Here is a 69,055-nt window from a genome sequence, read left to right as displayed (position 1 = left end):
AGATTGTGTTTCCTGGACATGTGCCAACTGAGGACAGATTCCAGAACACTGAAAGAACAGGACAAACATTCAGTGAGACTCGGGAATCGGAGTTCCGACTAGAACCCGACAGTTCTGCAATGTTCAAGTATATTTGCCGCTGCGTAGAAACCCTCGAGAACGGACGCTCAATTACAAATGATAACCTTAATCTGTCCCACCTGTCGGAGTAAAAGCCATGTTGCAAAATGTCCTTAGTCACGTCTCCCAGGAACTGGAGGGATCTCATCTCCTCGTCATTCCCTTCTTCCCTAGGTAACATGAAGAGCCGTCAATCATTATGCTGGAGATATATGTATATATATCCGGCATCATGTTCACTGATACAATTCATTCTAACCAGACACTTTCTTGACATGCATTCAAATATAATAGACCAAAGATTGTGTACATGTGTTTGCAAATGTTTGTCTGCTCTTGACATGAAACGTTTCAGAACATGTATAGTGTGCAGTATTTGATGTGTCTTACATAACTGTTTTTTGAGTAACATAATAGTAATATAACCAGCCGTAACAGACAGTTCCTGAGTCTGGACGGTGCTCTATGGTCCACTGTGTGGAAACCTCTAGAAGATGGAAACAGTTGAATCACTAAAAGTTATGTGTCATGGTTCCTGTTTTTCCTGAAGATCAACAGAGGTGGAGAATATTGAAACCATGTTACATTTACTACAGCATATCAGATGGACCTCCGATCGAGATGAATTCAGATTGACCTGGGGGGTATTCCAGAAAGCTGGTTATGCGACATAACCGGGTAAGTTAACTCTGCAGCTGACACACAATGTGTGCAGCAATTTACTGGCAATGTTGCTACAACGCTGGGTGTTAGCTGGGGAGTTAACTTACCCGGGTATGTCTCATAACCTGCTTTCTGGAATACCCCCCTGGTTACCTTGACTACCATCTACGTTATTTTGGGAGGAGAGATGCTTCTGCCTGTCAACAGAAGAACAACAAAACATCATCAGAAGATGGGAGAACAGAAGATGTTTTATAACACCAGCAGCATCTGCATGAGTGTTTTGCTGTGCCGGGGACATTCACACCTTTCTTTACTCCCTTTGGCAGTACCTGCAGAATTGACCTTTGTTGTGCATCTTGTATAACAAATATTGGCCGGGTTTCCCAGATTCGTTAACCAGATTTGTTAACTCTTAACGCTAAGAGCTTTTTAAGAGCGTTCTAAGAACGCTCCTAAGAAGCTCTTAGCGTTTAGGGCTCAACAAATCTGGGAAACCCGGCCATGGTTGTTGTATTGCAATGATAGGCTACATCTGCAAAATTGTACAAAATACTTAAGATATGATCATGTGGGTTGTTGCTCGTTTCATTTGTGGAATATTTCCATATTGTAATCGAGATTATGTTAATGTTTCAATGTCTTGTCAAATACAGACTGCTTTTTATTCGGTGAACTAATTACTGTAACCCTACATGCACCATTTGTAATTTATGGGATGTGAAAGCGTTTGCTGAATGACAACAACAACTGCAATGGTAATATAAATTGTCAGTGTTGATTTTCCAATCCCTTCTGCAGTTTAGAAGTTTTTAGTCCTAATCAGCCAGGCTCCATCTTCCTGCATACTCCTCCCTGTCATTGAAAACAGCCCACTAGCATTTGCAAAGGCATTTGCATTAAGATAATGATGTGTGTGTGTGTGCATGCATGTGTGTGTGTGCGCTTGAAACAGCAGCTCAGTGTCTTTCCCCTCGGTATTTGGTACTCTTGGTTGCCTTTAAATATTTCAATTCTTAAATACTGTCACTGTTATTTATTGAACATATTACATGAACACTTGCAGGGAATTGTTACTTGGAGCCAAGACGATTAAATTGATGTACTCAAAACGTTTTTATGACCAAAAAATGATTCATTGTCCATATTCCCTGCAAATAAAATGTTTTAATGAGGTGCCACAGTCTTACCTAAATTATTTTATAGTAGACTCAACCTTTAACACTTCCACAAAAGTGTTAAAGTGTTTTGACCTTGCACCCCACTGACAAAGCCTGTGGAATTCATTCACTAGCATTAGCATTAGCATGACCTCTCAGTGTTCTTCCTCTGGGTCTTCGGAGGGCTGTAGTAGCGATAATGGGACAGGAAGGAATCCCTCTTCTTCCTGTGGGTCCTGGGGGTGAAAGGTTGTTGGCTGGCTCGGTGGAACACCCCAGGGTGTTGGTCCAGGACGTCCCCGCTGAGGGCCCTCTGAGCCGGGGTACAGGAGTTCAAGACTCCCTGGTGATGCTTCGAGGAGGAAACAACAGGCCGAGGTGTCTGCAGGCAGAGAGTGGAAGCTTGTGTTCCATTTGAACTGCACTTTTCTGAACTGCACAATCCACATATCCAGTTGTATATATTGTATGATGTAAACATGTTGACGGTCATCTTACAGTCCGATCGGGTCTGTTTGAGATAGAGTCCAGCGGTATCAGGAGAGCGCAGTAGCCCCGCCCGCAGCTGGGCTGCTGATTTGATGTGCTGGTGGTGTTTGAGTGAACGGGTGAGTGGGAGGACGAGGTCCTTCAGTCCTCAACTCAAGTGGTCGCAAAAAAGAGGTCTGGTGTGACTATCCGCAATCAATCTCTGTGACATTCTGTGAGCTTTGATACTTAATAATCTGCAAAGAGCAGGCCAAGGCTATGCACACACAGACACAAGGCGTGCGCTTCCGTGGTAGGGTCGGCGGTCTGTAGAATCAATAAGGCACAGCCTCAGCATTCTACCGTTCAAATACCGCAGTCAAAGACGTCGTCTGCCATACGGTCGACCAGTGTTCCACAGAGCGATTCTTATCGTTCTCCAGCAGTCACTTTGGGGAAGCCCTGACCCTGGATCAATTCCATTTCACACAGCTACCTCCCTCCTTTCCTAAGCTCTCCCTCAAGTACTTATTGATCTGAACGGAAGGACAGTGCAGAAGGAAACCCAGGCGTGTTGCAGACATGTTGATAGGCATGTCATCCCAATCAGTGCAACGCAAACAAAGGCACTGGAGAGGACGGGACTTTTATATTGGAATATGTTCCCCACACTCCCGTAGAGGGTTACGACTCGTTTATCAGTCACTTCCTGTTTTCCCCGTGGATGTGGTTTGGTCCCACAGTAATTAATGGAACAGAAAGAGCAAGAGAGAGAAAGGCTGAGAGAAGGTGTAAAAAGTGTATGTATATTTAGTTGAAAAAGGTTTCTTCTGTGTGTGTGTGTGTGTGTGTGCGTACAGGATATGCAGCCAATAATTCCACACCAGGACACCTATCCAGTCCACACAGGAAAAGCAATTATATTTTCCATCACGGTACCACCACCCTATCCATACAGAAGGCACAAACATATTCCACTGGCTGCAAGTGAGAGTTCAGTCAAGACAATCACGTATTAGATTTGAGCATTTATTGTTACATGACATGGACATGTAGATTTACTTTGGCGGAGTGGATGATCTAAGGGAAGCACTCCCTGCCTCCTCGATGCAACACATACATACATGACATATGAGGCAGGGAGCAATAGAGATATAATCCCCCTGTTGGACAGATACAGACAGCATGGGGGAGAAGGGGACGGTGGAGGGTGGCAGCAGCACTGATCATACAACGACCGGGGTGAGTGTGTGCATATCCGCGCGTCTTTTAAAGACGCCTTATCGGATGTGGCCCAATGGATATGCGCTGCTACATGGGTGTGGTAGTGGGTGGAGTAAGGAAGGTGGAGTAAGACGCCTTACGTCCCCTATAACTGGCTGACGCGCGCTGCCCGATTGCCCTGCCAGAACTAGCTGCGCTTATATGTTCAATCCATCTGCCATGATGACATTCCTTTGTAATCACAGACTGCAATCACTTTCCAGTTTTCATTGCACATTGGTAAAAAACTAATTAGAAACAATGATGACATGTTCATGCTATAATGTGGTTCTGACTTTGCCCTAGCTTTGCTAGTTTTTTTTAAAAGAGGCACAAGAAAAAGCTGATACGGTACAATACTCAATTAGAAACTGTAGTCCAATTCCTCTGACTTAAACCACCAGCTAGATTACATTCCAAGATATCGATGGTCCACGACCATTTAAGGATCCTAAATAACATGAAGCCATGCACAGACGTTTAACCTGAATGAAATACGATCTAAAGTGCAATCAAATCAACTGAAGGGGGGGAGGGAATGTGGAGATGAGTCTCCATGGAGACGGTGACAGGATGACTGACAGGTGAGGTCACAGATGAAGATGACTGACGAAATGATTCGATTGGGAAGGCGCACGGGAGGAGCTGGAGAAGATTCAAGTGGATTGGACATCCCTGGAACCTTTCCTCCATACCCTCTGCCTCTCTCTCTCTCTCTTTCCCCCTGTGTTTCCTTGTCTCTCTATCCATCCCTCCCTCTCCATCTCCATCTCCCTCTCCCTCTCCATCTCCCTCTCCCCTCACTGCATCAGCAAAGCCGTCCCTCGGGATCCCCCTGTTTCGTATTCCATCATTGGGACTCCAGACCAGCCAGCAGCAGCACAGTCAGCAGATCCCCCGAGCCCTCGCTATTGTTCCATGTGCCGCCATGCCCCTCAGATTGACTGCCTGATGCAAACCATGGGTGAACAGCTGTAACCCCCTCCCCCCACTCCCTCTCCCAGGGGCCAGACCCAGCAGACCCTCCCCCCACCCCCTCTCCCAGGGGCCAGACCCAGCAGACCCTCCCCCCACCCCCTCTCCCAGGGGCCAGACCCAGCAGACCCTCCCCCCCACCCCCTCTCCCAGGGGCCAGACCCAGCAGACCCTGCACCCCCACCCCCACCCTCCCAGGGGCCAGACCCAGCAGACCCTCCCCCCACCCCCTCTCCCAGGGGCCAGACCCAGCAGACCCTCCCCCCACCCCCTCTCCCAGGGGCCAGACCCAGCAGACCCTCCCCCCCCACCCCCTCTCCCAGGGGCCAGACCCAGCAGACCCTGCCTCCCCGCGGCCGAGCCGCAGGGAGCCGTCTCACCTTGCTGGTGGCGTGTCTGCCAGGTGTGCGTGCTGGGTGGGCTGTCAGGGAGGGGGTCTGGGGGCTCCTCCCCTGCTTGGCGCTCTCTCTTTTCTGCCAGTCCACATCTGTCGGACACAAGGACACGCGTTGTCGAGTCATCAATCAGTCGGTCATATCGAACGTGTGAAATATTGAAAGTAAATGTACGGAGCGAGATGGATCTGGAAAGCGCAAAATGGAGAATCATAGAAATATTCTGTCATCCATGTGTGTGGATCAATCCGGCAAACAGCACAGCGATATTGACTGGTTAGGGGAACGATGCTGTTCCAATCAGGCAGAGTCGTGAACACGGGACAAGACACTCATTTAACAAAATGTCTTCTTTTTTTTGGGGGGGGGGGGGGCGTAATCTCTTGAGGGAACTTCAGAGCTCCGAACCGCTAATCCCCTAACCACTTTTACACTCCCCTCGTACAAGATGTGAGCGGAGCAGCCAAGTCAAAGGCTTTCAAAAGCACTTACATTTGACGCTAGTGAGGAGAGACCTTGGAGGAGAGCAGTCCACTTCAGCTGTGGAACACAAAAGAACAGACGTTCTGTTTCGGTCTGTAGGAGTGGCTTCATTGTCTGAACTGGGAGTTCCTCTGTCAGAGAGTGAAGCTGTACGTTTGGCTCCGAGCACCTTCCTATAATGAGCGTCCATGTTGGCCCGAATGAGGAGCTGGGTTAAGTATTTACAAGAGGACCCTGTTTGATAAAAGACAATTACAAACAGATGACACATTTATTGGGCAAATAGAATCGGAACATTGATTGATTCGGAACATTTCCTCAAGGTTTGTCTGTATCAATCAGACAAGTCAGCCTCAAAACATGTTGCTGTCATAACTTGTGTTGCAAAGAATTGAAATGGCATTGGCTAGTATTCACTGTAAGCTAGCAGTTACAGTAATAAAAGACCATTGTTGATTATGGGTTGTTACGTTCACACACAATGGTATTTTCACAGGACAAACAAGGTTAAGGTTATAAAAATCCATTGGGATAACTTAAGCACCAATGCTATAAGTAAGACATAACGGTTCACCCGGCAACATCAGAACTGATGTAAAAGAACATGAATTGCGGGTAAGAGCAGCCTTCTATTCACTCTCGAGCAATTTGGCCATTTGACAGTTATTCTATCCATGGCCATTGGAGTCGGTTTCAAAGGCAGGGCAGTGGCGGTGACCTTCATGCATCTGTCCACTCTCTGGTGACCTATTGTGTTCTCACAGTGTGACCCTCACCAAGAAGCTTCTGGAAAAAGGGCTCCTGACAAAGTCTAAAGCTTCTCTTTCTTTTTTTCTCTCTCTCTCTCTCTCTCTCTCTCTCTCTCTCTCTCTCTCTCTCTCTCTCTGTCTCTCTCTCTCTCTCTCTCTCTCTCTCTCTCTCTCTCTCTCTCTCTCTCTTTCTTTTCCCTAGTCACTCGCAGAGGAGTGGACAAAAGCATAAAAGAGAAAAAAAAAGAATTTGATGGAATTTCTCTGTTTTTTTAAACAGGAAAGAGCACTTTCGTTACCTAGCAACCACGATTGTCCCTGGGTGGTGTTTTCTTTTTTTCACGTCCTCCTCCACCTCCTCCTAATTTTGTGTTGCCTCATCGTTTAGTATTACCTCGTCTAACCTCATCATCATCACCACCCAGGCAGCTCTGTTTGAGGACATAGCAGGTACTTGTGTGGGAGGGCATCTCTCTCTCTCTCTCTCTCTCTCTCTCTCTCTCTCTCTCCCTTACCACTCCTCTCTGTGTCTGTGGCTCGCACATTACTCGGCGTTGGCTGCTGGTTGGGTGTCACACGGGGCAGGGCGAGCGTGAGGGTTCTGAGGAACATATGCACCACAGGAGATGAGCAGACTGCAATTACTCGCCTCAACACCGCAAACATCAAATGACCCACTTACTGTACAGGCAAGATGGGACTGTTATTTCCTGAGAGAGAGAAAGAGAGAGAGAGAGAGAGAGAGAGAGAGAGAGAGAGAGAGAGAGAGAGTTGTAGAGCAGGGTATCCTGACACAGTCACAGAGTTGGCAAGACTGAGAATGGTGATTGGTGCTCTGATGTTGGCCCAAACTGAATTTGACTTTGGCAGCTCCATGCCAGTTTTGTAATCTACCAGCTTTATACAGGCCAAAATGAAGCTCCATCCATAGCGTTTGACACAGCAAGGCATCTCATTTCACATCATCCGCACCCTCCCAATCTCGGATTGGAGACAACAATGTTTTGGGACAGAAATGGACACCCAACCAGGGCATCTCTATTCACAACAAAGGAAGCGTCAAAGCTCCAGTCCCTCTGATCGATCCACGCATCAAATGTCAACTATATCAACCGTTCTCTTCCCTTGCTGAGACAGTAAACATCAGTCATTATGAAACATTTCTATCCATGAGACTTTCTTGACGGCTCCAACTGTGTATTGGGAACAGCAGTGTTTACCATAGAGATGTTGGGCGCAGCACGTCAATAAGACTGATATTTCAGCCAGACTGTTTTGCTCTGGACGTGGCGGGGTGCGTCTAGGGGGCAGTCAGCTGGGCGTCTGGCTGCTCAAAGCCTTCTGCAGAAAAACTGAGTCTGGTTTTCTTCATATTCACACTTAAGGGGATTTCAATCAGATGTGGAATACCAACTCTGTCTAAACAGATGGGGTTTCAACAAAGCACAAGTGGTGTGCAAAGCTCCTGCCGTGTCATGGAAATACCGAAAGTAGGACGATAACCAAAAAAGTCACGTGATTAAAATGATGTTTTATGAGCAAGGATGTTTCTCCAAGTCATGGCTTTTGCTCATTAAGAGACTGATGAGCTGTCATGCTGCATGAGGCGTCATGTCTGAGACATGTGGTGGGGAGGATTACTACAGAACTGAGACAACACTCATCGAATCATCAGGAACAGTGTTTCATAGCTGTAGTGTATCTTCACGCAAATGTCTTGCACTCTATTGATGCTAATGGTATGCACAGTAAACATCTAATCTCCACACACTGCCAGCGCCCACGCAAAGTGCTATTCCCCAACCATGTAAACACACGCACGCTCACATATCGGTGATGAAGCGCAATGACGAGAACACACTTACCACTTGCGCCTGAAAAAAACGATGTTACCTTGGTAACGCTGGCACTAACAGATGACTGGTGGACCAATTTCACAAATTGGCTTATAGCAGGTAAGCAGATGTGATAAATTAACACCTAACCCATCTGTCTTTGTGCACTACCTAACTGATCTCAAAGAGATAATTCATGTCACGCTCTGCATGGCAACATTGTAGATATCTCTTCCATCACTAGACCACAACTGACCTGGAGAAGTTCAGGAAAAACTGCGCCGCTAACCAGTACATTGAGTCTATGTAAAAGACTACAGTGGGTCTGTGTGTGTGTGTGTGTCAATGATGTGGTTGCTACGCGAGCGTTGAGGCACTGTCAGATCTAACGCCTCCATACAAATGGGTACATCTAACAGATGTGTGACACAATGTCTGTTTGATGTCAGCAGTGATATAACAGTGGGCTATAAACGTTTGACCCCCCCACTGCCCAATCCAGAAATGAGGAACTGTTTGTACACGCAAAACAAAAGTCATCCGCCACATTGAATGCAGCCCTAGTGGGCCTCATGATTGTGCAAAATCAAACAAACACAGGAGTTTATTGCTGCAGGAGCAACTACAGTAACCCTTTGTAGCAGCATACACGCAGCAACATAGATGGGCTCTTATGCTCAGGACAGGATACCTTTGTCCCTTTCTTGTTCAAGTTTACTTTTTCTACAACAAGTACCTCAGAACATCAAGGCAGCGCTCAGGTAAGTGCTTGTGAGTAAGTGCTTGTGAGAACAAATAAGAAGACAAACACAGTACTGGAGAGAAGCTTACGATGTACTCGGCAAGCTATTTCTCATTTGAATACAAAAGACCAAAATACAGGAGCATATACCTCGCTTCAGACAGAGAGCTTTACGATGCCACTTTGTGTAAAAGTGTGGTCCATGTGGGAAGAAAAAGAGAAACAACCATTAGGTCACACTTACCTCTCTGACAGATCTTCTCCATCCCCTCCCTTGCAAGGGAAGGTAGAAATGCTCAAACTCCCAGGCCAGATAATGAAAATATCCGACCCTACGTGTTGATTCAGCACTATGCAAACAATACACTACAAAGAATACACTCACTATTGTCTGTATGCTGATTGGCTCCAGACGTGCTTCTCTTCAAACGAAGGAACACTCCAGGCTGAAGCTTTCCCACCTCTGTTGTGACTGTGTCCGCCAATGGATAAGCTGTTTTGTGTGAGTTAGTAACCATGGACTACAATGTTCCTAAGGGAAATGTGTCAGCACAAACAACTGGGCATTGTGGGTGTATGAGTTCTACATGAGTCTAGGTTAAAGAACAAAGTAAATCAAATTGCAGAGACTTTGGGTGATTTATAGTTTCAACAGTAGGCTGCTGGTAGTTTACTGGTATATCTTCAGGCATCCAATTCCAAAGAAACATTCAATCGTGCAACCTTGCAGAAACTCCAGCAAAAAGTTTCACTTCTACATAGTCAATGCATATTTCACAAGAACATGTAAAGTATGTGCCTCCTTGCAGGTTTAGTTCTTATGTAGTTAGGGCAACCAGGTTTGTGGAGGGTGGATCTGAGAGTTCAATACCCCAATTCAGACTGTTATTGATTTATCTGTCATTAGCCCTGACAGCTGTTTGTGAAGAACTGATCTGGAGGGAGTGAAAAAACACACTCGCTTCTCATTTAAAAACCTCTCAGCTAACCTTGTCCAGACAAACCATCCCTGCTGCCTGTCTGCCTGCCTGCCTGCCTGCCTGCCTGCCTGTCTGTCTGTCTGTCTGTCTGTCTGTCTGTCTGTCTGTCTGTCTGTCTGTCTGTCTGTCTGTCTGTCTGTCTGTCTGTCTGTCTGTCTGTCTGTCTGTCTGCCTGCCTGCCTGTCTCTGTCTGCCTGCCTGCCTGCCTGTCTTCTTCCGTGTATTTGTAGATCAGGGGTGTAATTATCAATTCAACAGCTGAATCTGGCTGCGTTTGTGCTTAACACAAGAATGCCATTTAATTAAACCCCGAGCAGATTAAAGCTGCATCAACCTGTTTAATTGAGGGGTAGGGAGACACACTAGAGGAGGTTTTGTGTTTTCAAACTGAGAAGAAGACTGGCAAGAAGACTTCCTGATTTTATGAATGGATGTTGTAAGTCTTCGCCACGGGGAACACGATCATTTTGGATATCTTGCGTCCTGATGGACGAGACTGTGCCTGACACATGGGCCCCCGGGGAGCGGTTCCTCTCAGTCCGAATGACAGGAAATTACAGTAACGTCGCTCCACCGTGAACTTAGGAACAGCAACAGGAAGAGATGGAAATTGCCGAGTCATGAGGCGAGACAAACGCCTACCAACATGTACCCCCCTTTCTCAAGTGTTTGCAGTTCTCCCTGGGACTTCATTACTTCACCTTGAGTAGCTTCCCAGCCGAGGGAAGGGGTAGGAGTCATGACAAGCTAGGTTGCAGGTGGTCGATAGTTTTTTGTCAGACTTGAAGGAGCTCGTATCACCCCAATGCTGACACGAGGGGGCAGCGACTCAGATTGCTCTGATGCTTGTCACACACAGATGAGAATGCTCTGATGCGCGCAATAACGAGCACAATTACAGACACACACACATGGCAGCAGACACACCTGGAGACAATCCTTGCCAACAAACTAGTGAAAATGACTCTCCTGCTTGGTGAAAACTGTCCATCTAAATTCAAGTTGTGCCCCTCATTTCTTATATGGTGACGCATGAATGAGCCGCTTTAAAACTGGTATGGTAACTGGTATGGTGACAGAAACATACTTAAAGTCAATCGAATCAAACGATAGCCAGAATAAATACAGAAAACATTCAGGATAGTCTTTTGTTCTAACCTTTGCTCTAAGGGAGGCATCACGTTCAACAACTGAGAAGAGATACAGGCTTCTGACATGAACTTCACCTTCTCTCGCGTCCACATCTCTCCACACGTGTCTGCTGTTCACAGCTTGGTGCAGTGCAGAGTGTGTCTGCTCGTGTGTGGGACAGAGAGACTCAGCTCTGTCAGCGATACCCATGTCAGCAATAACATTAACCTCCATCCAATATCATTTGTTACCGGTCTCACAGTGACAAGGAGTAGCCTATTATGGGATATGACACCATGGATTAATCTCATTGGCAGATAGTAAAATGTAATTATTCTACCACCACCATGACACGTTCACTTCACAAGCTTTCAATTTACAAAGTCTTGCATTAGGAAATGCACCTGCATGACAATGTTTGGTTAGTGCACACACTGATCTGTGTCAGAGGATCGTTTAAGGTCTTGACGTCTGCTTGATGCGTATCCACCCTGTCTCTCTACAGCACAATTAAAATTGTTTTTGCATTCATACTGTACACCTCAAAGCAGAGTGTGTGTGGATGTGTTTCTCATATTGGTTGTGTAGGATAGATGTGTGTCCAGCATATGTAGGCCTACAGTATGTGCGCACAAATGCAATAAGGTTGTTCTTTTTCAGCTGTAGTACACAATTATTGATTTTCGCCGTTTCAGTCAGTTGAGCACAAGATAAAAGACTCGGCCAACTGTGAAGCTAGAATTATTCTTTTTTAACCAAGCTCTCCTTCAAACACCCAGAACCAACATCAAACACACAACTGGCCTTAAACTGGGACATGAATTAGGTTAACGAAGGAGGCCAAAATCACTCATTGGTTCCAGATGGATGGTTATTGCATGTAAACTTGCCACTACCAATCTTGCATGTGTCACTTCGCCTAGAAGCAAAGCACGTAACAGAGTAACACACCAGCCAGGATGAATTAGTAGCAAAAACAGATGACTGCTCGATTTATGTTATTGGCAAATCCATACAGATTCAATTCCATGCATCCTCCTTGTAGGCCTGTCATGTCCAGGTAAACTTCAGTCAGTACATTTGTGTCTACATGGATAACTACACTTTTAAGTGACATTTTAATAGATTACTATGGTAATATCACTCATGGATGGAACTGTCAGCACGTAATAATCACATTACAGCTCAGATAACCCACTCTGCATGTTTCCTACCACGGGTGTGGTCCCAAACGGTCAGCCATCCTTGTAAGTTTGGCGAGCACACACAGCTGTGTTTAACCTTATGTGATGTCCCTAATGACATGTGGCAGGGTGCCAAAAGACATTGCAGCTCAAGCTCAAAGCTGAGGCATTACATTGATAGCGGGGTGTCGTTCAGTGGAGTTTTTGTATCCTACTTACCGAGTGGTGTGAGAGAAAACAATAGACTTCTTTCCACTGCAGTCATTTTGGAAACCATGAACTATGCATCTAAAATCCCTTTTGACACTGAAGCTTGCAACAACCCAGATTGAAGCACACAGGCAAGCCCAGAAGTATATATTTTTAAGTACTCTTAAGATCTCCCAAACTAACTTGTCACAAATGCACTCAAAAAAACACTTCAGCTCAACATCAGATCCATAGAGTCATAAAAACGTGATAGGTTTGGAACCCATGAAAAGCGATGGAAATATGAGAATCCTGCTTTGTACACAACAAAACCAATTTGACTTTCAAGATAGCTTACAATCGATCGGTAAGTCTATGATTAAGTTGATTCTCATCCCCTGTGTGAGTGGTCCCATTTTAATATCTCTCTACATATCTCTATATATCTCTATATATCTCTTTACATCTCTATAGCTAGCATAGCCTACAATACCATATGGTGCTCTTCATGTAAGCTCTGTCAACTTTGTTCAGCAAGAGGGCAGTTATCAAGAGACCGGACGGATTTATGATTAGCCCTCCAATATGACTGAAGCCAGGCTATTTAATGGATAGATGGGGTATTAAATGGGCCCTTTACTCTTAGCCAGTTGATGCTGTAGAACAGTTAAAACCTTCAAGAGGTCTATGGCTGTCCCTGTAAGAGACCATTCAGAGAAGCTGATTCCAGGCTTGGAGCTTTAAAGGGTCAAAGGGTTTTTCATGGTCTATCATTTCATAGCCACTCAGAACATGTTATGGTAAGGTCAGCCTCAACCACAGCAAAAGTGTAATTGGTTTTCACCCAACCAAACAGGGTCACATTGAAACTTTAGTGACAATCAAGGCCCTAAGTGCATTGTTTTGCGAACCAATCAGAAACAAAATGAAGATGACTGCTGCCAGCCAATCTAGGATGAATTACAGACAACAGCCAGGACAATCTCACACAGACATGCTGACTCTTTTACTTCAAAGAAAACCTAGGGGCCTAGCATGGACTACATGACCAAATACAGTAAAAATGTAATGGCTGATCGACTGATTGGGATTAATATAAGCGCATGAGAAATCCCTGATTACTCGCACAGTAGCCTCTCAAAAGACTCACAGTGCTAAGCGTCATCGAACACACACAAACAGCATACATTGTAGCAGTCTGGCCCGCCATAGGAGGGCTTATCAGAATAGGACAAAACCAGTCTTAGAAAATATTCTGGATTGAATGGAAGCTGATTACATTACTGTGAGTGCAACATTCCAAGTCTGTTCATTTGAAATATGGCCAGCACACATGACTGGAGAGGAGGAATCACAGTTGCCCAGATTGATGTTGAGGATGGTGAGAAAATGGAAGTGACCCAGCATACTCTCATCTGCTTGGATTGCAGCAAGGATAGCATATAGGCTCCATCATCTAGATCTACATGCATCGACATGGGTCCCGTACTGAAGTCATCACCCACCCACCCTCCAGAGTTCCAGCAACAAAGGGATGCCAGATGAGAGTTTGCCTCAGTATAACCCTCAAATACTCAGTCAAACCGATGGAGTCTCACTGGATAAAGGGGGTGAGGGGGGGGGGGGGGGGGTGGTGGAATAACAACTGTCTCCGTTGTGCTGTCTTTCATAAGAGTGAAATCAAGAGAAAGAGACATGTACAGTAGCAATAATGTAGGTCCCTCTACCCCCCAACGTCATAAGACAGAGACCAGGGCATGTGCTGTGGGCAGAACTGAACAGAGGCAAAATATGTGGCCGAGTGAGCAGAGGGGATGACGTTTAGAGTTTGTGAGCTAGTGCTGACGACTGTTTTTCCTCCAACAAATGTTTCAAAAAGAACTAAACTGAAAAGGTTTTCAGTTTTCTGTTCCAAGTCACTTCTTAAAGAACTGTGCAAGAACCACATCTCAGCATTTAATGTATGTATGTATGTATGTGTGTGCGTGTGTGTATGTGTGTGTGTGTGTGTGTATGTGTGTGTGTGTATGTGTGTGTGTGTGTGCGTGTGTGTGTGTGAACTGAGGGTGATGAAGTTGCAATATGCAGACTTAATGAGAGAATCACATACCAGCTTTGCTCTGTTTTCAGGCGTGCAGCATAACTTCGTTTCTGAAGTCAATAAGGTGTACCATCCTGCAACATTTCAATCAATATTACACACACATACTCACCAGGCACGCATACACGTCCATAGGTGGACATTGACTGAAAATGTAATTAGTTTATTCAGGAAATACAGTTTAATGCTCTCACTGGACCAACCTCAAGGGTGTGGAGCAGCCTGTGTTTGGCCACTGGACAGAATACTTCTACTTTATGGAATGTTACCTTATGGAACACAATGGTGCATGAATAATCTGAGATACTTAGAGACAGAGAGACATTTATTTAATTTTTTCACCCACCCAAAGAGAAAGGTAATTTATCGACGGCCTCGGCAGGTAAGAGATAAAAAAAAATGAACGCGAGTGACGAGCAGTTCTGGTTTTGATTGGAAGGTGGAGCAACCAGTTCTCTATCTTAACACTGGGATTGAAAAAGCGAGGAGGACATGTACGAAATCGAAAATGTGAAGTGTGCATGTCCCTAATGAATTATGCTTCCGTGGTTGCCAGAACCATGGTGCTAAATGTAGCATATCCAATTGAACGTTCACTTTTGTAGCTCATCAGAAAAGAACATCCTATGTTCTCCTGTCTTAATTCACAGTGTGCGCGCTCCTCATCTTCAGTACATCCCATTGTGCGTCGGACGCAAACCTCTCTCTTTTGGACGCACAGACTTTCACCAGAACCTATCCGAACAATCCCGATGGGCACAATCTCTCGAAACTGGATGGCTTTCTTGGAAGCGACTTGTTTTCTTCCTCCCTCCCATTGCAGTCTTCACGCACACTTGGAAGGGAACGTAGTGTTCTGAAAATATATAATTGTGGTTTGGGCACAGTATAGGCCTATGTAAAAGAGAGGGGAGTTTGGAGTTGAAAAGTAAACCGACCAGACACCATGAGGAGAAGAGCGAAGTCCGTTGGAGCGCGTATAGGGGGGAAGAACATTATAACAAACCATTTCTAAAATGAAGTTCAAAAAGCTCTGTGGATGAGGAACAACACAGAGTATGGTAGAGAATAAGAGAGTAAGTGCGTAACCCCATTCTAAAAATACAAACGCATGATAAATGGTCCAGGTTACTAAACTAGTGGGCTGGGGTTCGTATAGCAAACCATTCTTCGTGACACAGTCACGGCTGCTGTCTACTGTGTAATGTGCGTTTCTGAGTGGGAGGATTCGAAGCAATGCTGAAAAGGTTTGACAATATTCAGAGAACGATTTCTAGATGCTTTGGATGAGAAGACTATGCAAAGGTATGGTATAAGGATGTTATTAGCTGTCATTGTTGTCTTATTATGTTCAGCTATAAGACGAATTGTGAGTGAGCTATCAATGTGTGAATATACATGATGTGATAAACGTCTGTGATCGTAGACATGTGAATTTCAAACTTGAAACCTAAACGAACCAAGTTAGCGGGTCTAATCAAAGTCCGTTGATAGTGTTATCTTTTTACGCACATATTGACACCTGACGTGTTGTTAAGTACGTCTTGTTCTTGTCAGTCTGAAGATGCTTCAGATTTAGATGCAGTTTTCCTGGCGTGTGCTGCTTTGCAAACGAAGCATCAGATGTCTCTGATATCTGATTAAAAGCGCAATGGCTTTGTCAATAATATCAAACCTACTTTTGATGGACGTTAAGGCTAGTGACAGAATATTATAATCCCTTCTGCTATTGAAAGGACTGTGGTCTGTTTAACATATACCCAATATTCTATCAAAGCCATGTCTAGTTGCTGTTTGCTGATGTGTTGTATATTTGGATGTGTTCTCAGTTTGTCCACTATCTGTGGCTAGGGTCTAAACTAATTCAGTATACATGAATGTAGTTATGAAAGCATTGATTATCGTTATAAATTACCAAAAAATTTAGATAAAATCCCAAACCCAGAGTCGTTTGCTAAAAACAAGTTGGCTGTAGTGAGTGTGCACCTACTGACAAGCTGTGGTTGTCTTATGGAGTTCATAAATCATTCATTACTAATATAAATGACAAAAGAAACACCAATGGCACTAATTTCTTTACTTTATAGGTCTATTTATGTTGGAGATTTTTAAACTGTTTTTTTAGGTCTGCAATCTGCATCTCTTATCATGTATAGCCACTCTCTATCCTTATGCATAATTGCACATGTAAACCAACAGACCCCATATACTTAGTAAAGCATTGACCTCTTGGGACATTATTATTGATATTCTTTGTGACATCCGATGGCTGAGAGAGGCTGTAAAAGTGATGAACTATCCAAGGGCTTGTAACGGCCCCGATCACAATCAACCTGTCTGTCTTCACAGTGGCTGCGCCTGATCTTCTGGACCCAAAGTCTGCAGCCCACTTCTCCAAGCCCCGCCTGTCCTTCTCTGCAAAGCCAGTGGGGCTGAATTCCCAAGAGGACGAGTACGACACGCGGACCACCGTCATGAGATGGAAGACGGTGTCGGCCATCTTCTTTCTGGTGGTGCTCTACCTCATCATCGGGGCCCTGGTGTTCCGGGCCCTGGAGCAGCCCCACGAGAGCTCCCAGAAACTGGCCATCCTCGCCGAGAAACTGGACTTCCTGTCCGTCCATGCCTGTGTCAACTCCTCCGAACTCGAGGACCTGGTGAAGGTAAGGTTGAAAACCCTGTGCATTTGTTTTTTGTCATCTAGTCATCATGGGACTGTTTCAATCAGGAAATGAGAAACCTCTTCACTAATGAATCTCTGTTGACATGTCGGTGAGTTATTTCCATCTCCTTTCTCCAGGAGATCTAGCGTTCAGTTGGTTTTGACTCCAAACCCAGTTGCAACAACCATCATTTAGCTTGGCAACCAGTGAATTATTGGTGTGCTGGACGAGGGTTCAAATGAAAAGCGACAGGATGATATATGTTATAGGACTTGTTGGAGGACAAAGCATGATCTGACATAGGGCCTTGTTCCTGGACAGCTCCCCTCCTCCAGTTTTTTGTTGTTGTTGCCTCAACCCCAGTTGTAGCTGACCTGATAGAAATTATTCTATTCAGGTGCTTTCAGTTGGAGCTAAAGCCAGTAGTTTCAGGGCGGTAGCTTTCCAGGTACAGGATCGGCGAGCGCTGATCTGACTTACACAGAGGGTCCGACTTGAGAACCCTGAGGAACCAGGAGGAGCACAGAGATGACAGACCTTGAGACGTACCCTTCCAGATGAAGACTTCAGAGTAACAGCGTGTGCATATTACAACACAGTCAAAGGGCAGGGCCGGGTGGAGATTTTGTCACAATGTGTGCATTAAGGTCAACAACAACAATATCAAAATATCATACGTCAGTTTTTCTTCCAGTGAAGCAAGGCTTAATCCATCTAATGTGAAGAATTCTCAAATCTTTCCAGCAGATCTAGCCCTCTCCGACCTGAGCCATGACCTTTTTACTGTAGCACTATTGATTTAAATTGATGAGGGTTGATCTTCTCTCTATATTGCCAGAACCTAGTCAAGATTTGTCTCAAGCAAATCCCTTTAGGGTGGCCAATGAGCTGATGTAAGCACTTTAATATAATAACTTAGTCTGAAGTGGCCATATGGAAGGATATTAGTCAAAATGGAGGAGAGTACTCCATGTTTCTCTCTAGATGGTTTGTATTTATAGTTCTAATTGCCGCACAGTGTCCACAAAAGCTTTCCTGGAACCAGGGCTACACAGTCCCTTTTTTCATTTGTGTCTGAAATGTTGTTTTTTCCTAAACTTAAACAGGAAAACAGTGTTGAAACATTGAAGCGATGAAGGACTTCACGCTAATGCTTTTTTGGCTAGGTGTGTCACGCTAGCCTCCATTAACAGCCATTAGTCAGCTGCTGCCACCAGACCAGCAGGCCGGGCCCTGAAAGTAGTTAGCCTCAGCTGGTCGCTAGCTACTACAGTATAGCTCTCATAGATGATTTATTGATAGACAGTACACACAGATACACACACACACTTACAGACACACATGCAAACACTTCTGGACACACACACACAATTTGTCACACTCAAACCTCTTTCTTTCTTTCTTTCTTTCTTTCTTTCTTTCTCTCTTCCCGTCGTCAGCCCAGAGTGTCGCTCCGGCAGACAACTGAACTGAGACGCCTTGTCGGAGAGAGCAATTAAAAGAGAGTGCGATGTTGAAAGCCCAGTTGCAGGGTGAACAGACACTCTAGCTCGGAGCGGTACAGAGGCACGTTTGGGAACCGCCAACTAAAAAATTCCTGTTATTATCCCCATGTCATCACTGCACGGTCAGAGTGCTGCTTGGCAAGAGCCAAAGATGTGCGTTAATATGGCAGCTTTGGCAGAGAGGCTGAGGGAGAGAGGGAGCCAGGCAGATCTGAGCGAAAACAAAATGGGATTACGAGAGGGAGGACGCGGAGTGGAGGGCGTGGGCTATTCCAAACCCTCACCTCGGGTCCGTTAGTTTGGAAGCGCAGAGGAAATGGGATGATGAAAAGCTCGGAGGTGGTGATTGGCTTGTGTGTGAGTGTGAGTGCTTTCTTTTTTTCCCTGTCTGTCAACCTCTCTCTCTCTCTCTCTCCCGCTTTCTCTCATACACACACACAGACACACACATGCTGAAGCGCAGTTATTCTCCGAACATGCCTGTAACATGCATATTGTATATTCATGACTTATCCCCGACCTCTGAGACGTATGTCACATGCAATCTCCTCACACACTCACACACACACACGCACACACACACACGCACACACACACACACACACACACACTCTAACCTTCCATCTCAATTCTGTCACTTCAGCTCTTTTACCCAGTGCACTTTTACCCAGCCCTCCCTCACCGTGGCTAATGTTCCCAGGGTTGCACACAGATTAGGGGCCGATTTCCTCTCCGTCTTTGCCGGGTGTGAGTAATCAAAGTGGACAGCGCTCTGACTTTGCAACGACCCCCGACTTTGCTCTTAGAGTGCTGGCGTAGCGTTGGCCGTGGTCTCCTGCCGTACTCCGTGGTCGTCTGGCGGAGTGTGTTGGGTGCATGGCCTTGGTATGCGCTGAGTGTGCAGGTTCTGAACCCCATGCTGCTTCTGCTGCTGTTAGAAGGGTCTAGACAGTGGGGGATATTAACCCAGGAAACTCCTGTGGACTTGGCTGTTATGTAACATTCATTCAAATGCACTTCTTGGATACAATCAGACGTGCCACTTATGTCAGTATAATGTGCTTACGAGCTGACTGATTGTTACTTTGCTAGATTCTTTTCCATTTCCATGAAATGAAAATGGCCACATTTCTGCAGAGGAAATAAAGGACTGGAACAGCTAGGAGGTTTATTTCCCGTTCCTCTTATTGTCGACAAAGCAAAGTCGCACAGCAAATCCCTCGGTATATCAGATCTGTTTCTCGTTTCGCTTCTCCTGTGCTCCTCCGCTGTATTGTAACTCTGCAGGTTTAGTGTCCACAGGGAGGAACAGATGCACCACTACAATGGCCTGTCCCACCTCAGATTTGGACTGAACCAACTTGCAGACCCATGATACATCTTTTCCCCCACCCCAGCCTGGTGTGAGCAAAGCATTTTCATCCAATTAGATGTGGCCAGGCTGACATCTGCTGTAGGCTGCAGCTCCAATCCCCCAGAGGTTCTAGTTACTGGTGGGTTTGTCACAGATTATATATATTTTTAAACAGCCGTGGGTTTGAAACTGACCCTAATGGAACCCAGTTTAACTCTCACTGTTTGCTACTAGGTGTAGTCACTAGGTGAGCGTAGATTCCTTTGGCGGAGTATCACGTCTCAGCGGGTGTTGGTTGGTGAAAGCCAGAAGGCTGGTGCTGTAGTTGTGATCAATGCTGTCTTGTTGCTCGGAGCAAAAGCCTTTGCTTTAAAAGCTATTACCTACATGCTGAGAAGGTCAGGATACCGTACGGTATGTACTTTTTATTCAACCAACAGTCAACAAATGTGTGTGTCCTTGAGCGTGAGAGTCTTTGAATGTTGCCCCCCTCTCTTCTCCCGGAGCGTGTGTGGGTCCGTGTGTTTGTGGAGATGACTTGGGTCTCTGTCTCCGCGGGGATAAGGACAGCGTTCTGTGTGAGCTCACCCGCTAGTCTACTTTCCCTGGAGACGGGCGGGATCTGAGAGAGCAGTCACGCTCAGCGAGACCCGGGACTCTACAGTCTCATCTAGTGGACTAGAAACACACACACACACTTACAGGATAAACAGGTACACACAACGACAATGCACAAACCAATATAGCTACACACGCACAATGACTGACAAATGAGGTCGAAGGAGAAATCTGATACAAAGACACTGATTTACAAACATGCCAAATGAGAGTATCTATACAACACACACACACAAATGCACAAAATGTCGAAACTATTGCCACAGCACACACAAACATCAAATCACAGACACATACACACAGTCAACCCGAGTGGAAAGCCAGCCAACCACCTGGGCCGTGCTAATTGGCTGAAAATAAGCACCTGCTGTGTTCTCATCGCAATTCACCACATTTAGCTCCTCTCAACAGTCTGACAGGATTCATCCCTTCAGAAGTGGCTGGAGGAGAATCCACAAACCTTTTCTGTTACGCGGTCACACGCCTTAACTTCTGTTGAGGGCTTTGCAGGAGGTACTTGTTCAAGATGATCGCCAGGACCAACAAGTGTGATACCCAGTGTTCTGGTTTGTTGTTGTGTGGCTAATTGCTGACATGGAGCCGAAGCAGGCAGCCGCCAGGCCCTGAATTAAAGTAGATGCCCCGGTCATGTGAGGGTGAGGGCCCATCCATCAGGCAGATTCGACCCCTAAAACAGGAGTCGAAAGGAAGCTGCAGGAACCATATCTGGCATATTCAATCGGCCATTCCAGAACTGATTTGATATTCATTTTATTTATGAGTATTGAACAGAAAGCAGATTGCTGCAGCTCAGTGTGTCTGTCTGTCTTTCTGTGTGTGTGTGTGTGTGTGTCTGTGTGTGTCTGTGTGTGTGTGTGTCTGTCTTTCTGTGTCTGTCTGTCTGTCTTTCTGTGTCTGTCTGTCTGTCTTTCTGTGTGTGTGTGTGTGTGTCTGTGTGTGTGTGTGTGTGTGTGTGTGTAGGGAGAAACAACACAACTCTAATGCGGGATTGTTTTCTTCCTCAGCAAGTCGTGTCTGCGATCAGGGCAGGCGTGAACCCATCAGGAAACTACTCCAATCAGACGAGCTTGTGGGACCTTAGCTCCTCCTTCTTTTTCGCTGGAACAGTCATCACCACCATTGGTAAGACCAATTGATAATCAAAAGGATAGCAATACAACTCAACATAATGCATTTGTTTACCAATAATAGCATGAACCCGACATGAGCAGGGTGATTAACTGTAGCATAAGCCCTGTCAGTTCTGCCGCCTTTGGTTCGTTATCAATAATCTCCATGAACCCTGTCAGCCGCAGCTGAAAAAGCTTAGTTGCCAATCAGAGAGAACACACACACAGACGAGCACACGTGCGCCCAATTCTGTTGCTGGTTTGACAGCTCCTGGCCCTTGTCAGCAGCCCCTGTCAAACGAACGTGTGGGCTCAGTGTGTGACTGGGCTCAGCTCCAGAGCCCCCTCCGAGGCTCCTGTCTGTTCTCCAGCTCCACACACGGGATGAGTGGAAGCAATATGGTAATTACTTCATTTAGCCCTCTGCTCGCCAAATCAAAGTGTTTATCTCGTTTGCACTCATTTGCCCCTCGCTAAGACAGAACTGGAACAGGCCGTTCCCTCTGCTCTGTCCAGTGTATCTTGTTCCTTTGGGATATGGTTTTAGACATGGCTATTTTTCACTCCATGGTTGCTGTTTCAGTGATGTTTCTTAGGGGGGGGGGGGGGGATTGCTGTCGGTTGCACTGCCTCACATCAGTTATCTTTTAATGAATTTAAACTCATTTATTTTACTGAACATAACGTGTTTTGGATGTTGAGTACCATTACCCAGTATGTATCTGTGAAAATGTGATCTTTGTTATTTCTCTGTTATTCCTTCATGGAGGCCTGGCAGTACATTGTTATATTAAACTTTACTCAATACCTATACTTGGTTCTGAAACACACAAAGACTTTGGTGTGTGTAAGTGACAACTTATCCAAGCACAAGTGCAGTGGAAATTCCTCTTCCTCTCTTGATAAAGGTTACAGTGACTGCTGTGAGCATGCAAATTATGTGACTTCTGATTAACTCTAAGAAATTAGAGAATCACACAATAGGCTGATTCAGCCTTGTGGGTTTTCTCTAACGGAGTCATTCAACAATGGAAGCCTGGGGTTTCTTTAACAAGAACAACATTGTTCATTCATCTCTGTCATACCAATTAGAGAGCCCTTTTTGTGGGATTCATTATCACAACACGCCTGCTATCTACGTCTGTCTCTCTCTCTCTCTCTCTCTCTCTCTCTCTCTCTCTCTCTCTCCCGTTCTCCAATTCAATTTCAGATGGGTTTATACACACCAAAACATGACAAAATACATGTCTGCCATTTCCCCTCTGGTTTGGATTGATTCAGTTTGAGGGGGCCGCACATGAAACGTTGAGTTATTGTTGCCTTACCGAGAGGTGCGTGTGTGTGTGTGGGGGGGTGTTTTATGTCTGCCTTTCTGTCAGGGGGGGTTGGGGATGTGTAGCCAAGTGCCAAGTGTAATTGTAGGTAGCGCTCCCTTTCCCCTCTCTGTGCATCCATCCTTCCCTCCCCCACTATCTCCATCATAAATCACAAGGAGGCTGCGTCCACTGATCCGTACAGTGGGAGATAAAGTGGCTGTACAGTGTGAGCCCTTTACGATGTAACATTTGACCAGTTCTGCTGGCTCAAGTCATTTCAGAAGAGCGCGACCGATGGGACAGAATCTTTCGGTGTCGCGCTTAGTATGTGGTTTCGAAGTGTGAAACCAAGACTGTTCTCTGTTTCTCTACTGTGAAAGAGACTGTAGGTTTTCCAGTTGCAAGTTGCCACTTCTGCTGAGTTTGAAGGCGCCCTAATTCAAGTTTAACGAGCTTGTGTACCCGGCGAACGCTCACGTAGGGATTCGTCTTAAATGTTGCCTTTTAGATCCTCTGTTTTCAAGTGAATTAATTAGCGTGCAGAGTGCACAGTCTTTAAGCTTTTATACTGTGTAGCTGACAGTGAAGGGGCAGGACTTCTGACAGCATACCATGTGTGGCTTGTTATATAACCGAATGTATACTGTTCATTAAAAGAAGTCTACACAATTAGTACACCACCAGTGCAAAAAATCTCAGTGCAAATGTTTAGGATATGTCTTTTCCGTCGTTGCCTTTTTTTATGGAATTATTTTATTTTGCGATACAATAAGGAAATGAGTAAATGTTATAAGGGTTGTGGTTGAAGGGTTGGAGACATATTGCAGCTGTGGAGACGTCTACACACATACAGACAATCTCCATCGCCTTGGAGCCCTCTCTTTCACTGCACATGCATGCGCGACTGTGAAACCTCCCACTAACCTCTGCTCTTGCCTCTGAGCTTGAGCTTATCAGACAGGCTCCTCTTTACGTCCTTCTCCTCTTGCTCCTCATCGCCGTCGTCTTTTCACTCGCTTTCCCTTGGCACCATTTCTTTTCCCGCTCGCTCTCTCCCTTCGTCCTCTCAGTCATTCTCTTTCTCGCTCCGGTTTTTCGTTTCCTCTCTACCTTTGATCTCTCTCTTTCTTAGATTCTCTCAGTCATTTGTCTGTTTTTATTCCACTCTGCCTCCCTCCCCACCTCCTGCCTTGTATTCTTTGTCCTTCATCTCCTATTTCTTCTCCATGGAATCATCCTCTCACTGAAGCCAACACAGCCTTAATGTGGAGTGGAAAAGGACAGCCCCATAAATAGCTCTCCCATCACACACGGGTGCACTTTTCTCAATTTCCAGGCTTTTCGACTGGAACCTCTCATCATGTCCACTTTTCGTCTAAATGACATCCACTTAACTCCACTGAACACCCTGAACACCCTCTCGTTCATCCCGTAGGAAGATTCCCTGTCGGGGTAATGGCCCCGAGTTCTGGCCCAGGAAACTGACAAGCTGGTGGTTGTGTGTGGTCTAAGGGTGTATGAACTGGCTGTCTATTCCAGGAAGAAGAATGTGTTGGTGTGATGGATGTAGATCATACCGTACTTGGTACTTGGTAGTTGCACAGAGAGACTGAAGTGGGTTGGATGCAGAGTTTGTGAGAGAGACAGTGAAATCCTAAAAGACACCCCAAATTAGCGCAAGACGGTTCTTTCCTCCTCACTGTGTGCACTGGGGATGAATGTAAAGATGAATCCTGTATCCCGTTGACTTCTGATTGCCTGAGTGGGACAATTAGCGAGAATTGATTGGTTGGGTGGCTGACATGGCCTTCTAGCAAAAAGTATAAGCAGGAAGCCATTATAAGTCATGTCTGCCCTAAGGTTCAGATGCTTATGTTAACCTTACATAACCTATTATGTAAGGTACTGTTTGCTTGATTATGTAAAGCAGGTGGTAGTTGGGTCTGGAATGAGCCATTTTTTGTCCTATCTATGCAATTTCCAATTGAAATTGGACTTTGATTGCTTCACCATCTGCCTATTCTAACATAATCTATTCATCAATATTCCATTATTTAACAGATTCAGGGCTAATGTTTCTTTTCTTTTCAAAAAGGGATGTTTTACAGTAATAGGTTTTTGAAATGAATCTGTTATAGAGCATAGGAGGATTCTGAATGGAGAAAGTGAGAATGGTAAGTTGTATTCTTTTCCAGGTGTGTGCAGCATTGCTGCTCCATCTTTTGGATTCTGGTGTGTGTGTGAGTTTGTGTGTGTGTGTGTGCGTGTGCGTGTGTGAGTGGGCTTACTTTCGTGCCCTCACACCATCAAACTGAGCTCCAGTCTACAGTGTGGAGGAGAGAAGATGGTAAATTGTCGAAGCTGCTGTGTGTTAGAGTACTACGTGACTGCTCTTCTCATGCTGCTGTGAGGACTATCTTCCTCTCACTAGCACCTACCAGCTCCAAACAAAGGATTCTGGAGATTCTGACTGGCTTCTGCTGTGCTGTGGTCTTCCAGATGTCACAACAGTTTGTGGAAATGCTTGAATGATTTTCAGTTGATGCAATGCTGACGGTCTACTCTAAAGGCATTTGCATGCTGTAATTGCATCTATTCATTTCTAAATAATACCGACATTGGGAAGGCCATATCCGACTTGTCCTTGACCTTTTAAAGCAGCCAAACAGACACACGGTCGTGCCTGTACACAGGAGGCAGGAAGTGGGCCACGTTCGCCAGTCGTGTTTCACCATTACCAATCATCAGATGTGTGATACTAAATAAATTAAGATCCAATTAACTCCCTGCCCAATTGCCTCTCCCTTGATGTCTTCTGTGTGTCTCTCTGTCTCTCCCTCCCCATCCCCATGCCTCCCCAGGATTTGGGAACATCTCCCCCCACACAGAGGGGGGGCGCATCTTCTGCATCATCTACGCCCTCCTAGGGATCCCCCTGTTTGGCTTCCTGTTGGCTGGTGTGGGGGAACAGCTGGGAACCATATTCGGGAAGGGCATTGCCAAAGTGGAGAAGATGATTGTGGTGAGATTAATTGTGTGTGTTTGTGTGTGTGTGTGTGTGGGGGGGGGCACATGCATGAGCTATGTCAGGGTTCTCCAATTCCGCTCCTCGAGAACTGGTCCTGCATGATTTAGATCAGAGGTCTTCAACCCTGGTCCTCAGGGACCCCTGTCCTGTATATTTTAGATGTTTCCCTGCTCCAACACACCTGATTCAAATGAATCGTTGTTACCAGGCTTCTGCTGGGCTAGATAACAACCAACTCATTTGAATCAGGTGTGTTGGAGCAGGGAATGAATGGGTCGTTATCAAGCTCTGTGGAGAACCCTGAGCTATGTGATGGTGTATAACACATATTTTCTTTAGGAATCTTCTGTTCCGACAGCCTTGGTTTTAAAAAGTGACTACCATGGAACGTCTCTAGGTCAACTTGCATAAAGGCCAGTTATACAACTCACTGTTATTAGCAGTACATTAACATTTTTTTGAATACCAGACACATAAGGTTAGCATTTCCTTTCCCACTTTCCTTTTATTATAACAGCCCACAGACACTCTACAGACTGCAGACACAATTTGACTGTAACCACTGTTGCAGAAACTGCAGTCCTTTAGCTGGATGGTAGAAATAATAATAGTTGATGGTAGTTTAATAATAGTTTTTAGGTTGCCATGTCAACCTTTAAAAGCCTGGCTGTTCTTTTCAACGTCTTGGTGCAAGGCATGTTATTACATCCCAGTATGATGCAAACTCTCATAAATTACTGGGGAGTGTGTCACTTGCTAATTAAAATAGACTGTAACACCTGCCCCCCCCCCCCCCCTCCCACACACACACACACACACACTTGCAATTGTAGCTTGAACACACCACTGTTCACCCTGGACGTTCTCTATTAACTGGGCTCAGTGTCTAGACAAGGGGCTTGGCCAAAAACATATTTTTGGGTAGGCCTAGAAAAATAAGTATAGGCATCTTTTCAGTTTGTTTTTTACTTATTTACTTTGCGATGTGCACCCGGTGCATCATTTTTCGGATATATTTTAGTTTTTGGGTAGGCCTTGGAAAAAAATTGGGTAGGCCTGTGCCTACCCAGGCCTATCTGTGGCTACGCCCTTGGTCTAGACTGGCCAACCATTAATATGCCCTCTTCTTCCCCCTGGCAACCTCACCTATCAAACACACCTCCATCAAACACCAGGCCACTCACCCTGACTGGGAGTACAGCCTCATCCAAACCGTGATGGACTTGACTGTTGGTATAGCATGTCACTGTAGTGTTCTTCATATTGTGGAGCTCTTTTAGGATTGCGTTCCTTGTGTGCTCTTTCAGACATGGTTGTAAATCCGGTCTAGCTTTGTCGTAGAGCATTTGACTGCAGATCAGAGCTTCCACTGGGCGCCACTTTGGATTCAAACATTGAAACGAGGCTGAATGAATACATTACATAACATGTACAGCGAAAGCAAGTGAAGTGAACTAAATAGAACATTGTAATTTAATCTTAGAACGCAGTACCTGACAAAGAACCCTTCAGTATCTTCAAGTGGCAATTCTGGGGATCTAAGTAGTTCTAAGTAGGCCATAACACATCGATGGGAAAGGGGAACAACACATTTAGAGTGGTTTTACTGCGGTTGTTCTTTGAGAACAATCCAGTCAGAGGTTAGCCAAGGCAGCTAACTGAAACGATGGTTGTTAGCATTCTCTCAGGCACAGTGTTATATTAAATATAAATGATGGGTTGGACGTGTTCATGGAGTCTATGTTCCCTTCCTTATCCATATTTATTGTCAAGCTCTGCCTGGTTCACTGCTTGCATGCATTCTCTAGCTAGCTAGTTGAGTTGAGGTAACTCAACACACAGTCTGTGTGTTTGGTGAGGACAACATTACACACAATACAAACACACTGATCTGAGACCTGTCTGTCTATAGGATTATGTTGTGGAACAAACATCACACTGCTGTAATTATGAAGATGAAGAAATGGTTATAGATTATATGATTGAAAATGAACCTCTTAATCACCTTTTTACTTTGACATGCTATATTACTGAAAACCAGATGCAAAGCTGTTGACTGATTAGTATTACCACTAAAACATAGAAGACACAGAGGCCAAAATGTGGAAGACCAGATAGATAGTTTGAGTGCAAGAAAGAGAAGTGTGTGTGTGTAGGTTTCTTCCTGGAAGGACTACAAGATCCAGATAGGGAACTACAAGGCCCAGATATCATAGGACAGATTTATGTCTTTATACTCAGTATAACCTGTGCAGCTGGGCTGCAAGGCCTCACGTGGGCCCTGGAAGGAGAACGTTAGGGAAAGTCCAGGCTATTCAAATTCTGTGACAATGAACCAACCGAGTGTGAAATGCATACATGAATCTGTGACCACATATAATGTACCAATGATAAAATAGCATAAAATAATGGAGAACAAATATATAAGCAAATGTCCCGAGAAAAATTTCAGTCACACTCTGGCGTCTACTCACGTTTGTTGGAATCAATCCTTTGTGTTAGATTCGAATAAACACTTTGCATCATACTTTGCTGTCGTTTCCAATTGAACTAATGTTAACCTAACCTAACTTGGACTTTGTTGGCAGTGTAGGCTGTACTTTGAAGGATATAGAACTTGTGAGGGTGACTTATTAGAGCTGGCAGGGTAGAGTGCAGCCAGCTTCTGAGCTCTGTTAGGGCAGGGGTGTTGAATGGACACCTGGCACTGTAGGCTAATAACATCAGAGGTCTAGCTTAGAAGAACTTTCATATTTCTGGGGATCTAGAATTGTCTCAAACCAGTTTATGTTGCAGGCTTTCACGTCAACATTTTAGCTTACATAATCAAAATGTGCCACAATGATGTGCCATATGCCAGGGGCCAATGTAGCTTCCCACTTTTTCCTGTGACCCAGCAGAACTGGGGGGGTCTGGGGTCATGTCCCCTAGAATACATTTTTGAAAATATCCTTTTAAATAGTGTCCTCTAGTGGGTTTTAGGAAGAGAATTTAACAAATTTAGATGTAATATATGAACGTTTTTTTTTTGGGGGGGGGGGGTACTGTAAATTTTGGGGGGGCTCCCTCATTTCCCATGTTAAGTCGAAATCAATATCCCTCTGGAACCCAATAAATCATGTTAAAGTTGTTAAATGTTGCTCACCATCTGTTGACAGGGCCTATTTTATGTGCATAAGCTGTATGAACGGCATGTATTACGACCATCGCATGACATGTGACATATACAAGAGCGCAGTTGGCTTGTCGTCTATAAATATTCAAGTCATCGAGGCTTAGCAGACTAACCGTAGGAGACGTCTGGCAACGCGACTTGATTCATCCTTTGAAGAGGACAACACGGGAAGTGACTCATCGGTGTGATGTCACAGCGTGATGTCACAGGAAGGGAAGCCCGTGTTTGGAAGTCTAATGGTTCACAGAAGACACACATTACGAGTGCATGAAACGAAACATAAAAACCACTCAACGTCGGCGTATGTAATCACAGCATGCACACATCCCTCCCTCCTCCTACGTCCCTTTTGTCTTTCAAAAGGGTTTACGCACTCGTCTATGCATTTTGGTCATTATCTACCCTTCCCTTCCTCCCCCACAGAAGTGGAAGGTGAGCCAGACGAAGATTCGTGTGATCTCCACGGTGATCTTCATCCTGTTCGGTTGCCTCCTCTTTGTCACCCTTCCGGCAGTCATCTTTAAGCACATCGAGGGATGGAGCACGCTGGAGTCCATCTATTTCGTGGTCATCACCTTGACCACTATCGGCTTCGGGGACTTTGTGGCCGGGGAAAAAGGTCTCGCCGTCTCATCTCTTCTCTTCTTTTTTTTTTTTACCTCCTTTGACTTTCAGTTACTTTTCTCTTTCCCTCTGTCTGTCACCTTCACTTGCTTCCTGTCTCTCTCTGTCCTTGTCACGGCAGATTGTTTTGTGATGAATCTGCTCGAGCATGCGCAAAAGGATCAATACTTTGTGTTTGCCGGCCCGCCTCCTGTCCCCGGCCCCTCCTTTCTTTCCATCTCCCTCTTTTCACATATCTGTCTCTTCCTGGCCCCATCCATCCCCATCCCTGCTCTATTCCCTTGGCAGGATAAGGCTGTGTGGATAAGGCATACTGCCCTGGATGCATGGCAGTATGTACTTTTAAAACCTAGGGGGAAAAAAAGAATCTGGTCCAGGAGGGAACTTCACCATTAAAAGAGGTCTCTCAGATGTTACGGATAGGGAAGTCATGAGGGTATTACTGGTAAGCCCTTTGTTGTTCCAATTGAACATCCAACAATCCTGCTTTATTTACCCTCCAACTCTCTAACACTATCTGTAGGGGGTTCTGAGATCGAGTACCTGGACTACTACAAGCCTGTGGTCTGGTTCTACATCCTGGTGGGCCTGGCCTACTTTGCTGCCGTGCTCAGCATGATTGGAGACTGGTTCCGGGTCATCTCCAAGAAGACCAAGGAGGAGGTAGGGGATGGGCCAGGGGTTCTGGTCAGAGCATAGTGCAGACTCAAAGTGGAGAATAGGCACTTGGTTGTATGAAATTCTCGTATTGCATGCCCCATTGTTGTACGAGGGCTTGAGTATTATGCTGATGGAGTTATTTACTCAAATAACAGCTCTAAAAGCACTGCAGTACAGTGATATATACCCTGGAGCACCCCTTCAGATTTATGTTGTTGTCGAGCCACCAGAGCCAGTTGCGAGGGCTGTAATTTAGATTTGGTTCCTGCTATGGTTCACCCTCCTAAGAGCTCACTCACAGATGAATTTGTTTAGGGGTGTGACTTCCTCCTGGTTTGTAATGATGGGAACCTGACAGGACTAGCGTGTTTATTAGTTCCACTTTAGTGGATGGGGGAGAAGGAACCAAGGACGTTTAAGTGTCTGAACCCCAAACACACAGATAAACTCCCACATAAATCGCCATTCATTATTTCTGAAATAGTATTATAAATGTGTTCATACTATGCAGCGTGAATACCTGTCTAGGCATTATCAGTGGTGGGAGAGTTCATAGACGCAGAGCTCCACAGAGAGAGACAATACTGAGAAAGAGAAGAGAGATAGGAGAGAAAAAACAAGAGGAGAGGGAGAGAGAAGAAAGAAAGAGACCGAAACAAAAGAGAAGGGAGAGAGAAAGAGAGTGGAGAGAGAAAAAACAAGGCGTATCAAGGAGCACATTTCCTTGATACTCACGAGACTTGGCTTCGAGGGCACTGCGGTTCCTCACCACATTGAGGGAGAAGGTATCATAGAATAACCCTGACCCTTAATTTGCATGAGCCGTCCAGTACTAAAAGAAACCAAATCAAATCGTTTTTTTTTAAAGAAGAAACTGAAGAAGAAAACTCGTTTTGTCCACCACGAGATCGACCTTCGTTCCACCCTTCCTCTCCCTTCCCCTCCCCAGGTAGGCGAGTTCCGGGCGCACGCCGCCGAATGGACGGCCAACGTGTCGGCCGAGTTCAAGGAGACGCGCCGGCGCCTCAGCGTGGACGTCTACGACAAGTTCCAGCGGGCCGCCTCCATCAAGCGCAAGCTGTCCTCGGAGCTGGGCCTGAACGTGCCCCCGCGCCAGGACCCCATGGGGAGGAGGACCCTGTCGGTCAACCTGGGGGACGAGGGGGAGGCCTACCCCAGCCTGGCCCTCTGCCTCACTCCCGTGCCCGGGGCGCTGTCCCGGAACGGCAGCCACTACCTGAACGGGCTCAGCCCGGATTACGCGGATCGGAAGGAGATAGAGATAGCCATCCTAGAGACCCCTAACTGAGAAGGAGATAGAGATAGCCATCCTAGAGACCCCTAACTGAGAAGGAGGGGGAGGAGGAGGAACGAGAGACTGGAAAGAGAGCGAGGGGTAGAGGAAGGAGTTTGTGTGAGGCATACAGAAATTGACCTGGACATATACAAGCTTTCGAAGGCACACACACTTACGTTTTGAGAAGGATAGTTGTCTGATAGGCACGCCCATACACACATCCATGGTTTTGCTGATCAGGATTCTGGGACAAGACACGCACACTCTTGCACATTCATTAAGTGACTGTGCTGAGAGCTGTGGGACTATTGATTATGTGAGTGTTGGGACACACACATACAATATGCACACATACACACGTGGCTGGCTGTCACAGAATTACATGATCATCACAGAAAACACACACACACACACAATTGATGGTCTTCAGGGAAATCATGAGTTATAAACACAAGTCCCCCCTAACGTCAGACACACACACCCTTATAGTCAGACATGTATCAGTCAGGCTTTGGCTGTTACACACACACACATCCCCACACACACACACATCCTCAAACACACACACACACACACACGGTGAACACTGTCACTGCCCCTTAAACACAGAAGAGAGAGGGGCCCTGACGTTTGCATCAGGTGATGAGCTTCTCTTCCGTCCAACACTGTATCATCCAAGATGAACACGTTTCTGAAGACTGTTTTAACCAGCAAGCGTTTTCTCCACAAGACAAGAGTCCCCAAAAATTATAATACAAGGAACAATCATTTCATGTATTTTTTATAATTTGTCTGTTTGGTTTGAGTTTACAATTTTCTACTGTACAAATCACATGTTTAGACGAACAAAGATTGACTTTGATGCCTTGTGGTGAACTTTTCCCACACTTTAAAAAGGTAGAATGTTTGGACAATTTGTTTCTTTGTTTTGTGAAGCAAGTGCAGCTTTTCACCCAAGGAATATTCCACGTGCCTTAAATAACACAATACTTGGAACACTTTTTTTACGCTGACAGACATTGGACTCAGATCTGGCTATGTCTGTCTCGTCTTACGTAACACTTGCTAATATGTATACTCACACAATAGGGACTTTTTCAAAACACGAGACTCTATGAACACAAGATGAACGTGAGGTGATGGACACTATGAACTTTGACCTAGCATTGGAGGACAACATGCTGAAAACAAGTACATGGGAATCACTTTCTAGAATTGTGTCTCTCCTGTCCTCTGTTTAATGTCAGATGAGAAAATCTCAGTTGTTTCTGTTGCTGTACATGTTTGGCCAGGGCCTCAAAATTTCATTCCACACTCCACCACCAGTTCTAGTTTGAACCACACTGGTTGAAAATCGATTTGACACAGTCTTACTATTTCCGCACTTTATTCTCCGAGAGTTTAACAGGCGTAAAGGCAGACTAGAGTTATTCTCGTGGTGAATATATTCACAGCTTCGAAGCGTAGATGAGCCAGATACCTCTATCTGGAGTAATACTGAACCCACATCATCAGAACCACTGTGAATGAGTGGAGCTTTGCTTCAGGCTGCGCACAGCATTTACATCACAGGGAAATGAAGAAATGATTTTGATAAATGCTTCCCTATGGGTGGCTGTGTGTGTGGTGGGGGGTGGAGGGGGGTGGATTAGGGAAGTAGCTCAGTTGCCTGAAGGCTCAGACTCACTCCTCTGTCACAGGAAATCTATCATAGCAGATCTCAGATATGTTCTAGGAAATATGGACAATTTTCCTTCTTCCTCCCTATCGAATAGGAGCCCCCTTTTTATGCATGTTGCCTTTTTAAACTTTTGTTTGCTTGTCTTTGTTGGGTAAAGGTGTTGGATGGGATTGTGCAAAATATCGGGGCAAGATGCAATGAAGGACCGACTTGGGTTTGTTACTTGAATGTGTCATTTAGTGACTGTTCATTTACTATGTAGCCAAAACAACACTGATTCTACTAACTGTACAACAACCTGACGGCGTAATGTTTCCTGTTCCCTGTTTAGGTAAACAGGTTTATTTTCCTGGTTTACTGTTGTCTACAGTATCACACCAAATGTCTGTAATTATGAACATAGTTAGAGGGTAAGAACTGTTGTGCTTGTTTACAATGAACAAGTAAACAGGTGTATATTTCAGAGAGGAAATGGTTCATGTTCAACCTCTTTAGCAGACAGTGCGATGTTAACACATGCCATAGCATGATACTGTGTATGTGCAAACTACAATGAAGTTACAAAGGCTGTATCCTAATGGCTTCTCGTTTCCATATATCAAGGTTGAGACAACATTGTCATCACATTGCGGGAGTTTGGATCTCATGGAACCAGCTGTAACTTGTCACCAACAGAACCATAAATGATGGAAGCCATTGCTCCAAAAAACAAACAAAATGTGAACGATCATTGAACCAAATGATCACACAATTCGTCCTAAAAAACTATTTAATGTAGTGGAATTACACATAATGACAACCATTTATTTAGACATAAATGCACCGAGGGGCCAAAATTCAACAGTAATGGATTCACCCATGTTGGTGTCTGTGAACAACTTACTTCCGCAATATACATAAAGACTTTTGGGCGATCCCTCAATGTGTCTCATCCTTCATATATCCATCCTAGAATGTCTTGAAAGATTTGACTGGGATTGTCCCAGACGGTGGTGTTTCTCTGGTCCTTCTTGACGTCAAATCCCAGAACATCCTAATGTCTGTAGGCAGGTTGTGGATATACCGTTCAGTAGCGACAAAGAGAGAGAGCCAAAGTCAGGGAGTGTTTCAGAGCGCTTGGGAAGCAGCAAGTGAGCTCGCCCCCTGAGTCTCTGAGGACAAGGACTGCTGCCCCAGCAGCCTGGTGACGGACAAGCACTGGGACGTGAGCTGTCACAGGCGGTAGGAAAACAACAGCAGTGCCGTAACCCCGACGTGACGTCAGGTCCTGTCACAGTGTGTGCAGTGTGAGTGCGTGTGAAGTATGTGTTTGTGAAAGAATTAAGGCTGCTTCCAAGGAAAGGATCCTTGTTGCGTCATGGTTCCCTCAAGGAGGCGGTTTTAAAGCCTGTCTTTGTGGCACGAGACTTCAGCATTTAGATTGTATCTCAGCCTTATCTTAGCAGATGGAGGAATGAGACTTATGAATGTAAGCATGCTAACAGTCTGATTTTGTGGCAAAAGTGTTCCAATCCTTCCATCGATGACGAGACGCAGGTGGGGGTTTTTTGTCGCTGTTCCATCGAGAAGAACCAAGAAGTATGACCACCATTGTCATTTGTTCTGTAAAAGCTCCTCTTAAACGTCACAATTTGTTCGTCGAGTGCACACGTGAGCGAAGAAGAAGCGATTTATTTAATAACTGTTGCATGTTAATTGACATTCTACTGTACTCCCCATGTTTGTAGTTCTGAGGAGTGGAGGTCTCCTGGGTTGCAGTCAGAACTGTCTTTCATTGAAAAACAAAAACATGTCATTGTCTTTGCGTGGCACCACAAGAAACATTTGAGACAGTTGATAATAAAAAATACTTTTTTGTACCCAAACTGCATCTCAAGACTACTGTGTGGACTTTCAATATGCTACAACATTACTCACTTTCACAATTGAATTGCTTTAGGAAGAACGACCTCCTTGCTGTGTGAGATCTAATAAAAAGGCTCTCAAGATTTAGCGTTGTATCAACCTCAGCTGTAGAGTGTTTAATAACAGCAAGCTAGATATAATAAATGGAATTAGACAAGGCTTATTTGACAAGTAGCACTGAAGCGTGTCCGGCCTTCGAGCTTCTGTTCTTCCTCTGAGTCAAATCCCAGCAGTAGTCAGTGAAATATAGATTCTAACAAGGTTAGGGATGGTTAGACCTCAAACAGTCACTTGATTAAATGGTGGCAAACTACTGCATGTATAGGACACAGACCAAGGCAGGACACATACATGGGTAGGAGATGTGCGAGTGCAGGACACATCCAAGGGTGGTGTACAAAAAGGGCTTTCATTGGTGAGAAAATGTTCTGCCCTAATGCGGACTTGCACTGCGCTGAGAACTCCATCTCCAAAATATGATCTGTTCCCTAATCAGATTTGATCCTAATCTTGATACACATTTCCGTCTGTCTCAATATACATGACTATGGGGAGACTGATGCTGGTGGTATGGGTGTGAAGTGTGGGGAGAAGCCTTTGGTTTAAGCCCACCCCTTTGAGGAAGCATTGATGGGTTGACATGACACAGGGCGCTTGGCAGATCCTCGCCCCTGGCGACATGATCCATCATGAGATTGCACGAGAGAAAGTGTGACGGCTCATTTACACACACAGTCGTGCCCGATATGTGTGCAAACGGTACTATGTCTCAGTAAAAGAGACACGTCCGATTCATTTCTTGGGGGGGATTGATTTCCACAGATTTCCAGCCATATGATCTATATGCACTGGCTTGAAGGAATGAGGCCTCATGCTGTTTCCTCTGCCCTGACGCGCAACATGATCCAGTGGCGGCTGTGAATATTCATATCAGGATGACAGGCCCATAGCCAGGGTACTAATCACCATGGCACAGACAGTCTCAAGTCCTTGTGTTAGATGCTGGCGTTTCGACACTTCTATAATGGGATGAGACGGTCTATTCCGTGATTCTAAAGATAGAGTGAGAGACGGCCCAGTTCTTCCCCCTCGCCCAGACGAGGGATGGAATGATGAGCTGATAGCTATGTGTTACCATTAGGGGACACGGCCCGGCCCGAGGCTGCCCATCAAATGAACGTCGAGCTGAGCTTCTCCCTGTGCGGATTGGCGTCGGCGATCGCTGCAATCCACCGAAAGTGCTTCTTCAGAGCTGCTTGATCCGCTCCGCAGTTAAAGAAGATGCCACATGCCGCACACAAGCACAAACAAGAGCCCACAAAAAAGAAACACACAAATACAGTATATTTGGCACCCAGACACCGATCGTGGAACATTGATTGAGGTCAGATGGGTGAATTGGCTGATTAACGACTACGTCATTAACACGGCCAATTCTGATTGGTGCTTCTGTAGTCAAGTGTCATCACACTTGTGGTGACTCAGACCTTCACCGCGGAGCATCTGAGGACAGTCAGGAAAGCAGAACTGTTTCATAACCCAGGCTTCTGAAGAGTTTGGGCCCGTGGGAGGACACTGGAACTCGATTGGCACTTCACACAACCTCTCAGTCTGTATTATCATTCAGCCTGTAATTGGGTCTTGGATTCCTCTTTCGTTTTCTTACAGACAGTGTGGAAGCATAGGCATGCCCAGGGAAATGCAAGTCAATAGCCCTTCCTGCAGTCCATTCAGCCAAAACCGCACCAGCCCATTAAGTACTGATGCTTTCACATTGTTAAAGCATTTGCACGTTTCCCAGAATACTGAGTTTATGGACATTGGGCTTAATGAGGTAGTTTTCAGGACACTCAAACTGTTCTGGCTTGACATATTTTCAGCGATAACAATCTTTACAACATTCGAAGAAGATGAGATCGCATTGAGGACTTATTCAATTGGGAGAACGACTCAGAGGCCCGCGGTATCCCTCCTCTCTGGCCTTGTGTGTCTTCAGTTAATGGTCCTACCAAGCCCAGATGGACGGGAAAGAGCGGCTTGATTCACTTTCATGTTCCACAACAGTTTGAACGCGGTAAATCGAATCAATTACGTTAGAAGCCGGCCGTAAAAACCACAATAAAACCTTTGAGCCAAAAGCGCAGCTATAGGGCATCACGTTTTTTCTTTTTTTGAGGGTTCCGTATAATCACACAGATGGGAAAGGTCTAAGGCATTGGATTGGCTGTTCAGTCTTGATGCAGATATGGAATACAGCTCTGTGACTGCTTGGTGAACGGCTCTGTACCTGTCAATGTTTCCAAGGAGGGTCCAGGTTTCTTCTGGTGTCCGAAATCAAATCATTGATCCATATTGTATAGCCATTTTTACAAGCCATGTTACAGATGGCTTCTCATAGCCTATACCCATAGAACTGGACGTAAACCAACCCAAATCCTCCAGGAAGACAAGTCAAAACTCCAGAGGAAAAAAATGGAAGAAACCTGGGGAGGAACAATTCACTCAGGGATCTCTTACTCCAGAGACGGTTGGTGACACAGAGAAGAGCAAGCCTTATCCACAAAGAGTAGAGGAAAAAATGCAGACGTGCAAATTTGCTATTCCGAGTTCCAAATGATCTTTTTATGATCATCATTGTCATTTTATCCTGTTGAATTTGTAGAATAGCAGAGCTTCCTGTGCTTGCCCATATCAAGGTTACAGTTAGGGTTAGTCCTATTGTTTTACCCTACGGGGGGACCATCTGACCGTCCTTATTCTGTCTCAAGCTAGGAGAAGGAACATCATGGACCTCATAACCCAGTGTGGGCTGGTTTGGACTGTGGGACCTCAAAGACCAGCTGGGTAAGTGTTCAGTGCCGCAGTATGTTCACCCTGGTGTCAAATACAGTCAGGGGGGAAGTCATGAGCGGTAAGCCATTTGTTTAACTTCATTATAATACAATCATGTATTTGTCCATCACTTTATGCCATCCATCCTTCATTACTTCCTTCCTTCTTTCCTTCCCCAATAATATGTCATTGTGGGGGACGGTCAGACCGTATGAATCAGTATTCAAATAAAGTACATCACAGTTCCCCATTATGTTTGGAGACAACAGCAACTCTGTAGAAAGCTCTGGATGGAAGAGACTTAGCTGTGATCCCATGTTCTCCCTCGGTCGGACTTCACAGGCTGTTAGAACTCAAGTTGGAGAGAGAGAGAGAGTCTCTGAGGGTTTCAGTCCACCTTCATCGCCATCTCCTTCATCTCTTTGTGTTCCGACTCGCTCCACTCTGAGCTCTGCTGGCTACACACCGCGTCACACGGAGAGGTAGGGAATCTGCCGCAGCGCCGTCACCGCTGTTTGAAAACGCCGACAGGGTTCCGAGATATCCTCACCGTCTCCGGTCCGATCAGACCTGGCAACCTCACCGCATGCAAACTGTCCAACGTTTCAGACGCCGTCAAGTCAAGAGAATGTTATCTGACCACAGCTTGTCAAATACAATGATCTCTTGAGGGCCTTGTTAGATGTTGTTAGATGGATGTGTCAGTTTGTTTTCAAATTCGACTCATTGGGTCAGGGACAGTGTTCAGGTTTCTTGGGGGCCTGGAGAGAGCGACTCAGACATTAACAAACAAAATAGTTTATTTACTGAGCTCTAGGCATAAGGGATCATGATAAGGATATGCAGAGATAATTAAAACACTTGGAAAACAATCAAAACAGCAGAATGCAGAACAGATGAATGAAAAGCACATTAAAAGATGCATATCAGCGGAAATGAAAGAATACTATCTTATCAGGCACAAACACCGGAGTCTTTTGTTGACAACTTGGAAAAAAAAGATAACATTGGCACAACCTTGAAAACCCATGTGTACTTTGTCCTTGAGTGATAAATGTATCTATCAAAATGTAGATGTTCACAGCCACAGATAATAAAGTAACATGGAGTTTTGATTCTTGAAATAATTGTCACCTCTGGTTGAGGTTGTTATTGGCACAAAAAGGCACTAAATTAGCATGTTAGTAGGACAAAGTTGTCATTTTCTTTGGGGAAGTGCATATTCCTTAGAAAACACACACATACACACACAACCGCCACATGTCAACCTAATATCATTTTAGATGACATGTCCATCATACTGTCTGCATCTCTACAAGCTGACTCATAGACCCAGAGGGGGAAACAAGTCCTGTAAGCCACTATGACAGTTGATCTGTGAGGTCTTTTTATCAGGTATTCAGTGAGGTCATTATGACATAGTTCATCTGTGAGGACGCTGCAGTCATTTCTTGTTGGTGATGTTTCTGTGATGTCATGATGATGTACGTAGTCCTGTTCCTGTGGCAGTCTAAAATGGAGTGTTGAGGGCCAAACCGAAATTGCCCATTAGTACCTGGTCTCATGACCTTTGACCCTCTGTGGCTGCCGTCCGACCGTGACTTCCAATCAGAAGTCACGGTCCCAGTCCGAGAACTCCTCCTCAGCCTGAGGCTGCTCGTAGGGGAAACGATCAAAGTTGATGTAGCAGGGCCCCTGAAAGAGAGAGATAGGGAGACAAGGAAAGAAATGTAAAGATATAGACTGATATTACTCAGGATGGCCGGTGGGATTTTATGCACTGAAGTCGCACTGGCATTGAAACACCTGATCATGTGTTTAAAGTCCTTCTTCCAATACGGCCTCGGGTGTATGTTTTCCAGCCCTAACTGGGATGTAGCAAAGGTTGGATGTACAGAATGGTTGGATGTACAGAAGGGTTGGATGTATGGAGGGATGGATGTATGGAGGGTTGGATGTACAAAAGGGTTGGATGTATGGAGGGATAGATGTATGGAGGGTTGGATGTACAAAAGGGTTGGATGTATGGAGGGATGGATGTATGGAGGGATGGATGTATGGAGGGTTGGATGTATGGAGGGTTGGATGTATGGAGGGATGGATGTATGGAGGGTTGGATGTATGGAGGGATGGATGTATGGAGGGATGGATGTATGGAGGATTGGATGTATGGAGGGATAGATGTATGGAAGGTTGGATGTATCGAGGGATAGATGTATGGAGGGTTGGATGTATGGAGGGTTGGATGTATGGAGGGATAGATGTATGGAGGGATAGATGTATGGAGGGTTGGATGTATGGAGGGATAGATGTATGGAGGGTTGGATGTACTGGGGGATGGGTGGGCTGACCTTGCGTATGAGCTTGACTGTTGGAGCCTCCACCTGACCCACACGCAGCTTGTGCCAGTTCATACTGCTGAACCACCTATACAGAGAGAGAGAGAGAGAGGGGGGGGGGGAGGGGGGGAGAGGGGGAGAGAGAGAGAGAGAGAGAGAGAGAGAGAGAGAGAGAGAGAGAGAGAGGGAGAGAGAGAGAGAGAAGAGAGAGAGAGAGAGGGGGGGGGACAGAGAGGGAGAGAGAGAGGGAGAGAGGTGGGGAGAGAAAGAGGGAGAGAAAGAGGCAGAGAATGAAGGAGAGATATATTATAAAAAAGGGTGAGAACTGGAGAGAGAGTTACACAAATAGAACGTCTCCTCTCAACGATGCAAGCACACAATTACGCAGGGCTCAGGTTGCTATGGTTACCTGTGGTTCCGCACGTCTTTGATGCCGTTCTTGGTGTTTCCTAACCTCTGACCTGGCCGAGGCCTGCAGAGAGGAACACAACGCCAAGCCAGTTCAGAACCAAACGCAGTCCGGCGACAGCCTAAGATGTCATCCCGGGCCACAGTAACTGTATAACCTCAAGCCAGACCACAGGAGGGCGCTGTTCTCACCTGCACAGTTTACTGATGAGGGATTTGGCTGCCTCGCTCATGTAAGGGGGGAACTTAAGCACCCCATCCAGAATCTTGGCATAGATCTTCTGGGGCTCGGAGCTGGAGAAGGGAGGGCTGGAAGCAGACAGGGAACAGGTGGTTAGATATATACGAGTCAAACACGTTGGCAAAAACACTATCAGGTTGTCTTCAGTCCTTATGGGCCGTGAAGGGCTCTTTTAAAGCACTGTGGAAATCGATCGGAAAAAGCTGAGGTGTAATGCAGTATGACGTAACCGTCGTGATATCCCACTCATGTCCATGCCGTGTGTCATACTGCCACCTCGTGGTTAAATACGTTTGATATTCACAAACAGCAGGATCAGACATGACAGGAGTAGTGTCAGCAGGGCACAGAAACACACGCTTGGACCCATCCGGTCAGGCCGCGTCAGGGGCGACCTCAGGGAAGGGGAAGGGGACGGGGGAGGGGGAGGGGAAGGGGGAGACCCACCTCCCCACCAGCAGCTCATAGACCAGGACGCCGAGGGACCAGAAGTCAGCCGCAAAGTCGTGTCCCTGGTTCTGGATGATCTCCGGGGCCATGTACTCAGGGGTTCCACAGAAGGAGTAGGTCTTGGCACCCCGCACCAGCTCCTTGGCGAAGCCAAAGTCCACCTGCACACCCACAGAGACACGCCTGAGAGCTGCGTCACAGCCACACGCGCGCACGCACGCACACACACGCACAGACCCTAAAAAGAACCCACCACTTTGATGTAGCCTTTGGAGTCCAGCATGAGGTTCTCAGGTTTGAGGTCCCTGTACATGATGCCCTTCTTGTGGAGGTAGGAATAGGCCTCCACCACACAGGCTGTGCAAAACACAGCGACGGGCTCATCGAAACGGCCTCTGACAAAACACAGAGGGTAGTGTTGGAATAGAATGGAATAGAGTAGAATGGAATTCAATAGAAAGTGGAGGCAGAGCCTTATCTTCTAACCTTCGGGTCTTATCTAAAAATGCCTTTTCATCCTGTCAATAATACTCTTAGGGATTCACACTAGCACGTTGACTGATAACAGGGGGCAGGGGTCAGAGCGACGTGCTCCCTTACACTTCTTTGAGTTTGGTCCAGATCTCTCCGCCAGAACAGAATTCCATTACCATGTAGATGTAGCGAGAGTCCTTGAAGGCCCCGTGGAGCCTAGAGAGGGGGAGAGAGAGAGAGAGAGAGAGAGAGAGAGAGAGAGAGAGAGAGAGAGAGAGACAGAGACAGAGAGAGAGAGAGAGAGAGAGAGAGAGAGAGAGAGAGAGAGAGAGAGAGAGAGAGAGAGAGAGAGAGAGAGAGAGAGAGAGAGAGAGAGAGAGAGAGAGAGAAGTTGAAAGAAAGGGAAGATGAGAACAAGACGAAAGAAGCGAGGAAGAACAAAAAGGTATGTTGAAGCTGGAGCGTCAGCGTCTCTTGGGTATTTTTGCTCCTGTGAGACTGCACGATCAATGCTCTTCACTGATTGGCCAGAGCAGCCTGCGCCTCTGGCTTTGAACTATTGTTCAAAAAAAAATGTACAGAATCTTTGTCCTGTGTTTGATCATGTTTTCTCCAGCTGTCAGCCCAAGCCAGATGTACTAACAAAGGCAAGATGTGCCATTGTGTGTCAACCAGGCAAAATACCTCAAGTTAGGAAAACCCCACACAGCAGGTGAGGTGAACATGCTAGTGAGAGGTCAAAGGTCAGACAGGTCAACGGTCCACACGCTCCCTGGACAGTCACCTGACGATGAAGTCACTCTGGATGGCCTTGAGGATCCTCTTCTCAAACAGGACGTGCTCCTGCTGTCGCTTGGCAACGATCAGCTTCTTACTGACCCGCTTCATGGCGAAGTACTTCCCATGGTGGATGGTGGTCACCTGGGGTGTATGGTTGACGGGTAAACAAAGTCAACAAACAGACAAATCATCCGACTGGGGTTGGGCATGCTGTACAGTGCAGGTCATTGGATATGCGTAGCACACAAAGGTACCAGCTCAACTCTGCCGAAGCCTCCCACCCCGAGGGTCACGTGCTGACCCTGGTAGCGTCCCTCCTGGTACAGCACTGGGACCAGGTCCTTCAACTTCAGAAAGGAGCTGGAGCTGGCCCAGAAACCACAGAGAGAGACACAGAGAGAGACACAGAGAGAGAGAGACACAAAGAGAGACACAGAAACAGAGAAACAGAGAGAGAGACACAGAGAGACACAGAGAGAGACAGAGAGAGAGACACAGAGAGACACAGAGAGAGACACAGAGAGAGACACAGAGAGACACAGAGAGAGACACAGAGAGAGACACAGAGAGAGAGAGACACAAAGAGAGACACAGAGACAGAGAAACAGAGAGAGAGACACAGAGAGAGACACAGAGAGAGAGACACAGAGAGACACAGAGAGAGACACACAGAGAGAAACAGAGAGAGACACAGAGAGAGACACAGAGAGAGACACAGAGAGAGACACAGAGAGAGACACAGGGGGAGAATGGGGAGGTTAGACCAGATGCATGGATCTATGCTCAGGGGCGGGAGGAGGGCAAGGACAGCGAGCTGCAGGGGAATGGCTCCCATTTCTCTCTCACCTCGTCCTCTCTGGAACATCTGTCTGTTCCATGTTGAAGCTGGGGGGAAAGCACAGGGAGAGCACAGTCACCAGAGAGAGAGAAAGACAGACATATCGAGAGAGGTTAGAGAGAGAAAAATAAAGAAAGAGCAAGACAAAGAAGGAGAGAGAGAGAGAGAATGAGACAGTCGCAAAGACAAAGAGAGAGAGAAAGGCGTCGTGTTTGTGCGCGTCTGAAAACGTACTCGTTGTGGAGCTCCAGGTGCTCTATAGGAATGGTCTCCTCAAACAACCTGCGACACAACAACAACATCACCATTAGTCTTACTCCTCTGTAACATCTCAACAGCCGGAATCTTGACCAAAGCAAGAACAAGCTTGACAAAAAAAGATTGACAAAACCCCTGGACCCCACTGGACGGCCTGGAAGGGGTTGACTCTTACTCCTTATCGATGGAGAAACAGGTGACAGGGCCCACAGCGGTGCAAGTGGCTGTTCTTAGGATCTCTCTGCCAGGGACACACACACACACACCACAATGCATCACAAAGACCCGCAGGGCATTAGAAAGAACTGATCAGGCTTCGACAGCATGGTGTGAGACGGTGACCCTGTCGTCACAAGACAGGAAGTCCTGGTCTCCATGGTTACCGTATGAGGGCTAGTTCCCCGAAATGTTCCCCTGTGCTCATCGTACGAATCTGCTTCTGCTGACCGTTCACCTTCTTAGTCACCTGGACCTGCAGGCACACACACACGCACGCACACACACACACACACACACACACACACACAGAGAGAGAGACCGCAGTCAATGTTTACCAGTGAAAAGGGCACTAGTGGGAACGTTTATTCGAATGAACATTAGAATAGACTAGAAGATTCTTCTCTACCTTTCCTTTGAGGATAATGTAGAACGTGTTGCCTTCAGACCCCTCCTTGACAATGACATCATTGTTCTGGAACTTCATCTGCACAAGACAGAAGGTCATCTGATCAGGAGGATGCCAGAGGGGCTCCACAGACAGAAGATTCTGGAGCAGATCTGTCAACAATCTGTCAATAAAGTTTCATCAGCACTAGAGGACTTTACATGACACTGTTCAAACTGACGGGACTAAGAGGGTAAGTACAGGGGTGATTGAGAGGTATGGAAGGGGCGGGACTTGCGAACCTCCTCCATGGAATCTATGATCTTGGAGAGCTGGACGTCATTCAGGTCCTTCAGAGTGCGGGCCCTGAAATGCAAAAGGCCAAGAGTTTGTCAAGTTAGAGAGCGATAAATCAAACGAAAGACTGTCCCACTCGTCTGTCAAAAGGGTTAGCAGTGGACACTGACGTCTTCAAGAAGCCCATAACTTGCTCTCGTTTCTTCTTAGACTTGTCAGTCATGATGGTTCTGTAGGTCTGTCTCTCCATGCACCACAGACGCACAGCTGTGCTGGCTGCAAGCAGAACAGACACTGGCGTTCAAACCACACTCCACCCATCCAACTCCATGCATGGGTTCCAAAATGTTGATTCAAATGTTGTTGGATTTTGTTCATGCACAGCACCAAATACATTCATCACGTAAACTGACCATTATCCATGACCTACGTTCATTTTTGATCAAATCTTTCAGCATTAGCATAACGGATATTAAGGTGGCCCGGATACTGTATGCGTAAGCAAGAAAAAATCTTTACTAATTAGCATCTCTGAATTTCCCTTAGTCAGAAGGTCCTTGTGTGACCGGATCTCATGCTAGCCATGGCCAGTCCCAGTGAGAGGGGTTCCCACCTTTGACCGTGGCTGTACGCTTGCAGTTGTACAAGATGGCCAGCTCTCCAAACACATCCCCAGAGGTCAGAGTTCGGAGGTCGCGGCCTGCTTGGGTCACACGGAGATCGCCGTCTAATTTGCAGAGACAAAAAAAAGTTGTCATCATGTGGATGGAACCATGAGAGACCTGCCATTTCTTTTCAGCCATTGGTGTGTTCTTTTTATGAACGGTTTATGCAGAATACCTATAAACACACACACACACACACACACACACACCTGCTACGATGTACATGCGGTCTCCCTCTGCCCCCTCCTCGATGACATCCTTCCCAGGCTTGAAGTCGACGGCCACCAGTAAATCCACCATCATGGCAGTCTGCTCGTCATCCAGCCGACTCAGGAAGTCATTCTTCCCGATCGCCTTGACGATCAGACTGGTCTCGCTGGGAAGGCAAGGCAGGTGGGAAGACCGCTAGCTCAGCATTGACTGACATTCAATGACAAACATGATGGTTGCCGTGACAACGTCATGTGCAAAAGCAAATCACCCAACGGTCTTCTTGACCCTGGTCTGTGTGATCTCCAGGTCTTCAGGGATTGGCTCGGGGGCCATGACAGCCGCTCGGCTCATCCTGACCTCTGGCTCACTCTCATAGCTGTTCTTCTGAGAGGGGAACTCTGGGAAATGTAGTGCAGTCATGCAGTCAGACAGGTAGAGACAGACACAGTGAGAGACGTGGTGAGAGACATGAGGAGGAGATGGGAGATGTAGTTCAAGACAGTTATGGATGTAATAAATTATCTTTAGAGACGTGTTTAAATACAGTTAGAGACATAGAGACACCGAGAAATGGGTAAAGACAGTGTTAGAGTTAGAGACAGAGTCTGTCAGGAACAGACATGACCACACATGCTGACACAGGGACAGGGACAGAGTTGGGACGAGCACTGGCACAGTCAGACAGACACGTTTCCAGGGGAACAGGTGTGTTTTTTCCCATCCTACCGAGGTCGTGATAATGACTCTGCAGTTCCTGGAGTAGTTTCTCCTTCTCCTGCAGTCTTTTCTCTACGGGGGGGAGGAGAAGATAAGCGGGCAAAAGTTGTGGTTGTAACGGTTGATGTTATGGTTTGCGATCCCAAATGCCTTCACCGTGACAGTGATTAAGGTGTGGTCACTGGGTAATGTTCCACTTTATAACTTAAGGCCCAGTTTCCCAGATATGGATTGAGCCTAGTCCTAAAGTCTGAGAAACATTCAGTGAAGGTCTCCAAGGGAAAGGTTGTCCGTTTAGGACTAAAGGCTTAATCCATGTCTGGGAAACTGGCCCTGAATGTATTCTTCTGGCGGATGTGGTTATGGTTTCATATCTAAATGTGGTCAAAGTCCTTGTGGCTCTAGTGGTAGACATGTTTCTGTTCATACCCAGATTCTTGTTGTGGTTCTGGAGCTCCTTGTTGATCAGCGTCTGTTTCTCCAACTGCTGCCTCAACTCCTCCAACTGGTCCCCCATGACTGAGGGGAGGGGCACACACACACACTAATGCATGCACATACCAACTCACACAAGATCAACAGAACTCTATCCTCCACAGACCACACGTTTGGTGAGATACAGTCCCCCTACAGCACAGTCCAGAATGACAGCCTTCTACACCAACTACGACACCAGCCTTTCATTAGGCTCCGGAGTCGTAACCACACTATGGGGTGTGTGTGCCACACACACACACACACACAGGATGTCACATGAACCCCAGCGGGAACTCTCCATCCTCATAAATAATGGACTGTAATATGGTGCGGCAGCAGGGGGGCTGTGCTGTCACACCCTGCAGGACGAGTCATTGAGGACCCGCCTCACTTCCTGCTCATGCACCCTCATGACTCACCATCACGCCTGTTGATGGAACGTGTCAATAACACTTTGTGTTTGCACGTTTGTGTCAGGTATAAATAGACCAAAGCCAGTTGACTCGCGATTTGGGATTTTAACACGCACGGGCACACATGTTCACGCACTCACACACCCACACACACCTTGGAGCCAATAACACATCAAGCGCCCTATCCACTGTTTCCATTGCTGCGTTTACGAGAGCCTTGACTGTGAGGGGCTGCCCCCATGCTGTTGATCTTGTCAACATGAGACGGCTTTACCTCTGTTGACAGAGCACACGTTAGCATGGCAACAAACTCATTTAACCAAGCGCACACATCCACACGCATCAACGCAATCTGACCCTGTAGCGATGGGTTCAGCGCCCTGCTCTTCACGTGACCCCCGATTGCCTGGCTCTCTCCCTGAACATTGAACGGAGTAAAGATTAGGCACGGCGTTAAAGTGATTGTAAAGTTCCCCAGCCAACTACTGAATGAAAAACAGGAGACTGATTTTGGCATTCGTAACATTGTTCATGATCGCGAATCGGACCTTCACGTAACAAGGGGACGAGTTCAACGACAGGACCGAGTGCATGCAATCATAACAAATGCAGTCCAGTGTCTTTAAATACAATGTTTAAAAGTTGCATTTTGAGTTGCTGTCCAAAGAAAGGTCAGTGCTTGCAGGTCCACTCCCTGTGTGCATTTACCCAAAACCAAGACATTCACCGAAATCCTAATCAACAGCCTTCCTGGAATCTGCTGCTATATTGGGAATAGGGGAGGGGGGAGAAGAGGATGATTGCCTTCACTGCCTGAGTTAACCACCCAGAAATGATTACCTCCCATAAATACCTACTTAGCCCCCAGGCATTCCACAGTCACAGCCCAGGTCCATTAACAGGGCATGCCTGCTGCTACTGGGCCCTGCCAGGTCTCAGGGCGTTTCTCCACAATCTGGACTCACCTGTGGGCTGCGTGGAGACAAGCAAGAGGGAGCGTGTGCGTGGCCGTGGCCACGGATCGCATGGATCTCCGCTCGGAACGAATGGATCCTCTCTTCAGCGTGCGCAGATCCACACGGACAGGTGAAACGCCGATACCTCCTGGAAGGGAACGCTACACGACGAGATCCCGAATCCCTCCAGCCTCCGTAGAGTCTTACCCACGCCTCTTCAGAAACTCACTGTAGCGTTCCGTGTCTGACGTGACCTAGTCCTCCATCGCCTCCTCCCTCTCTCCTCCTCCTCCTCCCCCCTCCCGTCTTTCCGGGCCTGATCAAGCACTCTAGGCCCTTCGCGGGTTTTTTGTTGTTGTTTGTTGTTGTCGCCAATTATCCCCTTGTTCGTTCTCTCTCCCTCCCCCCTGCGTTCTGTTTTTCTCCTTGTGTCGAGCTGCTCGGCTTCCTCGGTGTGCGGGATCATTAGCCAATGCCCCGGGCTCCTCCCAGCACACCAGGTAGGAGGGCAGAAAAAACGGGGAGGAGGGAGTGGGGAGAATGGAGAGAGAGGGGGGATGCACTGGGGGGGGGAGAGAGGGAGTGGGGAGAATGGAGAGAGAGGGGGGATGCACTGGGGGGGGGGGGGAGGGCGGAGGGAGCGGGGCCCCAGACTGGGGCCGGAGAAGGAGAGGAGGCGGACGACCGGCGCGCGGTGGGAGGGGAAGGCAGGAAGGGAGGATGGGGGGGGTGAGAGAAAGAAGAGTGAAACGGGGGGGGAAACGAAGAATACAGAGAAGGAAGATGTTTATCCTCGCCCATGCCCACCTGTGTCAACAGCAACAGACCCTGAGATGCAGACAGGGCCGTAAAGACAAACAATTCAATATCAGACCCATGCTTACCAGCACGTTGCCCAGAGGACCCTCGCACACCCAGTGATAAAATAGTATGTTACGAAACACCGACTTTTAATACCATTTCTCAAACTCGTATGCCTTGCCCAGTCTATTCGAATCCCATAATGACTCCTGGAAACGGTTGTGTGTACGCAGGATCAAGATAAGAAGTGGAAAGAATCTGTTTCGATTCCCTACAAACACGTGATCCAAAACGACTGGATTCTTTCCAGAGCGGAATCATTATAGTTAAATAGGGCTAAAAGGTTAGCATTGTGACAGAGTGTGTGGGCTTTTATTGTTCTCTGTTAATTATTGATACCTGCCTGGTTAATCAATACCTAAGGACATTTAACAACCTGCAGCAGCCAGATGAAAGAGATCCAGGCCCAGGTGACCAGTCCTACCAGTATAATTACATTGTTCCACTCAGATGACCAAAGGGATATGAACAACCATAACAAACCCAAGGTTACAATCTGATGATCGACATCTAGCAGTCGGAGTCAATACGTGAAGGAAATTAATTGTTGCCGACATCTGTGACATTTGAATCCCGTGAAGAGGGGGAAAAAAAACACAATTTAATGTTGACATAGTCATATTCTTTTTTTTTTGTTGGTTACTTTATTGAGGAATACAAATTGATATTGAAGTATGAAGTGGTATTAAAAATGAAATAGGCTGACAGTCAAAAGGAAAACAAATTATGCAAGGTTTAGTTGAAAGGTCACAAACATGTTCCTGCTGTTACTTTAGCCTGGCAGTTCACCAGCAGTTCACCAGGAAGTGATGGTAGTCATAGCGGTCGTCTATGTAAAACTGCACATCTGTGCTCATTCCTCCCTGACACGTGTTGTTGGTCTTGCACAGTCCTTGGATGTGCGCTTATTCCATTTGTACTTAATGCCCATAAAATGGAAAAATGCAAATACCCGAGAAGTTCTGGAACCCAACCGAGATTGTCAGCAGGATGATGGTGGAATCACAGAGAAACATTCAGGAGCACAACAGAGTTCAAAACAACGGAGAAAGAAACCCTTAACACTGCCTAAACCAAGTTCTGCGCGGGACATCCTGCACGCAGAACATGTTTCTGGGATCTCTGCCCAGGTGGACAAATGACCTTCTTCTCAAACGCAATCCCTTAATGGCAGCGTACCATATGAGGCTGTCACCATACACACTGATCAGAGCTGATAGGGTTGGGCATGCCAGGGAACAGTGCCATAGGTGAGGAGTCCAGGATGGTGAACAAGCCACATACTGTAGGTCTTGCGCTCCAGTAAGGCAAACTGCTGAGGTGAGCATGGTCAAATAGAAACAGGTAGTCATATCTAACTAGTACACAGACAACTTGACCACCAGCTATGAACTATTTTTGGGACATTTCAGTCTTATCCCATTTCAGAGAGCATTTTAGAGTTTTTTTTTAAAAGAAAGGCAAATTAGGACTGGTCCTAGCTGGTGTTGAACAGACTTGAAGAGCAAAGCATGCTCACTTTCACATCATATCTCTTCAACTGCATCTCCAGTGAAGCACTTCATATTTAGATTCGGCGCAAAGCAGCTAATTCAACAATGGCTGTTTGACTACATGCCTTTCGTGGTTGTTCACTTCCTTCATAACCCTGTCGACAGTACTACACAGGCTCGCTCTCTCAGCAAAACAATAAATACATCTGATACATTCATGAACAATCAATCCCATAATAAATACATTCTTTAAACAGTGCACATTTCTAATCAAAACAGGTCATTGTTACAGTACCTTAAGGGCGAACACACAGACGTGTCGCACACTGTGAAACACTGTGAAACGTTGAATAAATGGACAATTATTATCTATACTACATTTATCCTTATATTTTTCTGGCCTTTGTCTTTGGGGAATACTTCCACTCAGTTTCAATTGTGTCACGGCAGCTTGTGCGTTTGCATGTTGGTGTGTTTAGCGTGCGTCGCTTTGGCGCGCGTAAGCCTGGGGTCTATAATGTTCATCCTAATAGAGCCTGGGGTCTATAATGTTCATCCTAATAGAGCCTGGGGTCTATAATGTTCATCCTCATAGAGCCTGGGGTCTATAATGTTCATCCTAATAGAGCCTGGGGTCTATAATGTTCATCCTAATAGAGCCTGGGGTCTATAATGTTCATCCTCATAGAGCCTGGGGTCTATAATGTTCATCCTAATAGAGCCTGGGGTCTATAATGTTCATCCTAATAGAGCCTGGGGTCTATAATGTTCATCCTAATAGAGCCTGGGGTCTATATTGTTCATCCTAATAGAGCCTGGGGTCTATAATGTTCATCCTCATAGAGCCTGGGGTCTATAATGTTCATCCTCATAGAGCCTGGGGTCTATAATGTTCATCCTAATAGAGCCTGGGGTCTATAATGTTCATCCTAATAGAGCCTGGGGTCTATAATGTTCATCCTAATAGAGCCTGGGGTCTATATTGTTCATCCTAATAGAGCCTGGGGTCTATAATGTTCATCCTAATAGAGCCTGGGGTCTATAATGTTCATCCTAATAGAGCCAAACCCACATGTGCTGCGGCAGTGTCTTGTCCCTTCAACGCACAATGACACCGCGGAGCAAAGCGACCACATCAACCACCATTGTCATGGAAAGCATGGAAAACAATAAACATGAAGGTCAGCATAATTACACAGCAAAGTTGTTTAGGTCCAAAATGATCGTGGGTTTTCAAACTTACTGAAAGGCCATCAACGACAAATGATTGAATGGATCGTTTTTCAAACAAACCATGGCCAAGGAATGTCTATGCTCAGGAACAACTTGCTATGCAATATTCCAGCATTCATTTGGGTAATAAAAAACCCTAATAGGATGACAAGATCAAACACTCAACAACAATCAATAAACCAATATTTCTGTCTCAGCTTAATAACATGCTGACAGTTTCCCTAGTATGGACGAGGATTTTTAGCATGATCATTTAAAACATTCTATACAATTTCACACATTAAAATACATTATAAAATGTCTTCAGCATTAATACTTTTGCTCCCTTTCCTTTCCCTTCACTACCACAAGAGCTTAACCATTGTCATGTTGCAACAATACATTTCTGTTTGGTCTTCAGAGGGCATGATGAAGATAACTAAAAGAGGGATCAATATTTCACGCGCTGGTTCAAGTATATGAAAAGACAATAGAACTTCAAATCGCTCGACCATAATTATCAGGACCATGTGGTGACTCCTCGCACAGAGTGCAAATGGTCTATATTTGTCCTGTTTTAGCTTAGGTAAGAGTTTTCAGTAGACTATAAATGCTGAAACTAAATCACTGTGCCATCAAATGGTTTGAACAGTTAAACTGTTATGTTCCCAACTGTGAACAATCTAAAATCCTGCCCTAGCTGCATCAAAGGAATTATTCATATGTCAATTTCCGTCAATGGGGGTCAAAGCAAATCACAAACTAAACAAATCAGTGCAATTTTATCTCCTTACTCTAGTCGGCTGACGGATGAGAACCTGAGATGATGAAGAAGGGGGTTAGCGGGAGAGTTCAAGTGCACTTGAAGCTGGAGTCGGCTAGCCTCGGCATACCTGGGGCCCTCCTCCTCCTCCTCCTCCTCCTCTCCTGGAGCGAGCGGTGGGTGCCGTCAGTCCACCAGCTCCTCCTGCCCGCCGCAGGCCCCCTTGAGGGCACCGGGGTGCTCGAAGGCCGCCTGGATGAACTGTCCGAACAGGCGGTCCATGTAGCCCTCGCCCCGGGGGAACAGGCCCTCCAGGAAGCCGATGTGGCCGCCGTGCGACGTCACCAGCAGGGCCACGTTGGGCAGGCGCCGGGCCACGGCGACCGGGATGGCTGGGGGTGGAGGTGGAGAGGGTAGAAGAAGGGGGAGGGATGAAGGAAAGAAAAACAGGAAAAGCATGTCATTGGCATAGATCACGAGCGTCACATATGAGGGGACAAAGCAGGGAGACAAAGGGGGACCCGGGGCGGAGAGACTGCTGCTCGGCAAGGCCTCTCTCACCATGTTTGGGGGAGAAGGGGTCGTCGGCGGCGTTCAGGCACAGGATGGGCACTGTGGTCTTGGGGAGCTTGTGGACGGGGCTGGCGTCATGGTAGTACTCCAAACACGACTTGTAGCCGAACATCACCGAGGTGTAGCGCTCGTCAAATTCACGGATGGTGCGCGCCTAGACACGGGAGGGAGGGAAGCGATGGTGATTGTGTCAACAGAGGACCGAAAAGCAGACCGAGTTCAAACAGAAAAGAGAAATGGTGATTTGTATACCTTCATCACATGCTCCATATCAATCACTGGCTCCAGGATTTTTCTGTGCCTGAGGACAAGAGACAGAGGATAAGAGAGAGCCGGAGACTGAGGCGGCAAAAATGAACGCACCGCGTATCCATGGCAACCGCTGCCGTGGCGGTTCTCTCACCGGCTGATGGAGCGGCACAGGTTGGCGGCGAGGTGCCGGTTGAAGAGGAGGCGGTTGATTGGCTGCTCCAGGGAGGCGCAGGACTGCAGCGTGTCCCAGCTGACGGACATGGCGAGCCCGGCAACAAGCCCCGCCTCCCTGCCCATGCGAGCCAGGTAGTTCAACAGCAGCATGCTGGGGGGGGGTGAAAGGTGGTCAGAGGACACGTGTACTGTTACGGTGGCACGCAGACGGGGTCACTAAGACAGCCTGAAATCTCAAGGAGAGGATGAGAGGGAAGAGAGGATGAGAGGGGGGGTGGGGGGAGGCGCCGGCCCAGGAAGGAGCGATGAAAGAGGGGTAGAAGAGGGAGACTGAACAAAAAGGGGGGAGGGGAGAAGGGGAAACAAAGTTGCGATGCGAGAGGATGACAGAAGGAAGAAAAGGAACAGAGAGAGAGAGAGAGAGAGAGAGAGAGAGAGAGGAGGAAGAGAAAACATCTCAGCGTCTTGACGGCCTTCGACCGCACCCGCGGCCAGGCTGATTCGAAAAGCGGGTGGGTTTCGGAAGATCACTTCCCCTCCCAAGGACTGGGGCCCATACCCGTCACCACCACCAGCGGCAGCAGCTGGGAGAATAAGGGGGTGGTCTGTGGCGAGGGGTGGACTCACCCTCCCAGAGACACCCCAGTGCCCAGCAGGGGGGCCTGGGGGAGGAGCTGCTTCACATGCAGGACCACCGTCTCCAGGTCGGCCGTGTTCGCTGCACAGAAGGTCACAGGGGTCTGGGGGAGGGAGGGAAGAGCTGCTTACCGGTGTTCATGTGACATTGCAATGCTGTTTTTCTATTCCCAACCGACCACTCGTCCACAATGTCCGACCCGTGACCCGACACACTTACCAGAAGCTCCTCTCCTCCAAAGCCTCGGTTGTTGAAGACCACGCACCTGTGGGGGGAGGGGGGGGGGGGGGGGGAGAGGATACCATCACACACGGCAGCAGAACAAGGACACCATGAGTTCAATCCTGGGTTAACGCATGACCGGTGATGGGACTCGACACAGGGGGAGGGGGGGGCGGGGAGCTCCTGACCTATAGCCCCGGCGGACAGCCTGGCTGACGGCGTGAAGGACGTAGGTCTGCTGGCTGTTCCCCGTCAGCCCCGGCAGGATGAGCACCGTGGGCCGAGAGGGGGCCTCCGGGTAGGCATCGCTGACCCCGTTGTCCACCCAGTCCAGAGAGATCTGTCCCCCGTCTGGAGTCCTGATCAACTCACTGGAGGAGACAGAGACAGAGAGAGGGAGAGGGAGAGAGAGCAAGAGAGAGAGAGCAAGAGAGAGAGCGAGAGCGTAAAGGAAGGAGAAAAAGAACGACCATGTCAGTCCACATGGGGGTGCTCTTGGTCTGCACATTGACTGGCTTCGGCCTCAGCCCCTTGGGCCGGAGCCATGAGAGCGCGCTGGGGGACCTTACTTCCTGTAGGCGACCTTGGGACTGGACTTGATGAAAACCCTGACCAGGGTCTGGAGGCGGCCCCCCCAGCACCAGGGGGTGGGGCTGAAACACTCGTCCACCACAGGACAGTGCTTCTGGAGGAAATGTCTAAATGCATCGCTGCACACCAGAACTGGTGTCTGAAGGAGGGAGGAGGTGCGGGAGAGAGAGAGAGAAGAGAGAGGACAACAGTGTCAGAGCACTTGAGAGGAATTGAGGACACAGGTGGATGTGTAACAAGTGCATGGTGTGTGTGTGTGTGTGTGTGTGTGTGTGTGTGTGTGTGTGTGTGTGTGTAGGAGCGAGTCTACAGAATGAGATGAAACAGAAAGGTGTGAGACACTGCTATACTGGAGCATCTCATGCAGTATGCTGGTTGATGTAGCACAGACAAACTAGAAACAGAAAAGACACAAACACCGCGTGGAACTGAATTCAGCACACACACACAACACACACACACAGATCACGACTGGCTTTGCTTGGGCAGAGGAGAACATCTACACACAGATCGATTGGGGGGAAAACAAAATGGTGTTGATGGAGAACACCTTTGGCTGGCCATGATCGTCATTTTCTCCCTAACAACCTTGTCGTCACCTGACAACCTGGTTACTCTGAAATAACACGAGGATGGACAAGGTGAATACCCACAGACGGCGGTAAGAAGCACTCAGGGAAAGACTAGGGGGGGAATGAGACAGAGCACAGCAGCTAGTACTAAATATGAGGCTCTGAAACGGAAAGCTAGAAGAAAGTGCTCCTAACAATGATGTCTCGCCGGCGGGACTAACCTGGCCCTCACGACCCCAGAAGTAATAGAGGGCAGCGGTGATGGCGCCGAGGACCACTGTGCAGGGCTTGGACAGAAATTCCAAACATTCTTTCCATAGTTCGGAGTGAGACAGGAGCATGACTAGGCGATGTCGTGTTACCCACTCTGCTTAATTTACGGAAGAAAAACAAAAGGTCACAATACTTCGAAACTAGGTGCAGACATAGATTTGACGATGTACTGTACACGTTTGCTAGATACATAAGTTAATTTAAATGCAAGCGACGTCTGTTACGGGACACTGTTCCAACAACCCAGTGAGCTTTCTGTCAACCTGTCGAGTCTGTTATAAGGTTGATATCCGTTTTTCTACATAGAGTACCAAGCTAGGAAAAGTTGTTGATGTTCGCTAGCCAACAATAGAATACGACAATAGCTAATTCGCTAACAATATTGGCATTAGCTTTACAGCAAATCGTGTCCAAGTAAACGAGCTGACCGGAGTGCTAACAAGGCTACTTCTCTTTCACAATGTTTGATGAAGACAACACAAAACCAGGACAACCACGTAAACAGCGTCAATTATGTCAGAGGTCGACTGGACGATGGTTCATGAACTTGGCAATTGTCAACCTGCCTTCACAAGAAACATCTACAAATCGGGTGATTTCTTCTCCTACGCGTGTCAGGTAGTCACACAGTAAATGTTAAGGTAGTTAGAAAAGAAAATCAACCTCAATCCGAGGAAAAAATTATCCAGTTTGCACACGATTCTTTCTTGAACCAGCTGACCGGGCCCGGCTTCTCAACTCTTCTTCGTTACACAGCCTCCAGCACAAGTAAATAATTACCCCACAGTCTCCACCTACTGTTCCGGGGTGAAACAGGACACGTAAACTTAGTATTAAATAGTGCTGGTGATACAGCCGTACAGAGAGGTTGACAGTGAATTTCTCACACAGTAAAACCTCAGCAGTAAGATAAATCTGTCTAGATGTTGATATGTAGTGTGCCACTCCCAGACTAATGCATAAATGACCACAAGTACAAATTACCTAAACATCTCTTTATGTCGATAGGTAAAATGTGTTCAAATCTGACCACGGTTAACAGCTTCTTTAACATAATGTTTATTGGAATGTGCAACACAAGAGCAATGGTCTTCTAAAACACTGGCTTAGGGGGTGCATGTAAGTTGAAGACGTTCTTAGTCATTAGAGATGTTGGTCTTCCTGCAGCAGCAGCAGCAGAAAAGCTCAGAAAGACCAGCAGTAGAGAGACCTTTGCTTCTTGGATCTCCTTGTGGAAGGAGCCTCAACTGAAAAGGAACAAATGCAACAATGTGTGAGGAACCTCTCCTGGATTGTTTAAAGCTGCAGTCAGTCACAGTTTCAAATGAATTGAAATGGGAGAAACGGTGCCCCCAATTCTCGCTTGGTGCTCTAAACTTGGAGCTTTCCTCCAGGTTGAGCTCGACTGACAGTGGTTTCACAAACTTAGTCAAGGAGGAAAGTCCGCCTCACCAAAGGTAATTGGCTGGAACAGGATAGAGGGCCTCAATATATATGAAAATATATCTCCTCACAGCATCAGAATCCGAGTAGATTCATTTCTCATCATCATCCACCCTAGACTAATTTACCCTTAACTCCTTTCCAAATGGTTTGGTATTACTTTTCCTGCTTCCTGTCAGGCATGATACTTTCCTGAGCATCAGAAACATGAGGGCCAGAGAGCATCTAACATCATTCCAGTCTTTGCTACCTAACGACAGCCCAATGCCCAATGTCCATCGGCACTATGTTGAAATAATTTTTTGTCTGATGGTCTCTCCTACCTTTGTGGTCACCCCACTAGGGCAGCATGTTCCCTGGGAGGAGGAGGATGAGGAAGGGGGCTTCTCTGGGGGAGCCTTCGTAGCAGCCTGGAGCTCATCGGCGGCAATGCTGCAGGCCAAAAACATCGCCACCAAACTGATGGTGTTCTCGGCCAGCTTCTCTCCGCGTGACGCCACGTTGAGCCGGTGCACGCGCACGTCCAGCCGGCCCCGCGCGTTGTACATCACCGTCCGCACGTCGCCGTCGGCCTCGCGCTCCTCCGTCACTCTGTCGAACGTGAACTTGGCGTTCAGGATGGTGAGGGACGGGTAGTGGAGGAAGCCATCCATCACACCGTCCACCAGGGTGCTGGCCAGCAGGCGTTGGCTGGGCAGGGCACCTCCACACACGGTCAGTTGGACCTTGTTGCAGACCCTCAGACTGTCGTGGGAGACCCCACCGTGGCTGGCCTCCACCACCACAGAAACGTTCTCCACGGTGTGGGAGGCCGAGGTGCTGACCGCGGGGTCGCACCTGTGGCTGGAGTCGTCGAGGCGGCTCATTAAAGTGGGTCCGCATGTCGCTCTGGAGGCCCAACGCTGGGTCGGATCGGCGACGGCGTCTTCGGTTGTCCGTGTACAGGAAGCGTCTGGTTGGACTTTGTGCGTGCTGGGAGCGGCCTGCCGTTGGTTCCGTGTGCTGCAGGACAGCTGCATGGGCCAAAGACGGTCATACACTGTTCTGCTCGCGGCGTTGGCAGGAAGGAAGGTGTCATTGATTTGCTCCATCTCAGACAGCCCAACCTGGTCAGGAGCACTGCTGAATTCCTTCAGTCATCAGATTTTCAGACAGAAAGAGGAAACAATGTAATGGATTGGGACTTGTGTCGTTTCAGTCAATGTACTAATGATGTTTTTCCTGAGAAGATTATTATTATTATTATAAGTATTGTTTGGCCCAAAACATGAAGTAGTCTACCGTTCATTTCACTCACCACATCCAACAGACAATCCTCCAAATGATCTCGATCTCTAAAAAGGGTTAAGTCGATTTAGCTCATTGGACCTCATAAAGTATGACCAAAGTAACCAGCAAGGTGTGACTACTTTAATCAATGCAAACTGTGCTCAGTATCTTAAGAGTTTCTGACACCGAGGCCCAACAACATGTTGTTCAGTGTTCTTGCTATTCCTTTGACCTAGCGTCACACATACTCATCTGACAGTAGAGATGCCGTAGCCCCTTGTTTGTGGTGAAGCTGCAGGCATATGTCGTTCATGATTCAGACGCTGTGCTTGTGTTCTGATCACGCAAACATAATTACTTACAATAACCCATCTCCACAGGTATCACCCATAACATTTAAAAGAAGAGGATATCAAATAATACATTCTGTTTTGTAAATAAAAAAACAATAGTGACCATTAAAAAAAAGCTTATGATCAAGTGGAGGTTAGCTGATCTGTAGGATTTAGGGATTTGATTGAGGAAGTAGTTGATTTAGATTTAGGCTACAACGACCGCATAATAGACAAACTCATTCATAGTGCGTATTTTACATGTACTATTCCACTTTAATATACCGTCGATTATTGTAGATCATGTAATATCTTACAGGCATAATGCGGATCCAAAATATTCGCCAACATGCTCTGAAGTCAAAGCAAAGCTTACTCGTCTTCAAGGTTGTAACAAACATGAACGATGTGGGAATGTATTGACATTGAACACCATACGTCACAATAAAACAGATCATGATGTTATAATATTAGGACAGAGGGATTTGCTAAAGAATATAGGCCTACATTACAACTAGTGTTTGCTAATTATACAGTAGAGGAGAGAAAGTCTTCATTTTAGGGACTACCTCTTGCACTTCCAGTTGTGTGCGTGTTCTAAAAAAGGTGCGCCTCGCGATCAGTAGGCCTACTAGTTATGTCAGTCGCAGACCGAATGTCTTCCCGTTCCTTTCCACTTTGTTTTGATCAATCGTGTTGCGTGAATAATCACATTTTATTTTATTTACCATTGTGAACATGTTCATTGTATTTTTGTAATGTTATGTAACGGTAGTCATATCCAACATATTTCGGCATATAGGCAATTTCATAACATGAGCAATGTGCTACAGCGGTATAGCCTATCTTGAAGTTAGGATTATGGAATACGGTTGCAAATGTTGCAATTTGTTGCCACTGGGCAACGGGAGTATACATTTGTCAATTATTTCATTATGAACCTCATTCATTATAACGGTTAAACCCATATTGAACTGTTTATCTTCATCCATATGTTGGTCATGGTTTCTCGTGTCAGGAAATGATCACACAGCTTCTGAGTCAGATTTTGTTCTTTTATCTACATAGGCATTTCCAAATAAACAAAGAAGTGACAAAGTAACACACAAACACGTTTATAAGGCACGACACATCATGACGCACATTCTTCTTGCAAAAAAAAAAATCATACAAAAAATGAGAGAAACCAAAAAATGGGAAACAAAAATTAAGTTGCTTTTCATTCACAAACCCCTCTCCCCCTCTTCCCTGTTTTGTTTATTAGTTGTTGCCAGTAACTGCACAGACTTCAGTTTGAGTTGTAGGGATATGAGAACCTGAAATGTTGGGTAGGAAAGCAGATTACAACAACTGAAGCATATATACCAAACACGTTTTCCAAACCACTTTACAAAGTAGTTAACACGGAGATGGCGTATGACGAAAGCCTGCATTGCCCAGACATCCTACGAAGGTGGATCAATGTTTCACAGAGGTCAAACCCCAACACAGGGTACGTTGGAAAGTTCAGTCATGTTCTCCTTTCATCCCTCTTCTTTCTTCTTATCCTCCTTTCTGTTGCTTAATTCTCCTCTTTCTCTCTGTCTCTCGCTCTGTCTCTTTCCCTCTTCCAGTCCTCATCCTTTTAAGACAGTTCAGAGTTCTAAAATCCAGATGTTAAAAAAAGTCACAAAAAAAAAAAGACAAAAAGTTGCAGTGTACTGTGTTTCTTAAATAGAGATACAAAAGACGGGGCTATATCTCCCATCATCGCCCATCGCCATGGTAACAACAACAGGTACTTTTGATGTGTCCATCGCTATAGTAACAGTTACAGGTACTCAAACTCCAGTGCTTGGTGCAACGCCAGCAGGTCAGAGTGACTGGATATCCTCCAGAAAGGCATGTTGTGCTGTGGGACACGCACACGCACACACACACACACACACACACACGCATACACACACACACGCACACACACACACACACGCACACACACGCATACGCACACGCACACACACGCACACACATACATAAACACACAGATTTAGTCTACAAAATATTCAAGGCAACACAGAAAACCACCACCAAATGTCATGCATCGTAGCTGTCCATGAGATTGCCAAAGCACTGCAAACAATGTCCATGCATTCCTATGCTACACACCACCAGCCTCAACAGACACCTAACCCCCAGTTGGACACCGGCCAGTAGCAGTCGACGTGGTATTTAACAAGGATAGAGTATCACATTGACAGAGCTAGTTGATTTACATAACTGTCATCCGAATTGGGTCTAACCTTACATTCACAAAGTCTGTCACATGCACGCTCACGTGCAAGCGCGCGTCCTCTCGTACACCCACACGCACGCTCACGTGCAAGCATACATCCTCTCGCTCACGCGCACAAAAAACTGAAATGCCAAGACCACTCAGTCAACTAGGATACTACACAGCTGCAGAAGAACAGTTGCTACTCATTAACGGTCACTCAATGGAAATTGGTTTCTTATAAAACTTCCCCTACTGTGGTACTGTTGTCACATGGTACATTTGAATTATTCATTGCAATGACAAAGGCCTCAAGAGTAAAATTGTCTTTCAACAAAGAGGAAGTTTTACAGTTCCAATGTTCTACTGGAAAAGTTTGGAACGAAAGTCTCCTTTCATTTCAGGGTCAGGTAGAACAGAGAGCGTCAGCCAGTAGGAAAAACACAAACCAGAAAAAAACGCAAACTCAACACCACTACTGCAAAGAAAGGCAGGCTTGTCCAATCAGAGCTCACACGCTGCGTAGGGTTGGGGGGGCGTGGCCAGGTCCTTTACCTTTTTTGCTGCCTGTTCCTCTTCCACACCATCCCCAACTACAACATACACTACTTTCCTGCCAAACCTTTGCATTATGCGCTCAAAGCAACTCTCTTTGCCTGCAAAATAAACAAGGGGGTGACAAGGTCAGAGTTCAAAGATTGAGAAAAGAGGTGAGACATTTACCTGGCTGGCTGCATGTTCCTCATCGCGCCCATCGCCAATGACAACATATGTTATGTTAGAGCCAAAGCGGGAGACTATACGCTCAAAACAGCTCTCTTTGCCTGGAGACAAACAAAGTCTTTAACAGATTTCTCTTTGCTTTTTTTTTTTTTTTTTTGGGGGGGGGGGGGGGGTTGGGGGGGGGTGTTGAGAAATAAAGAGGATGTGACAAGGAGATTAATTTAAAAAAGGAGAATGAGAGGGAGCAGCAGGAAGAAGACAGATACAGGATTGTGTACGTAGATGAACACACAGACAGACACACACACCACACACGCGCACACACACCATCTGGGTTACTTTCCATAAACATAGGAGAGACGTCATTCTAACAGATACTGACACACACATGCTCCTCTCCAGTTCCACCGGAAACCATCACTAACCGTCGCCATGACTACACAGAAACACATATACGAGGTCAGACACTGATTTCCAAACTGACCCTCGAATGACACAACATGGATTTCATGCCTGTACGGATGGGTACAAGGGAGCTATGATTTTATTAAAGTAATCTATCCAGTTGATGTCAGATTAGTTATCAATGTTGGGGATAAAGACATGGACCAGGTTAGGATTCACCACCTTGTCCAATAAATTAGTCAAGGAAACTATTTCATGTCTCCGCCTCTATTGAGCCACCTATGGGGTGGATGAGACATTTAAGTGTAGTTCTGTTATTTGAAGGCTAAACTCCCACAGACTCATGGGAGATTGAGTTCTTGTCAAACAGAGCATCGTGACTGATCCTGACTAGAATGAACCTTGGGTGTGAGTTCATGGAGGGGACTGCATGGGTGCTTCGCTCCACATGGTCCAAGTCACTCAGTCAGACACACATGGCTTGGCTCCCTTCTGTGAGCTGGCCTCCTCTCTTCTGGTTGTTTGTTTCCTCAAGTGAGGTTCATTTGCGGTCGCCTGAAAAGTTTGACTGCGGTCGAGGTGCGTGCTTGACCCCTGGCAATGGTTGGAATGCTAGCCTCCGTCCAAGCCGGGCTGACTGATCCCATGTGTTTGAGCTGGGAGAGAGTTGGGACTGGGAGGGGTTAGTGTTCAGCTCCTCACGGTCCTGTCCACTCCAGCTGACCACGACCAAAGGTCCGGGAAATTTGACCTTTGAAAGGCCATGACTGCCGTGGTTCAGTTCACTGACACTGAACCTGAGCTTGACAACATTTGACAGGTAACGTGTGTGTGTGGGTTCCTCATGTGATCGAGTCAGCATTGTCTGTTTTTCATTTGGCACTACACAAAGGGTGTTTCGTGATCAGAGCCATCTATTTTCTCTCTCTCTCTCTCCCTCTCTCTCTCTCTCTCTCTCTCTCTCTCTCTCTCTCTCTCTCTCTCTCTCTCTCTCTCTCTCTCTCTCTCTCTCTCTCTCTCTCTCTCTCTCTCTCTCTGTCTCTCTCTCTCTCTCTCTCTCTCTCTCTCTCTCTCTCTCTCTCTCTCTCTCTCTCAGACCTTCCTCTCAGCATGAGGCTGACTGGGCAGACAGCAGATCTGTCAGGAAGGGCTGGACCACCTTCCAGATTTACAACTTCTAAATAATGAGCTCACTCCAAAGTCCATTCTGTAATATGTAAGTGTGTGTGTGTGTTTGAGTGTGTGTGTGCTTGTGGTGCAGTTCTTACCTATTTTGGTTGCACTGTAAATGTTCTCTATGGGGAAAGCAGATCCCAGACTATAGAGGAGAACCTTTGCCAGTGCTGGTATGAGTTGTGTTGTAGTCACCAACACGTTCACGCAGTTACTCCTGGAAGGAGCAGAGAGACAGAGAGAGAGAAAGAGTGAGAGAAAGAGAGAAAGAGAGAGAGAGAGAGAGAGAGAGAGAGAGAGAGAGAGAGAGAGAGAGAGAGAGAGAGAGAGAGAAAGAGAGAGAGAGATCCAACACATTGGTAAGCCCTCATCAGAACTCTCCTCTTTGATTTAAACAGATTGGTGCCTTACTTGCTCAGTATGATGTGTGGGCGTGTTCAGTACGATTGGTGGGCGTGTTCAGTACGATGGGTGGGCGTGTTCAGTACGATGGGTGGGCGTGTTCAGTACGATGGGTGGGCGTGTTCAGTACGATGGGTGGGCGTGTTCAGTACGATGGGTGGGCGTGTTCAGTACGATGGGTGGGCGTGTTCAGTACGATGGGTGGGCGTGTTCAGTACGATGGGTGGGCGTGTTCAGTACGATTGGTGGGCGTGTTCAGTACGATGGGTGGGCGTGTTCAGTACGATTGGTGGGCGTGTTCAGTACGATGGGTGGGCGTGTTCAGTACGATGTGTGGGCGTGTTCAGCACGATGTGTGGGCGTGTTCAGCACGATGTGTGGGCGTGTTCAGTACGATGTGTGGGCGTGTTCAGCACGATGTGTGGGCGTGTTCAGCACGATGTGTGGGCGTGGCACCTGGAGCTGATGATTGACAGGGACTTGAGAGCGTTCGTGAGCCAGGAGTCGGTGAGCGCCTCCACCTCAGCTCTCAGCTGCAGCCACGCATCCCTCTTAGCCGGGCCTAACAGACCTACACACACACACACGAACGCACACACACACACATAGTCAAATAACACAAGTCTACCAACCCACATATGTACACCACATGATGATGCAATAGGATGCCACGCCCTCTGAGCAAAACCATGGATCCCGACGAGGCCCCCCATTGAAACAGGAAGCACACCTATTCTCGCTCATGAGTTAGCGGCTAACCCCCCCCCCGCCCTCCGCCCCCTCCCCGGCCTCCATGACACGCTACGATTGGCTCCGCTTTCAGTCAAGTCATCTCCCATTGGCTTACCCCCCACATTGTTTTTGTATGTGCTATACAACTCTTTGACTCGTCGGTAGCGGAAGGCCAGTTTCCTCATCCAGTCGACCCCGCCGCGCACGCCCGTGGCCAGGCAGAGGCTGGCGCTGGTTGCAGCTGCATGGAAGCCATCAGTTGCAAAACTGTAAGTACTGTCAATAATAATAATAATGATATGTTTTATTTGAAAAATCTGCTCTGTTCATTGGTGATTCAAATACTTTGCAAACACTGGTGACAATATGGAATTTCAATTTTCATCCCGTGTATCGAAAGCTTGCGGTTATGGTATTTTCGGGTTATTATTGGTTGGGGTATTACTGTGTAAATATATTTCTATGGTTGACTATGACAACATACATTTGAGCATTATTCATCAGTGGCATGTCATTAACAGTTTCAGGAACGACTATACAAATCATACACAATGTTTAGAAATACAACATAACTGTAACATGACAGCAAACACATTATACTCTACACACAATGTATAATCCAACAGTTATGAACCTAATCAGTGGCTTTGATCTCTCACCTTAGGTCCTGTCCATTGTCATCCGAGGACACATCATCGATGTGTACCTGGTCACACTCCTGCACACCCACCCACACACGCACACACACACACACTCAGGTTTAAGTCTCAGTTTGACATTCTGGGATTCATTGAAATCACAGCAGTCCACGAATTAGATGCAACTCATCTAAACTGTGTATTGCCGTGGAAACAATCAGGCTGCACGTGCTTTTTTTCAACCTTCCTCATAAGACTCCGCATGACAATGATTCAACTTGCCACTAGGGGGCAGTATCAACACACAGATTCACACACAGGTCCTACCTTGAATGCCTATTGCCCTTGACCCGTACTGGCCCTAGTTAAAAACTCAGCGTGCAATCTTTCTTCTCTAGCTCCTTCGTTCCCCGGTTTGGAGATCTGAAATGCGGATGTGTGTGTGTGTGTGTGTGCGCGCTGCGTGTGTTGTGTGTGTTCCTGAGCTCACCTCTAAGTCGTTGAAGAACAGGTGTGTGTCAGCCAGGTTGAAGATCATCTCCTCCATCCTGAGCCCCAGTGTCACGGCCATGGGAGGATCCTGAGAGGAGAGGAACGTCATCATCAGCATCCCCATCAGCATCAGCGTCACCTTCATGGTCATCACCAAGGCCCTCTGCCTCGTCCTCGTATGAACCGCGTGCGCCGCCATCGGAATCCTAATCGTCTTCGTCGTATTTGGAACCCTCGTCGGCGTCCCCCGTCTACCTCGACATCCTTATCGCCGTCGCCAGCGTCACTATCATTATCATCACCGCTACAAACGTCATCATTATTGTCGCCACCCTCCGATTGAGAATAATCACGGTCCTCCTGTCCCCCCCGTCCCCCCACTCGGCTCATCTCTGTCCCCCTTCCCTCCAGAGGGGGCTGGTATGTAGTCCTAATCTGGGCAGATGCTGACAGAAAGACAGGTTGCACTTGTTCAGTCCCATCAACATTCCCTGTACGGGGTGGGGGTGGGGGTGGGGGCTGCTTAGTGCGTTTGCGAGGGTGTGAGTATGTGCTTGTGTGTGCATGTGTTTGGTGTGTGTGTGTGTTCGTGTGTGTTGGGAGGGTTAAAGGGGATAAAGGCAGGAAGGGAGGGGCTCGGGGCGCATGCATGGGATTATGTGTGCGTGTCGTGTGTGAGTGCGTGCATGTATGTGGGGTGTGTTTGTGGGCCGGTGGGCAGTTGGGGTTGGGGGGGTTTGTGGGGGGGTAAACTCTGCCAACCACAGCTCAGCTGCAAAAACCATCATCTGCGATAGGTCAGCAAGGGTCGGCAAGCTGCCGCACAATTCGCTGACGCTGTCAGACTCTCAGAATAGAACAAGCCTAACATGATCGACCATCCAGAAGAAAAGTGTGCGTGTGTGTGGGGGGGGGGGGGAGAAGGACAGAGGGGGGTAAGGGGAGATGAATATAAAGATAGAGAGGTAGGGAGACGATTGAGGAAGAAAAGGAGCGGGAATAAAAGCTGCTTGGGGGAAATTTGGAAATGGGAATGGAAATGACAGTCCCAGCCAAACACCAGTCTGGCAGAGTAACTCTGTCACATTATATTCAACAACCCTTCCCTGCCTTTTCCCAACCAGACACATCATTTAGGCTCCATTTGAAATGACTGTAAACCATTATAAAAGATGATAGATACACAAAACCCGTTCTAGCGGGCGTTTTAAACAGGAAACAGTGGTGGCCTGACACATGGAGCTGGTCTCTGTCTCGCTGCTCTGTTATCATTCTCCTTACAGAGGGAGAGAAACAGCCAACTGTGTGAACCGCAGCTGGCAGGTTTATCGTCACCTTCCAAAGAGAGGAATGAGGGAAGAAGTTAGCCTGTGTGGGGTTGTGGAGGAGACAAGCGATTGGAATGGGTGAGTGTTTCAATCAATCGATCAATCAACCTTTATTTATAAAGCACATTTAACACAATACAAATGGATCCAAAGTGCTGTACACAGCGCATAGCAAAACGTACACTATAAAACAACAATTAAAAGTTTCCAAAAGCAAACAGATAAAAAAAGTGTTTTTTAGAGTAGAGTGAAAAATATCCAATGACGTTTAACTGTGCCGCTTGCAAAAAATCTTGCGCATGTGCATTTGCACGCGTGTCGATGCGTGAGCGCGCGGATCGGCATATTAGTTGGGACGTCAGTGTGACCTGATTGGTTGGGACGTCAAGTGAGCTGGGGTGCCTCCTGGAGCCCGAGCACTTGTGCGTCTGTGCACACATAAGGCCTGTGTGTGTGTGTGTTTGCGTGCTTGCGGGTGTTTGTGTGCAAAGATTCTTCAGGAAATACCGCGCCCTCAGAACCGACATGGAACGCAATGGAAGATAGGCGTTACTACAGCAACGGCATAAACAGTCATTTGGGCAAGGTGTGAACAGAAACAGCTGCCGCCATATTTTCTTGTGGGCAAGCTTGGCGAGAGGAGCGGGGGGGGGAGGGAGGGGGGAGGGAGGGAGGAAGGGGGGGATGGAGGGAGGGAGGGAGGGAGGGAGGGGGGGTAGGTAGGGAGGGAGGGAGGGAGGGAGGGAGGGAGGGAGGGAGGGAGGGAGGGAGGGAGGGAGGGAGGGAGGGAGGGGGGGGGAGGTAGGGGGGGGGGGGGAGGGAGGTGTGCCCAGGAGAATGAGTGTGCCCCAGTTGTATAAGGACTCATAGCGAGAGGCAACCCGCTGCAGTGTCGCACGCCCGGCCGGGTGACTCTATGCACAGCAGCGTCATACAGGGACAGAATATCCATGAGTTCATACTTAGAGAGGCCATCTCAATGGATCTCAGAGACAGGTCGCAACATAAGAACATTAAGCAGGGTCATCAAATCAGAGATGAAGAGCTGGATGTTGTTCTTCTCTGCGTGGGGGAGGGGGGGGAGGTTGTCGCTGAAGGAAGCGTTGCTCTAACGCAGTCCCCAGACTGACATCTATTACACTTCATCCTCATCTGGGTCTCACCTCAGCCAAGGAGCACAAACCACGGAGAATTTACTGTACCACGGGGTACACACACACACACACAACCTCATATAGGCTAACATACACGTGAAAATGTGCGTATGCACACTCACACCCACCGCCAACCTTTAAATAAGTCACTATTTACAACACACTTGAGCCTGTGTGTTTCCCTCTGAGACCCCTTACAATAAACATTCCACAACTACAGAGAACTACAGCTCCCACAAACCCCGGCTATAAAACGTGGTATTCCACAGCCACAGGAAACTACATCACCCACTAAAAGCTTGTATCCTTGACCGCAAACAATGAAACCACCCAAGGTCTAAGAAGCACCCTATAGAGGACACAGAATAGCATTTTGTTTCCTGGTGGGAGGGAAGCAGGTGTGGGTCAGGAGGGTGTAGGCCCAGGGAGGCTGGGTGGGGGATACCAGGGACAATCGAGGGGCGTGTGTGTGTGTGTGTGTGTGTGCGAGGAGGGTATAGCCTCACCTTGCCGTACTTCTGTGCATAGGAGCCGGTGAGCAGTGAGTGGAACACTATGATGGTCTCGTCCAGATCCCACACAAACACTCGCTAGGGTGGAGAGGGGAGGACGGGGGAGAGGGGGGGTGGGACAGAGGGAGGGAGAGAGAGAACAAGATCTTGAACTCTGTGTTTGGTGACTCTTTCATGTTGCTCTGGCCGAGGATGAGGATGATGCGTACCTCCAGGTCGCTG

The 69,055-nt window shown here is 46.9% G+C and overlaps 5 protein-coding genes and 2 long non-coding RNA genes across 22 annotated transcripts in view; 1 reads left to right on the top strand and 6 right to left on the bottom strand.

Moving 5' to 3' along the window:
- The window catches only part of LOC146286918 (uncharacterized), a 6,333-nt gene extending 5,960 nt beyond the window's left edge, over positions 1 to 373 (bottom strand). Inside the window, exons 1-2 of the long non-coding RNA XR_014758532.1 lie at positions 201 to 373; positions 1 to 48 (exon numbers count right to left, since the gene is read on the bottom strand). The exon at positions 1 to 48 is cut by the window's left edge and continues 7 nt beyond it. This is a non-coding gene — a long non-coding RNA (uncharacterized LOC146286918). The remainder of the gene's footprint in view (positions 49 to 200) is intronic.
- Positions 374 to 5,536: 5,163 nt separating this feature from the next.
- LOC146286917 (uncharacterized) lies at positions 5,537 to 9,336 on the bottom strand. Its single transcript, XR_014758433.1, has 3 exons — positions 9,239 to 9,336; positions 5,681 to 5,761; positions 5,537 to 5,584 (listed from the first exon to the last, which is right to left on the bottom strand). It is a non-coding gene; the product is annotated as an uncharacterized LOC146286917 (long non-coding RNA).
- A 6,379-nt stretch (positions 9,337 to 15,715) lies between these two features.
- On the top strand, positions 15,716 to 31,820 carry LOC146286916 (potassium channel subfamily K member 2-like). The gene is made up of 7 exons (XM_084700164.1): positions 15,716 to 15,743; positions 16,788 to 17,101; positions 21,604 to 21,721; positions 25,886 to 26,046; positions 29,651 to 29,846; positions 30,375 to 30,514; positions 31,461 to 31,820. The coding sequence occupies exons 1-7, from the start codon at positions 15,716 to 15,718 to the stop codon at positions 31,818 to 31,820; spliced, it is 1,317 nt and encodes a 438-aa protein (XP_084556290.1).
- Positions 31,821 to 38,967: 7,147 nt separating this feature from the next.
- prkg3 (protein kinase cGMP-dependent 3) lies at positions 38,968 to 47,099 on the bottom strand. The gene is made up of 21 exons (XM_084700729.1): positions 46,940 to 47,099; positions 46,520 to 46,582; positions 46,062 to 46,191; positions 45,790 to 45,956; positions 45,529 to 45,642; positions 45,086 to 45,191; positions 44,921 to 44,984; positions 44,640 to 44,717; positions 44,398 to 44,486; positions 44,190 to 44,255; positions 43,991 to 44,038; positions 43,765 to 43,803; positions 43,173 to 43,284; positions 42,923 to 43,059; positions 42,265 to 42,354; positions 41,918 to 42,059; positions 41,662 to 41,825; positions 41,166 to 41,282; positions 40,975 to 41,037; positions 40,578 to 40,653; positions 38,968 to 39,921 (listed from the first exon to the last, which is right to left on the bottom strand). Exons 1-21 carry the CDS (start codon positions 47,025 to 47,027, stop codon positions 39,835 to 39,837), a joined length of 2,040 nt encoding a protein of 679 aa, XP_084556855.1. The 5' UTR covers positions 47,028 to 47,099; the 3' UTR covers positions 38,968 to 39,834.
- Positions 47,100 to 49,838: 2,739 nt separating this feature from the next.
- LOC146286914 (phospholipase ABHD3-like) lies at positions 49,839 to 56,725 on the bottom strand. Of its 4 annotated transcripts, none has more exons than XM_084700724.1 (10): positions 56,643 to 56,725; positions 55,928 to 56,073; positions 55,113 to 55,273; positions 54,732 to 54,914; positions 54,541 to 54,586; positions 54,312 to 54,424; positions 53,662 to 53,835; positions 53,511 to 53,559; positions 53,247 to 53,412; positions 49,839 to 53,077 (listed from the first exon to the last, which is right to left on the bottom strand). In XM_084700724.1, the coding sequence occupies exons 2-10, from the start codon at positions 56,045 to 56,047 to the stop codon at positions 52,872 to 52,874; spliced, it is 1,218 nt and encodes a 405-aa protein (XP_084556850.1). In that variant the 5' UTR covers positions 56,048 to 56,073; positions 56,643 to 56,725; the 3' UTR covers positions 49,839 to 52,871. The 4 variants fall into 4 exon arrangements, with proteins under 4 accessions (XP_084556850.1, XP_084556849.1, XP_084556851.1 ...); XM_084700723.1 differs by having other exon boundaries at positions 56,546 to 56,708; XM_084700725.1 differs by lacking the exon at positions 56,643 to 56,725 and adding an exon at positions 56,378 to 56,493.
- Positions 56,726 to 57,022: 297 nt separating this feature from the next.
- On the bottom strand, positions 57,023 to 59,490 carry LOC146286913 (uncharacterized). Of its 2 annotated transcripts, none has more exons than XM_084700728.1 (5): positions 59,341 to 59,490; positions 58,940 to 59,027; positions 58,720 to 58,756; positions 57,746 to 58,552; positions 57,023 to 57,226 (listed from the first exon to the last, which is right to left on the bottom strand). In XM_084700728.1, exons 2-5 carry the CDS (start codon positions 59,002 to 59,004, stop codon positions 57,116 to 57,118), a joined length of 1,020 nt encoding a protein of 339 aa, XP_084556854.1. In that variant the 5' UTR covers positions 59,005 to 59,027; positions 59,341 to 59,490; the 3' UTR covers positions 57,023 to 57,115. The 2 variants fall into 2 exon arrangements, with proteins under 2 accessions (XP_084556854.1, XP_084556853.1); XM_084700727.1 differs by having other exon boundaries at positions 58,940 to 58,983.
- A 574-nt stretch (positions 59,491 to 60,064) lies between these two features.
- eya4 (EYA transcriptional coactivator and phosphatase 4) overlaps positions 60,065 to 69,055 on the bottom strand; it is a 35,781-nt gene continuing 26,790 nt past the window's right edge. For 7 of the 12 annotated variants that reach the window (XM_084700711.1, XM_084700715.1, XM_084700719.1 and 4 more), the window contains 9 exons: positions 69,043 to 69,055; positions 68,828 to 68,911; positions 65,839 to 65,927; positions 65,369 to 65,440; positions 64,825 to 64,985; positions 64,434 to 64,548; positions 63,671 to 63,792; positions 61,830 to 61,930; positions 60,065 to 60,914 (listed from right to left, as the gene is read on the bottom strand). The exon at positions 69,043 to 69,055 is cut by the window's right edge and continues 124 nt beyond it. In XM_084700711.1, coding sequence (XP_084556837.1) covers positions 60,834 to 60,914; positions 61,830 to 61,930; positions 63,671 to 63,792; positions 64,434 to 64,548; positions 64,825 to 64,985; positions 65,369 to 65,440; positions 65,839 to 65,927; positions 68,828 to 68,911; positions 69,043 to 69,055 — 838 coding nt within the window. In that variant the 3' untranslated portion in view covers positions 60,065 to 60,833. Of the gene's footprint in view, positions 60,915 to 61,829; positions 61,931 to 61,997; positions 62,099 to 63,670; positions 63,793 to 64,433; positions 64,549 to 64,824; positions 64,986 to 65,368; positions 65,441 to 65,837; positions 65,928 to 68,827; positions 68,912 to 69,042 lie in introns of all 12 variants that reach the window. The other 5 variants (XM_084700714.1, XM_084700718.1, XM_084700713.1 and 2 more) reach the window with 3 other exon arrangements.

Source organism: Hypomesus nipponensis, chromosome 6 (genome assembly GCF_054491055.1).
Source record: "Hypomesus nipponensis isolate SF chromosome 6, ASM5449105v1, whole genome shotgun sequence".
NCBI lineage: Eukaryota > Metazoa > Chordata > Actinopteri > Osmeriformes > Osmeridae > Hypomesus > Hypomesus nipponensis.
The sequence above is the reverse complement of the archived record's forward strand: the minus strand, read 5'-3'. Positions and strand labels throughout refer to the sequence as shown.

Bases quoted from the DNA above. Each gene is read 5' to 3' on its own strand.
- LOC146286916 (XM_084700164.1), top strand. From the start codon at position 15,716: ATGCTTTGGATGAGAAGACTATGCAAAG. The intron at 17,102-21,603 runs GTAAGGTTGAAA...TTTCTTCCTCAG, and splicing joins AACTCGAGGACCTGGTGAAG to CAAGTCGTGTCTGCGATCAG. The intron at 29,847-30,374 runs GTCTCGCCGTCT...CACTATCTGTAG, and splicing joins CTTTGTGGCCGGGGAAAAAG to GGGGTTCTGAGATCGAGTAC.
- prkg3 (XM_084700729.1), bottom strand. From the start codon at position 47,027: ATGGGGGACCAGTTGGAGGAGTTGAGGCAGCAGTTGGAGAAACAGACG. The intron at 44,985-45,085 runs GTCAGTGTCCAC...TTTGCATTTCAG, and splicing joins GTTATGGGCTTCTTGAAGAC to GGCCCGCACTCTGAAGGACC. The intron at 41,283-41,661 runs GTGGGTCTCCCC...GTCTGCTTCCAG, and splicing joins TATGAGCTGCTGGTGGGGAG to CCCTCCCTTCTCCAGCTCCG.
- LOC146286914 (XM_084700724.1), bottom strand. From the start codon at position 56,047: ATGCTCCTGTCTCACTCCGAACTATGGAAAGAATGTTTGGAATTTCTG. The intron at 53,836-54,311 runs GTGAGTCCACCC...ACCCCCCCCCAG, and splicing joins ACTGGGGTGTCTCTGGGAGG to CATGCTGCTGTTGAACTACC. The intron at 53,560-53,661 runs GTGAGAGAACCG...TCTTGTCCTCAG, and splicing joins CTGTGCCGCTCCATCAGCCG to GCACAGAAAAATCCTGGAGC.
- LOC146286913 (XM_084700727.1), bottom strand. From the start codon at position 59,481: ATGATCTGTTTTATTGTGACGTATGGTGTTCAATGTCAATACATTCCC. The intron at 58,984-59,340 runs GTAAGATATTAC...ATATGCCTGCAG, and splicing joins TTTGGATCCGCATTATGCCT to CTTCACCACAAACAAGGGGC. The intron at 57,227-57,745 runs GTAGGAGAGACC...GTTCCTTTTCAG, and splicing joins CTAGTGGGGTGACCACAAAG to TTGAGGCTCCTTCCACAAGG.